General features: G+C 44.2%; 3 protein-coding genes across 7 annotated transcripts in view; 1 reads left to right on the forward strand and 2 right to left on the reverse strand.

Annotated features, from left to right (window-relative positions):
- Positions 1 to 5,408: 5,408 nt before the first annotated feature.
- Positions 5,409 to 51,355, reverse strand: LOC106598877 (kinesin-like protein KIF1A). 5 transcript variants are annotated; one of them, XM_014189904.3, is made up of 48 exons: positions 51,024 to 51,355; positions 49,124 to 49,319; positions 42,464 to 42,537; positions 42,037 to 42,219; positions 37,002 to 37,070; positions 35,114 to 35,292; positions 34,845 to 34,956; positions 34,434 to 34,511; positions 34,145 to 34,210; positions 34,020 to 34,037; positions 33,764 to 33,842; positions 33,518 to 33,596; positions 33,154 to 33,296; positions 31,712 to 31,842; positions 31,382 to 31,461; positions 31,194 to 31,269; positions 30,953 to 31,032; positions 30,555 to 30,661; positions 28,199 to 28,282; positions 27,733 to 27,913; positions 27,560 to 27,632; positions 27,364 to 27,460; positions 27,075 to 27,223; positions 25,723 to 25,901; positions 25,425 to 25,562; positions 25,105 to 25,223; positions 24,881 to 24,966; positions 24,611 to 24,746; positions 24,006 to 24,186; positions 21,068 to 21,158; positions 20,778 to 20,896; positions 20,626 to 20,681; positions 20,408 to 20,516; positions 20,226 to 20,292; positions 20,044 to 20,128; positions 19,606 to 19,711; positions 19,174 to 19,197; positions 17,626 to 17,740; positions 17,352 to 17,485; positions 17,158 to 17,219; positions 16,116 to 16,261; positions 15,622 to 15,810; positions 15,356 to 15,427; positions 13,698 to 13,804; positions 10,987 to 11,109; positions 10,510 to 10,702; positions 10,093 to 10,211; positions 5,409 to 9,883 (listed from the first exon to the last, which is right to left on the reverse strand). In XM_014189904.3, the coding sequence occupies exons 2-48, from the start codon at positions 49,227 to 49,229 to the stop codon at positions 9,844 to 9,846; spliced, it is 5,040 nt and encodes a 1,679-aa protein (XP_014045379.1). In that variant the 5' UTR covers positions 49,230 to 49,319; positions 51,024 to 51,355; the 3' UTR covers positions 5,409 to 9,843. The 5 variants fall into 5 exon arrangements, with proteins under 5 accessions (XP_014045379.1, XP_014045377.1, XP_045570474.1 ...); XM_014189902.3 differs by having other exon boundaries at positions 20,626 to 20,699; positions 24,006 to 24,204; XM_045714518.2 differs by having other exon boundaries at positions 20,626 to 20,699; positions 24,006 to 24,204; positions 31,712 to 31,911.
- A 15,141-nt stretch (positions 51,356 to 66,496) lies between these two features.
- The window catches only part of thap4 (THAP domain containing 4), an 8,834-nt gene continuing 3,241 nt past the window's right edge, over positions 66,497 to 72,089 (forward strand). Inside the window, exons 1-2 of the mRNA XM_014189914.3 lie at positions 66,497 to 66,675; positions 70,055 to 70,208. Of these exons, the coding sequence (XP_014045389.1) occupies positions 66,651 to 66,675; positions 70,055 to 70,208 (179 nt within the window). The 5' untranslated portion in view covers positions 66,497 to 66,650. The remainder of the gene's footprint in view (positions 66,676 to 70,054; positions 70,209 to 72,089) is intronic.
- The window catches only part of LOC106598886 (BCL2 family apoptosis regulator BOK), a 13,734-nt gene continuing 10,507 nt past the window's right edge, over positions 68,863 to 72,089 (reverse strand). Inside the window, exon 5 of the mRNA XM_014189912.2 lies at positions 68,863 to 69,104. Within this exon, the coding sequence (XP_014045387.1) occupies positions 69,093 to 69,104 (12 nt within the window). The 3' untranslated portion in view covers positions 68,863 to 69,092. The remainder of the gene's footprint in view (positions 69,105 to 72,089) is intronic.

The raw sequence follows: 72,089 nt of genomic DNA on the forward strand, positions 1-72,089 counted from the left end.
CTAACACACCCCGAACCACATAAAACAAATACCCCCTTGCCACGTCCTGACCAAACAGGGAAAGAAGGGACTGGACATGGGAGGACATCCTGGACGGCAAGGGATCCTACACTTGGGAAGAGATCTTGGTCGGAAGGGATCGCCTCCCATGGGAACAGGTAGAGGCACTCAGAAGAGTGGAGGCAGCAGGAGAGAAGGACCAACGGTATGAGGGAACACGGCTGGCAAGGAAGCCCGAGAGGCAGCCCCAAAACATTTTGTGGCAGAGTCAGGTTGGAGACCTGAGCCAGCTCCCTGTGCTTACAGGAGGCAGCGCAGTACTGGTCAGACACCGTGTTATGCGGTAAAGCGCACGGTGTCCCCAGTACGCGTGGAGAGCCCGGTGCGCTACGTCCCAGCTCCTAACATCTGCCGTGGGAGGTTGGGCATCGAGCCAGGACGGGTTGTGCAGGCCGTGCACTCTAGACCTCCAGTGCGTCTTCAAGACCCGGTCTATCCTGTGCCTGCGCCCAGGACTAGGCCTCCAGTGGGTCTCCCCATCCTGGTTAAGCCTGTGCCTCCTCCTCGGACCAGGCCTCCAGTGGGTCTCCCCATCCTGGTCTGTCCTGTGCCTGCTCCACGGACCAGGCCTCCAGTGGGTCTCCCCATCCTGGTCTCTCCTGTGCCGCTTCCACGGACTTGGCCTCCAGTGGGTCTCCCCATCCTGGTCAGTCCTGTGCCTGCTCAACGGACTTGGCCTCCAGTGGGTCTCCCCATCCTGGTCAGTCCTGTGCCTGCTCAACGGACCAGGCCTCCAGTGGGTCTCCCCATCCTGGTCCGTCCTGTGCCACCTCCCAGGACTAGGCCTCCAGTGGGTCTCGCCAGTCCGGAGCCGCCAGAGCTGCCCGCCAGTCCGGAGCCGCCAGAGCTGCCCGCCAGTCCGGAGCCGCCAGAGCTGCCCGCCAGTCCAGAGCCGCCAGAGCCGCCCGCAAGTGAAGAGCCGCCAGAGCCGCCCGCCAGTCAGGTGCCGCCAGAGCCGCCCGCCAGTCAGGAGCTGCCAGAGCCGCCCGCCAGTCAGGAGCTGCCAGAGCCGCCCGCCAGTCAGGAGCTGCCAGAGCCGCCCGCCAGTCAGGAGCTGCCAGAGCGGCCCGCCTGTCCGGAGCTGCCAGAGCGGCCCGCCTGTTCGGAGCTGCCAGAGTGGCCCGCCTGTTCGGAGCTGCCAGAGTGGCCCGCCGGTCCGGATCTGCCAGAGTGGCCCGCCGGTCCGGATCTACCAGAGTGGCCCGCCGGTCCGGATCTGCCAGAGTGGCCCGCCTGTCCGGATCTGCCAGAGTGGCCCGCCTTTCCGGATCTGCCATCGCCGCCCGCCAGCCGGGCGCAGCCGGGCGCAGCCATCGCCGCCCGCCAGCCGGGCGCAGCCAGGGTCATCCGCCAGTCGGGCGCAGCCGGGTGCAGCCATCGCCGCCCGCCAGCCGGGCGCAGCCAGGGTCATCCGCCAGCCGGGCGCAACAAGGGTCGCCCGCCAGCCGGGCGAAGTCAGGTCGCCCACCAGACCTTTGACGCGGCCAGGTGCGCCACCTAAGAGGGCGACGCCAAGGGTGGAACAGAGGCCACGTCCCGCACCGTAAGAAGGCCCACCCGGACCCTCCCCTTCAGTGTCAGGTTTTGCGGCCGGAGTCCGCACCTTGGGGGAGGGTACTGTAACGCCCTGGCTTCTTTCAATTGATTTGCAATGACATAACACTCATGCACACTCATTCTGAATTAATAGTCTCTCCAAAAGCACCAAAATGCACTGAACAGTCTAATAACACAAACAAGTTTTACAAATAAATATCAAAAGACAAAGTTAAAACCAGGACTAATGTTTGAAATCCTTCCAGAAAGCAGGCTGTGGTTGGTGTATTCACAGATCTTGTTGTTGCTGAAACAGGAAAAATTCTGTTGCGCTGCTACACTTTAGAAGCTCTTCTTCCGGACTGGCAGTCTACACTATGAACTAGCCTTGTGCCCAGACACTGGCACTCTCTGGTGTCTCCTGGATGGTACCTTCCAGGTGCTGCAGCATTCCCAAAGAGCTGATGTCCTCAAATCTGTCAAGCCACAGCCGCTTCCCTTCCTGGATCTCCTGGAGGACCGCCTTGTGGAAGTCCCTGACAGTCTCCCATGGGAAACGCCCTACGTGGTAGAAGACATCGTCTCACAGCGGGTGCCCTCATTTTCAGCTCCTCAGCTGACAACTCCTGCTCCAGGATGTGGAAGTAGCCCAGCATATAAAGGTCAATGGTCAGGCTGTCATAGATCACCGGGGGAGGCAGGAAGTGCTCGGGGCAAGAGGTGGTGGGGCGATGCTGGCTTGGGGAAATCGGAGAATACGGGTGTTGAGCATCTTGTCCACGGCAGTTTTTAGGTGGTAGAAGTGGAAGAGAGAGCTGGTCCGGTGTGGCACCCCCGGTTGTGTTGTATCCCTGACTGTGTCGTGTTCATTGTGTCGACCACGGCCTCGTTCGACCGCCTCCTATCTCACCCTGGCTCTCATGGAGATGGCTTACAACGACTTCAGGAACAGAACAACGACGCGCTCTTGTCTCAGACTGGTCGTCTCCATGACCCAGATGGGGGTAGGGGTGTCATGGCGGGCTAGTTAAAGTTCACAGCTTAGAGCGGTGTTAGCGATTTGAACAGCTACCTCAGCAGCTTCCACCCTCCCTCTCGGAGTCTGGTTCCTTGAGACCGGTCGATGAGTCATTCACAAACCCTCCAAAAAGGTAAATCAACCCCAATCTGACCTTCAGAGTTGGACCTCAAACTCCTAACCGACACCCCAGACAGCTGATCTCCCTCTCCACCCTCTGCTGTATATTTACAGTACCAGTCAAAAGTTTGGACACCTACTCAGTGCAGGGTTTTTCTTTATTTTTACTATTTTCTACATTGTAGAATAGTGAAGACAAACTATGAAATAACACATATGGAATTATGTAGTAACCAAAAAAGATTCTTCAAAGTAGCCACCTTTTGCCTTGATGACAGCTTTGCACACTCTTGGCATTCTCACAACCAGCGTCATGAGGTAGTCACCTGGAATGCATTCCAATTAACAGGTGTGCCTTCTTAAAAGTTAATTTGTGGGATTTCTTTCCTTCTTATGTCACGTCCTGACCAGCAGAGGGAGTAATTGTATTAGTTTTGGTCAGGACGTGGCAGAGGTTTTCTATGTGTAGGTTGGGTGCTGGACTCTCAATTGGAGGCAGGTGTTTCTAGTTGCCTCTGATTGGGAGTCCTATAAACAGGTGTGTGTTTTTCTTTGTGGTTGTGGGTAGTTGTTTGTGAGCACTGCTTTTGTTTAGCCTGCCACACTGTTCTTGTCGTGGGTATTGTTTATTGTTTTTTCCTGTGGATGCTTTACTCGTGTTTTATTAAAAAGATGAGTATCCACATTCCCGCTGCGTATTGGTCCTCCCTTCAACACAACGACATTATCTGTGACATCTTAATGTGTTTGAGCCAATCAGTTGTGTTCTGACAAGGTAGGGGTGGTATACAGAACATAGCCCTATTTGGTAAAAGACCATGTCCATATTATGGCAAGAACAGCTCAAATAAGCAAAGAGAAACAACAGCAATAGCAGCCCATAGTCACAACTCAGATAGGGCACCTTCTGAGTGTTAATTATTCAACGATGGGATTGGATGTCCAGGGATGAGGAAGTACAGTAAATCAGAGGAGACTGGTGGGAGGAGCAATAGGAGGATGGGCTCGTTGTAATGGTAAACAAATATATGTAAACCATGTTTGACTCTGTTCCATTTCAGCCATAACGAGCCAATCCTCTTATAGCTCCTCCCACCAGCCTCTGCTGAGTAGACCCATGGCTATGTGTATGTACAGTTAAAGTCGGAAGTTTACATACACCTTAGCCAAATACATTTAAACTCAGTTTTTCACAATTCCTGACATTTAATCCTACTAAAAATTCCCTGTCTTAGGTCAGTTAGGATCACCACTTTATTTTAAGAATGTGAAATGTCAGAATAATAGTAGAGAGAATGATTTATTTCAGCTTTTATTTCTTTCACCACATTCCCAGTGGGTCAGAAGTTTACATACACTCAACTAGTATTTGGTAGCATTGCCTTTACACTGTTTAACTTGGGTCAAACGTTTCGGGTAGCCTCCCACAAGCTTCCCACAATAAGTTGGGTGAATTTTGGCCCATTCCTCCTGACAGAGCTGGTGTAACTGAGTCAGGTTTGTAGGCCTCCTTGCTCGCACACGCTTTTTCAGTTCTGCCCACACATTTCTATGGGATTGAGGTCAGGGCTTTGTGATGGCCACTCCAATACCATGACTTTGTTGTCCTTAAGCCATTTTGCCACAACTTTGGAAGTATGGGGTCATTGTCCATTTGGAAGACCCATTTGCGGCCAAGCTTTAACTTCCTGACTGATGTCTTGAGATGTTGCTTCAATATATCCACATCATTTTCCTCCCTCATGATGCCATCTATTTTGTGAAGTGCACCAGTCCCTCCAGCAGCAAAGCTGATCTGATTAAACAGCATGATATTTATAAAGGTGCACCTTGTGCTGGGGATAATAAAAGGCCACTCGAAAATGTGCAGTTTTGTCACAAAACACAATGTCACCGATGTCTCAAGTTTTGAGGGAGTGTGCAATTGGCATACTGACTGCAGGAACTGTTCACCAGAGCTGTTGTCAGAGAATGTCATGTTAATTTCTCTACCATAAGCCGCCTCCAACATCGTCCAATGTCGTTTTAGAGAATTTGGCAGTACGTCCAATCGGCCTCACAACACCAGACTACGTGTATGGCGTCGTGTGATGTCAACGTTGTGAACAGAGTGCCCCGTGGTGGCGGTGGGGTTAAGGTATGGGCAGGCATAAGCTACGGACAACAAACACAATTGCATTTTATCAATGGCAATTTGAATGCATAAAATTACCATGCCGAGATCCTGAGGCCTATTGTGATGCCAATTTTTTTTAAAGGTATCTGCGGCCAACAGATGCATATCTGTACTCCCAGTCATGTGAAATCCATAGATTGGGGTCTAGTGAATTTATTTAAATTGACTGACTTCCTCAAATGAACTGTAACTCAGTAAAATCAATGAAATTGTTGCATGTTGTGTTTATATTTTTGTTTAGTATATTTCATTAGTTGAATTAGATGTGTTAGTGCTGGGCTAGAGCAAAAACCTGCACACCATGTATAGTAGGGGCCGCAGGAACAGGTCTGAACAACACTACATTAGAGACACTTACGATTTTAGATGTCCAGTTGAGTTATTTTGTTGCTACAAATTTCAAACCAGCACGTCCTTGCATCCTTGTATAAGGTAGGATCTATGAGTTTTAGATGATTGGCGATGCCAGACAACAAAATCCAGACAAAGGACACAAGCAAATGTTGCATAAGTTCCACATTTATTTCACTTTATTCTGACAAATTGTTTACGTGTCCACAAACATTAGAAGACACTAGAACTCCAACACTCAAAAGATAACGTGAGCACTGAGTTGACATCACAGGCCAGTTATTATGGAACGGGGGTTACATCTGTGCGATCGGACCCACCACTGCCAATCAGGTTCATTATTGACAAGACAAGAGCCATTCAAATGTCAAGGTCAATGCAGAGTCATTTAGGCGGGCGTTTAGTATACAGGGCTGTTCCTATACAGAGCTGCACTGAGGGGGATAGGGCGTCATTAGCAAGCAGTGAGGGTAAGAGAGAGCAGGGTGAAGAAGAGGCAGATCCACATGCTTGGATCCAGGAAATGTAATGCTACATAAAAAAGCTGTCAAAGCAGTAACAGAATCCATCTGTATTTGTATATATAGCCGGCTCACGGAACTTCAAATGCGTCGTTTTAACTTCTTCTTTGAGGACGGAACTTCAGATATCCTAGCTGTAAGAAGTACCCTAGTTTTAAGAAATGTCCTAGTTTTAAGAAGCATCCTAGTTTTAAGGAGCATCTTAGTTTTATGAAGTACCCTGGTTTTAAGAAGTATACTAGTTTTAAGAAGCATCCTAGTTTTGAGATGTATCCTAGTTTTAAGAAGTATCCTAGTTTTAAGAAGTAGAGTTAAGAGTTAGTAGACGATAAACGCTAAAGCGGCAATAGTACAGTTTCAAACAAAACAACATCTCCTTCTTTTGAGGGATAATATTGTAACCCCCAACCAATCTTATGCATTCTGTTCATTCTTAATATGATAAATGATGATGTGATAAGTACAATAAATTATACTTGGATGACAATTCAATAGCCCTAATATTCCTTACTCATGTAATCCACCTCCAAATAGAAACAAGAATTCATAAATAAAGCTTTCTTTTCTTCCATTGGTCGAGCGGGCAAAATAGTGGCATACCAGTGTACACCAAAGTAAAAAATTGCATACAACACACACCAAGATGACCACGACTGGGTCGGCAGGTAGCCTAGTGGTTAAGAGCGTCGGGCCAATAACCAAAAGATTGCTGGTTTGAATCCCCGAGCCAACAAGGTGAGAAAAAAAACATCTATAGATGTGACCTGGAGCAAGGCACTTAACCTTAATTGCTCATGTAAGTCGCTCAGGAAACGAGTGTCTGCTATATGACAAAAATGTAAAAAAAACGGATCCACAATATGAAACCCAGAGATAGGTTGTATTTTAATTAGATCATAGTATTTATCTTGTGATAGGATGTATTTAAGTTTCAGCATTCTAGAAACAGAAAACAAAGAACCGTGTGATTTTCCACTGCAACCAATCAACTCTCAATTATTGCACTTCAGTATATACGTAATCTATTCCTAATAGGAAGGATATAGGAAGATATGTTCATAATTGAGGATATAAGCACTTATTAACATCAGTTGGGGAACATCATGTGTGATTATGCCATGTCTTGCATGTTGCTCCCTTGCTGTGGCTATCTGAGCATGCTCTGTAGGTTGGCAGGCCTAAGGCATGCATAAAAACCCAACACTTTGTGTTAGATGGGAGAATTGTGTTTGACCAAAACACGAACCTCGCCATACAAACAAGGAACAACAGTAGGACATGATCCAATTGGCTGTCTGGCCATGGCTGGTCTGCTGCACTCACACATAATGTTGCTGTAAACACAACACTAACGCTTGGTTTTCAATAAAGCAAAGGGACGTACAAAAGCATAGAACACTCAGACTATGAGACAACAGGCAACTTTAGTTTGAAATTGTCGATCTCCTACGGCTGCTAGACCAACGTAGCACTGAAGAGCCACTTTGCTTCAGTCGGCAGTGCCACCTTGATTCACTTTGGACTATTCTCGTTTCAGATAGCAGTTTGTGGTCATCTGGGTGTGAAAGAATGGTCACAGCAACAATAAACCACAAGTCCCCAGGATGTGCGACTTCATAACATCTACAGGTTCCTACTGTATAGGTTTCTGACACAGACACCAGGCTGTAAAACAGCTATACAAAAAAGCATAACGGAGGATGTTAGCTGCTACTTTACACAAGAAGCTAGTGTAGTCTATAGACTGTACACATATTAGTCGAAATGGATAGAATCACATGGACACACGGCATCAATATTAGGTTCATAGCATCAGAGTAAATAAAAGCTTGCTGCGATACATGTAACATCGAGCTAATGTGGTGGACGTCAATGATATTAAAGTGTGGACTTGATGAAAAACAGGAAAAAGAGAGAGCGAAGTGGAGAAAGGGAGGCACTACCTGGTGCATAGCGATGCACTTTCAGACAACTCGACTGGCGGAAAAAAGGTTAAAAATATCCCACTAACCTATCAATAGAGTATAATCACAGTTTTTTTTTTTGTATTATTCAATGTACTCTAACCCACCACCATAGAACGCAAAGTAACCCACCACCATAGAAGGCAAAGTAACCCACCACCATAGAACACAAAGTAACCCACCACCATAGAACACAAAGTAACCCACCACCATAGAAGGCAAAGTAACCCACCACCATAGAAGGTAAAGTAACCCACCACCATAGAACGCAAAGTAACCCACCACCATAGAAGGTAAAGTAACCCACCACCATAGAACGCAAAGTAACCCACCACCATAGAAGGTAAAGTAACCCACCACCATAGAAGGCAAAGTAACCCACCACCATAGAACACAAAGTAACCCACCACCATAGAACACAAAGTAACCCACCACCATAGAACGCAAAGTAACCCACCACCATAGAAGGCAAAGTAACCCACCACCATAGAAGGTAAAGTAACCCACCACCATAGAAGGTAAAGTAACCCACCACCATAGAAGGTAAAGTAACCCACCACCATAGAACGCAAAGTAACCCACCACCATAGAAGGTAAAGTAACCCACCACCATAGAACACAATAAACATCCTCTTGCTGGAGAGGAGCCATTGTTAGTGTATCCACGTGGAATATTTCACTTATAAACAGACATTCAGGGCCAATAGCAGAATTGTAGGTTTCGCAAAGGATTACATTAATATCTCACTAAAACCTAGGAGCCATTTTTTCAAGTCTACATGACGGAGGATATCTTCAGTATTTTAAATAGATTGGACTGCTTTGGTTAAAAACAACTGAGTGAATGGGACAGACATCAACTCAAGAGAATAAAGTCGATATAATGCAACAATAAAGTGCCATGCGACAAAACTGGTCAGTGATCCCACACAAATAAATTAAACTGGTCAGTGATCCCACACAAATAAATTAAACTGGTCAGTGGTCCCACACAAATAAATTAAACTGGTCAGTGATCCCACACAAATAAATTAAACTGGTCAGTGATAAATAAATTAAAACTAAAATAACAAATAAATAATGTATATACACAAAGAATATGTAAACGGTCAAGGACACATTGCTCTCCAGTGTGAGTCAGGCAGCTGGTGTATTATATTGCCTAATGCTCTACAAACATGTTACTATGAAATGTCAACACAGTGAACTCACCATTCTCCAAGCATGGAAGGCAAAGAGTCATCCTATTGCCCTATCATATCCCCATGATCCTAATCTGTCCATTACATTATCCAACTATTACAGCACCCCACTTCCATCCCACTGTATACTGTCAAAAACCTGGATATATCACGTTCATCCTATACTGTCTTAAACCTTGGATACAAAACAGATGCAACGACAACGAGTTACAGTATGCGACTGGCAGCCATTTCAACATGAGGTAAATGTGGATATGCTGTTTTAACATGAGAACACACACACAGAAACAGATATCTCTTATGAGAGGACTAGAAAAGGGAATATACCATGTCACCATTCATATTTTTCTTATCAGTCTACAGTGTTTATAAGAAATACATGAGTGGTTTTGATCTGGGGTATAATGTACAGTTAGAGTGGGGCGGTAGTAAGTAGCAGGCCATTGGAACTGATAACAACTTGGACTAAGACTTATACACTATAACATTTCTCTTTGTTTGGATAAACCCTATGGGGACTGTTAGCATGTTAGATAACGGTAAAGTTTACGTGCACATGACAATGGGGCGTGTCACAACCAGGCACAATACAGCCAGCAGGGGTAAGCCCCACTTCACAGGGTCGGGTTGTTAGTTAAGTCTTACATGGGTATTAAGGGTGTTTAATGGGTAGTTTAAACTGTGCATGTTCCAGGTAACCAGGAAGAGGCTTCAAATAGGGCATCAGCTGGGATGGTTTTAAGTGCAGTTTGGGGAAGTATCAGCAACAGGATGAGCACTGTTAGGACACGGAGCGCTGTTTAGATGAGCTATATACAGGAGAGGGTCAGTGGAGCTTTGAGATTGTGTTGTTTTTTTGTTTTCTCTCCCCCCCCCCCACACGTGTTCCTCTCTCTCACATCCTTGGGCCTGACTTTCTTCTGGAGAGCTTAGACCTTGGGGAGGGAGGGAAAAGAGGGGAGGGTTAATGTTTGACAGAAAATGATCAGGGGGAGACAGTGAATTTGAATTAGAAATGAGCTTGAACAAGTGTTTACGAGGAGATTTAAGTAACCTGGTATTACACAAAAAATAACATTTTGAGGAGGGGTTTTCATTGATGAACACGAGGTAACAAGGTTGAAGCAGTGAGGGGTTACTATACCTGATAGTTCCGGCGAGCAGGGGGTTAAAAGCATACAGCCAGTCGTGCATCTCCTTGTCATTACTGGCTTGGAGAAGTATTCCGCGATGCTCGGTGCACACTGCAAATGTGTTTGGAGTCTAAAAGCAGAAATTATTTAGATCACTAAAAGGATCTGGTAAATTAACTACAATTGGACAGACACAGGAAATCAATGGTATAAAAAATATATTTATTATCTATATTCTTTTTAAAGATTTCTCTATAAACAAAAAATATATCCAAGAAGTACATTCCAACAAACATATTAGTGGTATACTGTATTTTTGGTATATCCATAGTATATGTGTAATATAGTAGTGATTTCTTTTTTAAATGTATATGGTATATTTTTGCTATATTTATGATATACTTGGAAGAAGTTTCTGTCAGTCGTACCCGGAGCAGAGTCTGCTTGTCCTCGCTGTACTCCACCTGGGCAGAGGAGAGGTTGATGACAGCGCGCTCCACATTGTCCCTGTCGTTGCGGTACAGGTAGACGTAGGGCCGGCGTACCACCACATAGCGCTTCACCCAGCCACTGGTGTGGGGCTCCAGGAAGTGCAGGTAGCCTTTCTTAGACACGATGGGGCTGCAGCCCAGGGGAGATAGAAGGACAGTTATATTTCACTTATATATGAAGTAAACATCATATTTTATTATTTATTGTTGATTTAGTAGCAGCCCATCCGAATAACTTAAGTATTGCTCATATATTTTTTCATCTTTATAGTGATTCCAAACAATTAATCTAGCAGAGATATATCATAATTCACCCCAATATCAAACTGTATGACTCATCTGACCTCTATGGAATCCTGTACAGCAGTCTAGTCCTAGCTGAAATCGCTAAGCCCCAGAGTGGTCTGGTCTCACCTGACGCGGATCTCCTGGATGTCAGGGACGAAAGTGCAGCCTCTACCCGGGATCCTCTTCCTATCTACAGGGCTAAAGGGGTCCAGGTCTGGGGTTGAAGCTCCAGAGCTGGGCTCAATGTGTCTGCAGACCAGAGATAACGTTCCATCAATGTTCTCTCAATGTTCTTAAAAGTCTGTGCTTTCTCAATGTTCAATCAATGCCCTTTTAACAAAGCTCTTTCTACAAAGCGAATTAATTAATTTGCATTTACAGTGCATTCGGAAAGTATTCAGACCCCTTGACTGTTTCCACATTCTGTTACATTACAGCCTTATTCTAAAATTGATCTTTTTTTTAAAAAATCAATCTACACACAATACCCCATAATGACAACGCAAAAACAGGTTTTTAGAACTTTTTGCAAATGTATTTAAAAAAAACGGAAATTTAACATTTACATAATTATTCAGGCCCTTTACTCAGTACTTTGTTGAAGCACCTTTGGCAGCAATTACAGCCTCGAGTATTCTTGGGTATGACGCTACAACTTCGGGAGTATTTCGGGAGTTTCTCCCATTCTTCTCTGCAGATCCTCTCATGTTCTGTGGGGAGCTTTTTTCAGGTCTCTCCAGAGATATTCGATCGGGTTCAAGTCCAGGCTCTGGCTGGGCCACTCAAGGCCAGTCAGAGACTTGTCCCGAAGCCACTCCCGCGTTTTCTTGGCTGTGTGCTTAGGGTCGTTGTCCTGTTGGAAGGTGAACCTTCGCCCCAGTCTGAGGTCCTGAGCGCTCTGAGCGCTCATTTTGAAATGCCTGTTTTTCCATTGAAAGCCTATTCACCATACAAAGACTTATGACCCACCCAGTTCACGATCCCTATGGCTTCCACTACATGTGGCCAGTCTTTAGGCATTGTTTCAGGCTTTTACTCTGAAAAATGAGGGAGAAACACCACTTTCAATGAGAGGACAGTGGAAATTTCCAGACATGAGTCCAGCGCATGACCGGGAGCGCGCCTTTCTTGTTTCTCCTTTTCTATTGACGAAGCTTTTGTTCGGTTGAAATATTATTGATTATTTATGACAAAAATAACCTGAGGATTGATTATAAACATCGTTTGACATGTTCCTACGAACTTTTATGGTACTTTTTAGATTCTTCGTCTGCATGCGGTGACCGCGCTTTGTTCCAATGGATTACTGAACAAACAAACAAAATGGAGGTTTTTGGATATAAAGAGGGAATTTATCGAACAAAACGAACATTTATTGTGTAACATGGAGTCTTGGGAGTGCTATCATATGAAGATCAACAAAGGTAAGTGATACATTTTATCGCTATTTCTGACTTTTGTTACTCCTCTTCTTGGCTGCTAACTGTTTGTAATGATTTGTCTGCTGGGCGCTGTTCTCAGATAATCGCATGGTATGCTTTCGCCGTAAAGCCTTTTTGAAATCTGACACAGCGGTTGGATTAACAAGAAGTTTATCTTTAAGCTGGTGTATAACATTTGTATCTTTTATGTATTTTTATTATGAGAATGTCTGTTTTGTTGAGTTTCACGCTCTGCAATTTCACCGGATGTTGTTTGAGACAGTGGATTACTGAACAAAACGCGCTAACAAAATTGAGGTTTTTGGATATAAAGAGGGACTTGATCGAGCAAAACTAACATTTATTGGGTAACTGGGAGACTTGTGAGTGTAACCATATGAAGATCATCAAAGGTAAGTGATATTTCAGACTTTTGTTACTCGTCTACTTGGCTGGTTACTGTTTGTAATGATTTGTCTGCTGGGCGCTGTTCTCAGATAATCGCATGGTTTGCTTTTGCTGTAAAGTCTTTTTCAAATCTGACACCGTGGTTGGATTAACAAGAAGTTAATCTTTCAACCGATGTATAACACTTGTATGTTTCATGAATTTTTATAATGAGTATTTCTGTTTTTGAATTTGCCGCTCTGCAATTTCCCTGGATGTTGGCCAGGTGGGACGGTAGCGTCCCACACCCCCTAGAGAGGTTAAAGGCCTGAGTGGTGGAGTGCTGCAGAGATGGTTGTCCTTCTGGAAGGTTCTCCCATCTCCACAGAGGAACTCTGGAGCTCAGTCAGAGTGACCATCGGGTTCTTGGTCATCTCCCTGACCAATGCCCTTCTCCCCCGATTGCTCAGTTAGGCCGGGTGACCAGCTCTAGGAGAGTCTTGGTGATTCCAAACTTATTCCATTTAAGAATGATGGAGGCCACTGTGTTCTTGGGGACCTTCAATGCTGCATACATTTTTTGGTGTCCTTCCCCAGATCTGTGCCTCGAAACAATCCTGTCTCGGAGATCTATGGACAATTCCTTTGACCTCATGGCTTGGTTGTTGCTCTGACATGCACTGTCACCTGTGGGACCTTATAGACAATCTTATATAGATGATCGATGGAGCTCAATTTCGAGTCTCATAGCAAATGGTGTGAATACTTATGTAAATAAGATATTTCTCTTTCTTATTTTTTATAATTATTTCTAAAAAACAGTTTTCATGTTGTCATTATGGGGTATTGTGTGTAGATTGATGAGGAAAAACATTTATTTAATCCATTTTAGATTAAGGCTGTAACATAACAAAATGTGGAAAAAGTCAAGGGGTCTGAATACTTTCCGTATACTACTTGTCAATAGCAGGTCTGGGGTGAATAAAATGGGAGTGAGGGGTGACAGTTGAAAGGTGAAAGGACACATACCTGATGTCATAATGTCCCTCCACCAATGAGGGGCAAGTAGAGGATGGCGTTAGCGTGCTCAGACCAGAAGAGGACGGTGACATCAGCGACGCTGACATCTCAGACAGCTGAAACACATACACACAAGCATACACAGATAATCACACACACACACATACAAACAAACATGAACATATACACACACAACATAAGCACACACAAACACGCACATACAATGACACCATTATACATTCATCAACAGTTCCCATGTATTGCATTTGGAGGGTCTGCAAGGTCTATGACAGAATCTGATACTCATCAAGTAATCCGATGAGGTCATGAGAGGACATGTGTTCCAGCCCCAGGCTTTGGTTACACATGTAGAGACAACATGCTGTAGTAGGGACAGAGAAGCCTGACATTCTCTGAGACGGGGGTGGGAGGAGAGGGGGGTTGGAGGAGAGGGGGCTAGGGGTGAGAATGAGAAAATCTGTAGGTTGGGTGAAGGTTTACGAGTGATGATGAGCAACTGAATATGAATTAATTAATTAAGTGTGGTGAATATGGTAGTTATTTTGTTTTAAGGTTAAGTTCTTCATTAGAATGTATTTCCTTCTGAGAATTCAGTTATTTGTTAGAGTTTAGTTCTTTGTTTAACAAATAAGTAAATGATCAGAAAGGCTGCGTGTGTCAACTAGACAGGGGATCAGGAGGGGAAGGATGTAGATGACAGATTTCTTGGGTGGGATCAGTGAGAATGGGCTGGAATCTATAGGGAGCACGTTTGATGGTATACAAAGTGCTTTGGGCTAGGGGCTGGCTGGGTGAAAGTATCCTGCACGGTGTACTGTAAGTTGATTATAGAGGGGGTTAACAGGCCTGGGGGCTGGGTTCTGTAAGTGGGTTATAGAGGGGGTTAACAGGCCTGGGGGCTGGGTTCTGTAAGTGGGTTATAGAGGGGGTTAACGGGCCTGGGGGCTGGGTTCTGTAAGTGGGTTATAGAGGGGGTTAACAGGCCTGGGGGCTGGGTTCTGTAAGTGGGTTATAGAGGGAGGTAAACGGACTGGGGGCTGGGTTCTGTAAGTGGGTTATAGAGGGGGTTAATGGGCCTGGGGGCTGGGTTCTGTAAGTGGGTTATAGAGGGGGTTAACAGGCCTGGGGGCTGGGTTCTGTAAGTGGGTTATAGGGGGGGTTAACGGGCCTGGGGGCTGGGTTCTGTAAGTGGGTTATAGAGGGGGTTAAATGGACTGGGGGCTGGGTTCTGTAAGTGGGTTATAGAGGGGGTTAACAGGTCTGGGGACTGGGTTCTGTAAGTGGGTTATGGAGGGGGTTAAAGGGCCTGTGGGCTGGGTTCTGTAAGTGGGTTATAGAGGGGGTTAACAGGCCTGGGGGCTGGGTTCTGTAAGTGGGCTATAGAGGGGGTTAAAGGGCACGGGTGCTGGGTTCTGTAAGTGGGTTATAGAGGGGGTTAACAGGCCTGGGGGCTGGGTTCTGTAAGTGGGTTATAGAGGGGGTTAACAGGCCTGGGGGCTGGGTTCTGTAAGTGGGTTATAGAGGGGGTTAACAGGCCTGGGGGCTGGGTTCTGTAAGTGGGTTATAGAGGGGGTTAACAGGCCTGGGGGCTGGGTTCTGTAAGTGGGTTATAGAGGGGGTTAACAGGCCTGGGGGCTGGGGCTCACCTTGCTCTCACTGGCACTGCTGCTCACCTGGCTGTACTCCCTGTTGAAGGTGTGCATGAGCAACCGCAGACACTGAGACCGCAGGAGGAGGAGAGGAGGAGAAGAGGAGAGGAGGAGCAGAAAAAATGTATTATTATTACTAATAATCACAACCATTAAAAGTCCAAAAAAGAGAGAGAACTAGAAAGTGTTCTGGCAAGCAAGCGTTGTATTAGGAGCTCCAAGGTAGGCCTGGTTCCTAATAGAAGCCAGGGACTTGTAGTCACCTTGGCAGCCAGCTCCCTTTGCCTCTGGCTGGGGCTTTCCAGGGCGGGACTGCCCCCGGGGCTGTAGCTGAGGATGGGGCTCTTGGCAAAGTCGCTGATGTCGCCACTCTTGCAGAGCGCGTCCTGCCCCGCGGCCAGGGTGGCCTCTAGTTTCTCCCGCAGCAGCAGGTAATGCCTGGTCTTCTCTACCTGTAGTGACACACAGAGAGAAACCGCTGAGTCTCTGGCACAAAATGGCCACTATCCATTATCCAGGTAAGTGACTCATTGGTGAGTAGTACCGCCACACAATACTATTTTGAAAACAGCTACTGTTTATGAATGGAAACGTAATTGATTATTTATTATTCAGACCACATTTCAATGGCAAAGTATTGTTTGTTGATTTCATTCATTCATTCATTCATTCATTCATTCATTGACTATCACACTTGACTCCATCCCTCTGAATTCCGGCCCCCCACCCTACAGACCCTACCAATCCCAGGCCTCACCTCCTGCAGCAGGCTGAGTTTCTCCAGCTCCCACTGGTGGTCCAGGATGAGGCTGTCGCTACGGGGCCTCCATCCAGCCAGGTTCTCCTCTCCACGGACGTACGCCACTGAGGTGTCCAAGACGCGCCTGCGCCGCCGCTGCATGCCTGAAGGTAAAAAAGGGTAAAAAGACAACAATGTCAAATATAAAAACAGAACTACGTTTATATACTGCCTATATACTACCTATATACTGTCTATATGCTGCCTATATACTGACTATATACGGATATGCTGTCTATATGCTGCCTATATACTGCCTATATATGGATATGCTGTCTATATACTGCCTATATACTGCCTATATACGGATATGCTGTCTATATACTGTCTATATACTGCCTATATACGGATATGCTGTCTATATACTGCCTATATACGGATATGCTGTCTATATACTGCCTATATACGGATATGCTGTATATATACTGCCTATATACGGATATGCTGTCTATATACTGTCTATATACTGTCTATATACTGTCTATATACTGTCTATATACGGATATGCTGTCTATATACTGCCTATATACGGATATGCTGTCTATTTACTGCCAGAACACACTGGGGATGTGGGTTGTAGCTCATTCCAGATTTATCTCCAGATAGAGTGACTGAACTGTTAAATTGACAGTTACACACACAAGTTGGATGAAATGCAGCCCAGATGCTTGTGTAGAATTAAGCAATAAGGCACTAGGGGGTGTGGTATATAGCCAATATACCACGGCTAAGGGCTGTTCCTGGGAACGACGCAACACGGAGTGCCTGGATACAACCCTTAGCCATGGTATATTGGACATAGACCACAAAGCTCCGAGGTGCCTTATTGCTATTATAAACTGGTCACCAACGTAATTAGAGCAGTAAAATACATGTTTTGTCATACACGTGGTATACGATCTGATATACCACGGCTGTCAGCCAATCAGCATTCAATGCTCGAACCACCCAGTTTATAATTGTGTTTATAATGAAGCATTCTGCCATTCCTTTACTCTACCTGGACTTCCGGCATCAGCGACATGGCAGAGACTGACTTCATACACTCCAGTGACACGGTTACTGAGGAAGAGAAGAGAGAACAGAGTTAGTACTGTCAGATTCCACAGAGAGGGCTTGAGGTGGGGCCTACCCATATAGAGATATATAACCTAGAATAATACGTTCTAATTCTATTTCCACGGGCCTAGCTACCTCTCTGAGGGCCTTAGGCAGCCGGTGCTGAAAAGGTTTCTAATGGAGCGAGAGGCGGGGAGCTTGGCATCACGGGAGTAGAACACCATACAGAAGTCTTTGGTGATCACCGTCGGCTGGGTGCAGTTCTCCATCTGAAAGGAATGGACCAGAACCAGCATTAAACTCACAGCACTTTACATTGTAGTGTACAGGCTAACTCACCACTTCCCCCCATCAATATAGAGAGCCAACCTGGGTGATGTTTCAGGGTTGCAGTGAGGGAAATGTTTACCTCTAGGTAGGCTGAGAGGGTGATGTAGATCTTCTCTCCATAGGGAGTGACGCGGTTCAGAAGGAGGGAGTTGTGCATGGAGCTGTCCCATGCTGCCTCAAACCGGTAAAACGTCCTGTAGGTAAACACAAGGGGAAAAGTTAGTGTTTTTTGTGTATAGCACAGGAGGCTGGTGGTACCTTAATTGGGGAGGACGGGCACGTGGTAATGGCCGGAGTGGAATTAGTGGAAAGGTATCAACAACATCAAACACATGGTTTCCGTGCATTTGATGCCATTCCATTCGCTCCATTCCAGCCATTATTATGAGCCATCCTCCCCTCAGCAGCCTCCACTGGTGTATGGACATTGTTTTCAATTTGTCAATGATGAATGAATGGAAACTTGTAGTATGACTTTCCTTCATCGGCATAGATCAGGCAATATCAAGAGGAAAGGGTATTCAGTTGTGCAAGCCCCTCAAAGACAAGGGGTACTGAAACAAACTCTATACATGGACAGAAACAACAGCTTTGAATTCACTGCTAAGCGTCAAGCCAAATGAACATGTCGGGTTAAAAAAACTGCAGAAAAAAGTTAGAAATGAAACAACAAAAAGCAAAGAAACAAAGAAACAAAGAGTTGAGAAGCAGAAAGGTTGTATTAAGAGAGGAGAGAAGGAGAAAGGTTGTATTAAGAAAAGAGAGAAGGACAAAGGTTGTATAAAGAGAGGAGAGAAGGAGAAAGGTTGTATAAAGAGAGGAGAAGGAGAAAGGTTGTATTAAGAGAGGAGAGAAGGAGAAAGGTTGTATAAAGAGAGGAGAGAAGGAGAAAGGTTGTATAAAGAGAGGAGAGAAGGAGAAAGGTTGTATTAAGAGAGGAGAGAAGGAGAAAGGTTGTATAAAGAGAGGAGAGAAGGAGAAAGGTTGTATAAAGAGAGGAGAGAAGGAGAAAGGTTGTATAAAGAGAGGAGAGAAGGAGAAAGGTTGTATAAAGAGAGGAGAGAAGGAGAAAGGTTGTATAAAGAGAGGAGAGAAGGAGAAAGGTTGTATTAAGAGAGGAGAGAAGGAGAAAGGTTGTATAAAGAGAGGAGAGAAGAAAAAATGTTGTATTAAGAGAGGAGAGAAGGAGAAAGGTTGTATAAAGAGAGGAGAGAAGAAGAAAGGTTGTATTAAGAGAGGAGAGAAGGAGAAAGGTTGTATAAAGAGAGGAGAGAAGGAGAAAGGTTGTATAAAGAGAGGAGAGAAGGAGAAAGGTTGTATAAAGAGAGGAGAGAAGGAGAAAGGTTGTATAAAGAGAGGAGAGAAGGAGAAAGGTTGTATAAAGAGAGGAGAGAAGGAGAAAGGTTGTATAAAGAGAGGAGAGAAGGAGAAAGGTTGTATAAAGAGAGGAGAGAAGGAGAAAGGTTCTATAAAGAGAGGAGAGAAGAAGAAAGGTTGTATTAAGAGAGGAGAGAAGGAGAAAGGTTGTATAAAGAGAGGAGAGAAGAAGAAAGGTTGTATTAAGAGAGGAGAGAAGGAGAAAGGTTGTATAAAGAGAGGAGAGAAGGAGAAAGGTTGTGTGTTATACCTATGGTCAACTCCCAGGGAAACACTGCAATACAGCGAAGCACAAAGAGAAGAGGACGAGCGGGTTAAACAAGCAGCTTGGCTGAGGATTTCACAGCAGCAAAGTGACCAAAATATACAGTGTTAATATACAACAACAAATAAAAAGAGAAAAATAGACATACTGCAGCAGAACATTATGGAAAATCATATTCAGCTGTTGTTGTGAAAGAGAGAAACAAGCTAAAGCCATTGATTCATAACTACAGTATGCACAGTATGCACAGTATGCACAGTATGTCCAGTATGTCCAGTATGTACAGTATGCACAGTATGCACAGTATGCACAGTATGCCCAGTATGCCCAGTATTTCCAGTATGCACAGTATGCACAGTATGTCCAGTATGTACAGTATGTCCAGTAAAAAGCTAAGAAAGGGGAAAGCATACGTACTTGTCGTCATACGAAGGCCAGACGTAGCCTGCCGACAAGATGTTGAGGGAGAGGATGTTTGGGTCAATGATGGTCTCGTCAGCCTCCGGAGTGTTCCGGATACGCCCTGAGAGAGGTCAAAGGTCAAAAGTCAGAGATGGATGTTTATGATCCACCCGACACAGCCAAAAGAGGACTGGCTACCCCTCCGAGCCTGGTTCCTCTCTAGGTTTCTAGGGAGTTTTTCCTAGCCACCGTGCTTCTACATCTGCATTCTTTGATGTTTGGGGTTTTAGGCTGGGTTTCTATATAACACTTTGTGACATCTGTTGATGTAAAAAGGCCTCTACAAATACATTTGATTGATCGATTGATGTACTGTAAAGATGGAGCTAGTGGATCTTTATTGTCATTACGCTCTGTTGTCTCCTAATAAAGCATTCTTCCAGCCGTACTCACCCACCACCAGCTCCTTGACCTCCTTCCACTCTACGTCATTTCCTGTCTCGTGTGCTATGGTAACTGTGATCCTCCTCTGGATGCCCTGTGGACAGGTCACCACACAGGAAGTCAACACTGGGCTTTGAATAACTGAGAAATAGATTCAAATCAACTCCCCTGAAAATGTTGCAATTCTTTACCTGGTGAAGGAGGAAGGTTCCATGGCAAGGCATGCCACCTCTGTGGTCCACCACTGAGGGGATATAGCTGAGGACAAACACAGAACAAATGTACAAACTATATGGGTAGATTATGATTGTTGTGTCCATTTGATTCCTTGATATGAACGGGGAAGTAAGGAAACAGATGTAAGGTTGCTCACTCTCCGTTGGCCTCCAGCTCACAGATCTCAAAGAAGGCCATGAGGTCATATTTGGAGTGACATGGGCCTGCCGTGGAGCGGGTCAAGGTGTTTAGCTTGGTGGCCGGCACTGTGAACGAGAAGGAATGAATCTGGCCCATGAATCTGGTTAACGTTCTGGCACTGTGACAAAATACTAAGATAAAGAGAAGGACACAATGCTATGTTTGACCCCTCACCTGGTTTAGACAAGGGCATGACCCTCGGGAATTGCCTCCTAGAAGGTCGAAGGGGACTGTAAAAAAAGTGTGAACTTTTAAAATGGACTATTTTAGCAAGACAGTGAAACAGGATCATTTGAAGAAGAAGAGAACAAGTAGAGTTTTATCACCTGATGAGGTCTTTGCAGAGAGGTGGGAACGGCTGTTTCTGGTAGTGACCAAACACCTCGAAGACGATGGGCTGGGTCTTGATGTACTCCACAAACGACTTGGTGACCTCTACCGTGATCTAATAGACAAATCAAAAGCGAGGTTAGCCATCACTCAATAAGGCCTGTAACAATGGATGATACGAGGAAATAACAAAATAAATGGATTAATGAATGGTAATATCATAGAAATGAGACTTGACCTATTAGTTGTAATGAATAAGAATATATTGTTTCTGGTCAGTGCTTACATTCTGTACATGGTAGAATCCCAGAGGTGGTCCCCTGCCAGTGTTCTTCAGTGGCTCAGTGGAGAACGCCTCGTCATGTCGGTGGATGAAGCTGGAAGTAGAAAAACACATTCAATCAATATTAAATATTAATTCATCATGTACATTGAGTGTATACAAAACAATATACATTAAACTACTGCACTGTAACATTACTAATATACACTGAGTGTACAAAACATCTTTCCATGACATAGACTGACCAGGTGAATCCAGGTGAAAGCTATGATCCCTTATTGATGTCACTTGTTAAATCCTCTTCAATCAGTGTAGATGAAGGGGAGGAGACAGGTTAAAGAAGGATTTTTAAACCTTGAGGCAACTGAGACATTCACAGGGTGAATGAACAAGACAAAAGATTTAAGTGCCTTTGAATGGGGTATGGTTGTAGGTGCCAGGCCCACCAGTTTGTGTCAAGAACTGCAACACTGCTGGGTTTTTCACACTCAACAGTTTTCCGTATCAAGAATGGTCCACCACCCAAAGGACATCCAGCCATTGGAGTCAACTTGGGCCAGCATCCCTGTGCAACACTTTTGACACCTTGTAGAGTCCATGCCGCGACAAATTTAGGCTGTTCTGAGGACAAAAGGGAAAGTGTTCTTAATCTTTTTTACACTCAGTGTATACTATGTACTACTCTCAATATCCTGCACTGATTATGAGCACATTTGATGGACACTTGTCTTTCACCGTCAGACGAGTCTGCCATAGGAATAACACTAACCCTTAGGAATAACAATAACCCTTAGGAATAACAATAACCCTTAGGAATAACACTAACCCTTAGGAATAACACTAACCCTTAGGAATAACACTAACCCTTAGGAATAACAATAACCCTTAGGAATAACACTAACCCTTAGGAATAACACTAACCCTTAGGAATAACAATAACCCTTAGGAATAACAATAACCCTTAGGAATAACACTAACCCTTAGGAATAACAATAACCCTTAGGAATAACACTAACCCTTAGGAATAACACTAACCCTTAGGAATAACAATAACCCTTAGGAATAACAATAACCCTTAGGAATAACACTAACCCTTAGGAATAACAATAACCCTTAGGAATAACAATAACCCTTAGGAATAACACTAACCCTTAGGAATAACACTAACCCTTAGGAATAACACTAACCCTTAGGAATAACACTAACCCTTAGGAATAACACTAACCCTTAGGAATAACAATAACCCTTAGTAACCCTTAGGAATAACACTAACCCTTAGGAATAACACTAACCCTTAGGAATAACACTAACCCTTAGGAATAACACTAACCCTCAAGAATAACACTAACCCTTAGGAATAACACTAACCCTTAGGAATAACACTAACCCTTAGGAATAACACTAACCCTTAGGAATAACAATAACCCTTAGGAATAACACTAACCCTTAGGAATAACACTAACCCTTAGGAATAACACTGACCCTTAGGAATAACACTAACCCTTAGGAATAACACTAACCCTTAGGAATAACACTAACCCTTAGGAATAACACTAACCCTTAGGAATAACACTAACCCTTAGGAATAACACTGACCCTTAGGAATAACACTAACCCTTAGGAATAACACTAACCCTTAGGAATAACACTAACCCTTAGGAATAACACTAACCCTTTGGAATAACAATAACCCTTAGGAATAACACTAACCCTTAGGAATAACACTAACCCTTAGGAATAACAATAACCCTCAAGAATACACTAACCCTTAGGAATAACACTAACCCTTAGGAATAACACTAACCCTTAGGAATAACACTAACCCTTAGGAATAACACTAACCCTTAGGAATAACAATAACCCTTAGGAATAACAATAACCCTTAGGAATAACACTAACCCTTAGGAATAACACTAACCCTTAGGAATAACACTAACCCTTAGGAATAACAATAACCCTTAGGAATAACACTAACCCTTAGGAATAACAATAACCCTTAGGAATAACACTAACCCTTAGGAATAACACTAACCCTTAGGAATAACAATAACCCTTAGGAATAACAATAACCCTTAGGAATAACACTAACCCTTAGGAATAACAATAACCCTTAGGAATAACAATAACCCTTAGGATAACAATAACCCTTAGGAATAACACTAACCCTTAGGAATAACACTAACCCTTAGGAATAACAATAACCCTTAGGAATAACACTAACCCTTAGGAATAACACTAACCCTTAGGAATAACAATAACCCTTAGGAATAACACTGACCCTTAGGAATAACACTACCCTTAGGAATAACACTAACCCTTAGGAATAACACTAACCCTTAGGAATAACAATAACCCTTAGGAATAACACTAACCCTTAGGAATAACACTAACCCTTAGGAATAACACTAACCCTTAGGAATAACAATAACCCTTAGGAATAACACTAACCCTTAGGAATAACAATAACCCTTAGGAATAACAATAACCCTTAGGAATAACACTAACCCTTAGGAATAACACTAACCCTTAGGAATAACACTAACCCTTAGGAATAACAATAACCCTTAGGAATAACACTAACCCTTAGGAATAACACTAACCATAAGATTTAAGTTTGTTTAAATCAAGAGAGGATGTGGTGGTTTCTGGATAGAGAGAAGTGACAGGTCCTGAATGGCACGGCACTGTCATAGCATAGCTATGAGACAGTTAGAATACCTGAGTTAAAGTACCTGAACCATAGACACTTGTTGTTGTTCCTAAGAAGAGATTTTAAAAACAAATGCCCCCATATGCAACATCATCATCATCATCATTCAAAATGCTTTTCCTCACTGACATCTTGTAAGTCTCTCTCAAAAACATTGAACCTAAACCTCAAGGCACTTCCTGGTCAAATAAAGTCTAAAATACATCAAAATGTTGGGTGGGAGGCACTAACTTGAACTGGCAGAAGATATCGGCATATTCAGCAGAGATGCTGGAGGCTTGCAGCACGGTGACCCTGAAGGTGAAGATGGATCCGATGCGGAGGTGGGACAGGGCCTTCTCCTGGTTCAGCTCCAGGGGTAGTTCCAGACCCAGAACCCCCTTCAATGGGCTCTGAGGGGCCTCCGGAGTGGCTGTGATGGGGGACAAGTCTGTGGTCATAGTGAGTACATGTTGACCTTTCAGTTAACATTTAATTGACATATTATGGTTTATTTGGATAGGAAGGCGATGCGAAACACATCGACACATTGAATAAACAATTATCCGATGCATTACACCCTAGATAGGCTTACATAAATATGTCTTCTCTAAACATATTTGTGCGTATAATATCTGAGGACCACAATGGGAATAAGTCCTTGACTTTGTTTGTCATCCTCAATGATTTGTACTGTGGGCGCTGCCATTGTACACCATTGAATATCTCTTTATAGTAGAAAGGGGGGGCCTAACGTTGAGACCACACTTGCAATACCAACAGAACTTCCATAACACATTATATTATAGAGAAATCAGGTGTGATGATGATGAAGATGATGACTAAGATGCCCTCACCAGCACAGGTGTTGTTGTTGACCTCGTCAGGGTCAGCTCCTATGTCAGAGGTCTGTCCCTCCCCCTCAACAAAGCGGAGCTCCTCTTGGGAGGTGTTAGAGTGGGACATGCTGCTGGAACACGACTCTGTCTGGAACTGACCAGACAAACACTTGATATGATATATATTATAACCCTTTTAGATAATGACACTGTATTGTTTTAGATACAGCATGCAGACAGTGGCTTGGCAAGCACTCAAGTTTTTATATCATTTCTTACTGATTCTACCTTCTCAAACTGTTGGTCCTCAAAGGAGATCTTGGCAGTTCCTGACTGTCTGACACCAGAGCCATAGTCAGGGGCTTCTTCATCAGCTGGGGAGAGAAGACAGCTGGTTGGTTACAACTCCAAACACTCAACAAATACTAGAAGCATCCATAAACAAACTGTAATAGCTGCTGTATCACTCTGTCTCAGTCTTTCTCAGTTTCACAAGAGTCAACTCTCTGTACCTGAGATGGCCTGCACTGCCACCCTGAGGAAGCCCTTCACCTCTCCCTTCTCACTGACGATGGCCACGCGGTGCACCAGGGGCACGGGGTACAGCAGGTTACTCAGGTACACAAAGGCCCTGCGGACGGGGACAGAGAAGGAGAGTGGGAGCAGGAACAGACACGGGGCAATCATTTCAGTCCCCTCTGTATCTGTATCGTATTGGATCTGTTTCCTTTTGCTCTCATAATGAAAACACTGGCTGCTTAGTTATTACCTCAAGGAAGTAAGGGAAAGACGGCTACATTTGAAAAGAACAGGGCCTGGGTCCATGACTGACCTGCCCACCAGACGGAACCATGGGAAGCGGTCATAGAAGGGGTCTCCCCCGGTCAGGGCCTGGTCACAGTCCTCCACAGTGCTGCTGGGCACCTCCGCCGCACGGTCGTACATCTCCCTCATCAGGTCCAGCCTCTGCCTACAGGTGGCAGAACAGTCAACACACATCAGCTCAGATTACATCAAACCAACAGACACAGTAAAGTAGATGCTGGGTAACGTAAACCCATATAGTCCTACATACCAGAGCTATGTGCAAAATAAACCTGTACAAACTCCCACGATCCCCCCACACATACCTGAGTTTCTCCAGGGTCCAGTAGTGTGTGGCCCCGTTCTTCTGGTCCTGGACCTCCACTGCTACGATGGTGCGGGGGAAGGGCTGCCTCTCCCTCTCCTTGGTCAAGCTGGGGGGCAGCAGGTCCGGGGGCAGTGGGGAGTACAGGGTGTCGGTCAGCAGCACAAACTGGAACTGGACCTGCAAAGGAGAGAGTGGATCATTTGAACATTTTAGCATGTTAGCAACAAAATAGTTTTGTTTTAGAATGTTGTCGTCAAATCTCATTTCACTGACTCATCGAACCGATTCACAATTGGTAAGGTTCAATGACGACGCAAGGGTCTTTTTTTGAAATACCAGTCTTTGCCGACACGTTGAATGGATTTACAGTTTCCTAAGACAGTTAACATTTTAGTCATTTATCAGATGCTCTTATCGAGAGCGACGTACAGCAGTGAGTACATAGGTTTTATTTTATTTTCATACTAAGAATAGTACCCGTCTGGTAGATTGACTGAACTGATTAACAACGCAGTTTCATTGTACTGATAGCTGACAGTTTCACCATTGAATCTTTGTTCTACTTTATAGATATAATATACAGTGAGCTCCAAAAGGTATTGGGACAGTGAAGCATTTGTTGTTGTTTTGGCTCTGTACTCCAGCACTTTGGATTTGAAATGATACTTTGTACCCAATAGAAATGAATGGTAAATTATGTATTGTGTCATTATGCAGTCACTTTTATAGTAAATAAGAATATAATTATTTACCATTCATTTCTATTGGGCACAAAATAATCTGAAACACAACCCAAAAAAACAGCAAATGCATCTAACAAGTGTGTAGAGTCACAAGCTTTATGTAGTCATTGCGTGCTGAGAATATGGGACCAAATACTCAACTTTTGACTACTTTAATACACATATATGTGAATTTGTTCCAATACTTTTGGTCCCCTAAAATGGGTGGACTATGTACAAAAAGCGCTGTAATTTCTAAACGGTTCACCTGATATGAATACAAAATACCCTCTAATTAAAGCTGACTGTCTGCCGTTCAACCACAAGGTCGTCGTATCAATCCAAAGTGCTGGAGTACAGAGCCAAAACAACAACCAATGTGTCTGTCCCAATACTTTTGGAGCTCACTGTATATTTTATTTTTATTTGACCTTTATTTAACTAGGCAAGTCAGTTAAGAACAAATTGTTATTTTCAATGACGGCCTAGGAACAGTGGGTAAACTGCCTTGTTCAGGGGCTCGGGGATTTGAGCTCGGGGATTTGATCTTGCAACCTTTCGGTTACTAGTCCAACGCTCTAACCACTAGGCTACCTGCCACCCCAAAATATCATGACAGTGTACCTACCTTCTTCTTGAGCTCCACACTGATGGCGTTGGCTTCCTTGAGGAAGATGGCGTTTCCCCACAGCAGGTCCCTGAGGGAGGTAAACTGGTAGAAACGCCACTTACGGAATGCCCACAGTGCAAGCTCCGTCTCACACTTGGTCCATGGAACTATGGGAAAAACTTAAAACATTCCATCATTCTAAAAATATTCCATTGGCTGGCCTCAGCAACGGGCATCTTATTTCAAAACCATTGTAAAAATGTGAAAAAGGGTGGTCTAGGTGGAAAACTGTCAATCACTGTCTCACCTTCCTCCTCAGGCTCCTCCTCTTCCTCTGGGGGGTCCAGGCAACGGGAGTTTCTGTCCACCTGTTTCTGCAGGGCCTCCAGTTTACTCTCATAGTCCTAGGAGAGACCATGGTACAGACACATCAAATCACATGACAGAATATAGAGCATATATCTCATACATATTTCAAAAAATCTCTTAGTGGCCTGTCTTACCAGTCTCTGTTGTTCCAGAAGGTTACTGGCCTCCTCTCGTTCTCTTCGGTACTGATCTTCTAACTCTTGAAGCCTGCAGACAAAACGATCACAAATCAGTTTTAAGCTATATAAAAGGATGATAGTTCATTACAGCTGGTGCTTTGCCAAAGGTAGACCATCGATTATTGTACCTTGACTCCATCTCCTGCTTCATGTCGATGCCCTGTTTCTCCAGCAGCTCTCTCTGGGCGAAGGCCCAGTCCACGGGCTCCACGGGGGTCTCAGCGCAGGGCGTCCTCTCCCGCTCCTGCCGCGCCTGCTCCGGGTCATTGAAGCGGAACACATGGCTCTTCCCCATGATAATGCGGTTCCCTGGGGTCAGGAGTCAAAGGTCAATCCGAGGTCAACCGCATCATGCATCACTCGTTTCATACATTTTTACCTATTGATGTTTTTCTAAGCCTGGATTGTTCGCGTGTGAATCACCTGTGATGATTCCTTGTTTATTTGTAGATGTTGTATATGGAAGCAGATTCATGCCAAAACAAATAAAACATTTTAAAATAAAATCATTACAAAGTTTTTCAGTATGTTTTACGTGTGTGGTAAATATGTTTCCCACGCTCAGTGGAAGATGCTGAGGGGTTCAAGACTTACCTGAGCGAAGCAGAGTAGGCGTGGTCACCAGTTTCCCGTTGACATAGATCTCCGCCCCCTCGCAGGGCTCCAGGATGACGTTCCCTGTGTCATCATCATCAACAGACAAGAACCACCGGGGATGGTGAACATTTGGCCATTCTACTGACTCTCTTGCACTGGTTCTCTGCACACTCACTGGACTCTACCCACACACTCACTAGACTCTACCCACACACTCACTGGACTCTACCCACACACTCACTGGACTCTACCCATTCTACTGCCAGTCATCCTAATCTATAACACCAGTCTTCCTAATCTATAGTCTATAACCCAGTCATCCTAATCTATAGTCTATTAGCCAGTCATCTTAATCTATAACACCAGTTTTCCTAATCTATAGTTTAAAACCCAGTTTTCCTAATCTAGTCTATAACACCAGTCATCTTAATCTATAGTCTATAACACCAGTCATCCTAATCTATAGTCTATAACACCAGTCATCTTAATCTATAGTCTATAGCCCAGTCATCTTACTCTATAACACCAGTCTCACTAGTCCGCGTCTCTATAGTATAGAACCTCACTAGTCCACGTCTCTATAGTATAGAACCTCACTAGTCCACGTCTCTATAGTCTAAAACCTCACTAGTCCACGTCTCTATAGTCTAGAACCTCACTAGTCCACGTCTCTATAGTCTAGAACCTCACTAGTCCACGTCTCTATAGTCTAGAACCTCACTAGTCCACGTCTCTATAGTCTAGAACCTCACTAGTCCGCGTCTCTATAGTCTAGAACCTCACTAGTCCACATCTCTATAGTCAAGAACCTCACTAGTCCACATCTCTATAGTCTAGAACCTCACTAGTCCACGTCTCTATAGTCTAGAACCTCACTAGTCCGCGTCTCTATAGTCTAGAACCTCACTAGTCCACATCTCTATAGTCTAGAACCTCACTAGTCCACGTCTATATAGTCTAGAACCTCACTAGTCCACGTCTCTATAGTCTAGAACCTCACTAGTCCACGTCTCTATAGTCTAGAACCTCACTAGTCCACGTCTCTATAGTCTAGAACCTCACTAGTCCACATCTCTATAGTCTAGAACCTCACTAGTCCACGTCTCTATAGTCTAGAACCTCACTAGTCCACATCTCTATAGTATAGAACCTCACTAGTCCACGTCTCTATAGTCTAGAACCTCACTAGTCCACGTCTCTATAGTCTAGAACCTCACTAGTCCGCGTCTCTATAGTCTAGAACCTCACTAGTCCACATCTCTATAGTATAGAACCTCACTAGTCCACGTCTCTATAGTCTAGAACCTCACTAGTCCATGTCTCTATAGTATAGAACCTCACTAGTCCGCGTCTCTATAGTATAGAACCTCACTAGTCCACGTCTCTATAGTCTAGAACCTCACTAGTCCACATCTCTATAGTCTAGAACCTCACTAGTCCACGTCTCTATAGTCTAGAACCCAGTCATCCTAATCTATAGTCTATAACCCAGTCATCCTAATCTATAGTCTATTAGCCAGTCATCCTAATCTATAACACCAGTATTCCTAATCTATAGTCTATAACCCAGTCATCCTAATCTATAGTCTATTAGCCAGTCATCCTAATCTATAACACCAGTCTTCCTAATCTATAGTTTAAAACCCAGTTTTCCTAATCTAGTCTATAACACCAGTCATCCTAATCTATAATCTATAACACCAGTCATCCTAATCTATAGTCTATAACACCAGTCACCCTAATCTATAGTCTATTACACCAGTCATCCTAATCTATAGTCTATTAGCCAGCCATCTTAATCTATAGTCTATAACACCAGTCATCCTAATCTATAGTCTATTAGCCAGCAATCTTAATCTATAGTCTATAACACCAGTCATCCTAATCTATAATCTATAACACCAGTCATCCTAATCTATAGTCTATTAGCCAGTCATCCTAATCTATAATCTATAACACCAGTCATCCTAATCTATAGTCTATTAGCCAGCCATCTTAATCTATAGTCTATTAGCCAGTCATCTTAATCTATAGTCTATAACACCAGTCATCCTAATCTATAGTCTATAACACAGTTTTCCTAATCTATAGTCTACAACACCAGTCATCCTAATCTATAGTCTATAACCCAGTCATCCTAATCTATAGTCTATAACATAGTTTTCCTTATCTATAGTCTATAGCCCAGTCATCTTACTCTATAGTCTATAACACCAGTCTCACTAGTCCCAGTCTCTACAGAGTCTCTATAACCTCTGCTGCACTCAGGCATAATCTGCCAATTATTCCTCCCATAGAAATATAACAAATAGAACTAGCATGGTTCATCCACAGTTGGTCAATTCAGTCTCACCTTCTCCCCCGGGGCCTGTGGTGCTGCTGAAGGTGCAGTGCTCGCCCTGGATAAAATGGCCGCTGAGCACGATGTCCTGGCGACTTCTGGCGTCCTCACGACCCACCCTGAAGGAAAGATACAGAGGATATGGAGTCTAGAGTGATTTGCTGTACGCAGATGTGTTTCTTGTAAGAAAGCTATTTCAGTCTTCACATTCTGAAGATGATAAAATATCCTAGCCCACTTCCCAGGACCATTCATCACCTTTGATATTCCAGGTAGTAAACTTAAACAGCTGACCCCCTACTCCAAATCCATATATACTGTACTACAGGACTGTTGGCCACCTCAGTCCAAAATAGTTCTCAATGAAAAGTACACATTTCCTGCAGGTGAAAGAAAGCAGTCGTTCTTACTTGGTGGTCCCATCTTTGATGTAGTAGAGTAAGCACTCAGACATCAATGGGTCCTCGTTAAGGTTCACCAGGTGAGGGGTCTGAAAGAAAGACATGAACATTAGGACTTGTGTCTAACTGTTGTTGACAGGGGTTGTTGTAGCATGATGGGAAAAAATGATTATGTACAGAGCATTATGGGTACTGTAGTGAATATCATTACAGTTGTGATATGGGTGTACTGTATTTTTGAGGTTCTGACCTTCTTGGGGGAGAACACGCCCACGGTGCCTCCATCTTCTCTCATGGCCACACCCATCTCAGCCAGCAGGGCTTCCCTACAGATAGCAGAGAGCCACGTTTTTTGGGGTTAGGGTTTGGGTTAGTTATAACGGTTATTTAAGACAGAGGGACTCAGATGAGGATAAAGGTTAAATCCGTCTGACACACCTCTGCATCCGGATATCTTCAGTGCGGCGCAGCTTCTCCTCCCATGTCTCATTGAGCTCTGCAATGATTTTCTCTGTTTCCTAGGGTGGAAAGAATGACAAATGTCTAAATTGTTAGCCTCCCTCAGCCTTGCCATCTCTCTCAAATGTTCTTCTTCTCCTCTCTATCTCCATCTGTCCCCAGCCGTCTCTCGATCTCTCCACCGCCTTCCTCTCCTCCTCTCTCTCCCCTTCCCACCCTGTCTCTTTCTCCTTCAATCCCTCTAGCTCACACAGTCACCTACTCACTCCCCCACTACCTCTCATTTCACCCTACCTCCCTCCTCCCTACCTTGAGTCTCTCTATGGCCTCCTCGGAGGCGGGGCTGAAGATGCGGTCGTGCAGGTTTGCCATGGAGCCCGCGCGGCTGGACAGAGCAGAGAGTGAGGGGGAGGGGCTCATCCCAGTCATGGCATTGGTCACTGTGGATAGATCACCCATTTGATTGACAGCCTGGCGATTATTGACAAAGTTGTTGTAATCACACAAGTCTGCCAGAAGAAGAGCGGGAGTGTGTGGGGGAGAGAGGGAGAGAGAGGGAGCAGACAGCAGGAAGGTGAGGAAGAGGAGACATCGGGGTGGAGAGAAAAACAGAGAAATGGACATATGGAAGAAAGGGAAGAGCAACAAAAAGAAGAAGAGAGCTCAAAAGATGGATTGTAGAAGCAGACAGGTGCTTACCAAAGCCACTGCAGAGAGAGCGAGAAAAGAGCAACTTAAAATGACGGAATATGTTAAGCATACGATAAGTTAGAGCCAATGCATTTCTCTGACATTCATATGCAAAATACATCAAATACCAAGCTAAAAACAAGCAATGTTATATGAAGACCAGCCAATATATAGGGCAGCCAGTCTAGAAGAAATGTCTTTTAGTTCTTACTTGCAGCATAATCTCCAGGCTGAAAGGCTGTGAAAGCATTATTGAATTAAATTCAATGCAATTCCAAAAAAACGTTATTCATCCGCAAGGGACAATTATGCCGGGCAAGCAGTGTGAATTAGAAGGCAGCTGAGCTCTAGAGCCCCAACCAGAGCCCACATTAAGAACCTGGCATATCAAATCTCCTCTACAGAAGCAGAGCGTCCAATCAGCTAGCTACACACCCAGAGAACCGGTGTAACCAAGGCTGCATGCATCCCAACAGTCTAAAATGGCTTCCTCCCCTCGTCTCCTCTTCTTGATCTACACTGATCTGAAAGGACTGGACAGGTGAAAGTCTGTTCCCTAAGAGGAGTCCACCATTGTGCTTTCACCTATACCATGTTTGCAGATCAGTGCAGATATACGAGAGGAAATGAGAACATGGAATGTACTATGAGAGCAGTTTCTTGTCTACAGGGTCTGCTGGTCTCATGTAAAACCTTTCTATAGGTTTTAGATTAGTTTTGGTTCGGAGTCCTGTCATAGCTCTGGGGTGTAAGGACTTTAGTGTCATAAGAGTTTGAGCTTTATTATCAAGTTAGCTGCAAAAGCGTGAGGTTGCCAGAATATACACACTTTTCAAACCAGCTATCACAGGACCAGGACATCGATACGCTGAGAGGAGAGGGGAGAGAGAAGAGTGTGTGTGAGACACTCATCCTGTGTGTGTGTGTGTGTGTGTGTGTGTGTGTGTGTGTGTGTGTGTGTGTGTGTGTGTGTGTGTGTGTGTGTGTGTGTGTGTGTGTGTGTGTGTGTGTGTGTGTGTGTGTGTGTGTGTGTGTGTGTGTGTGTGTGTGTGTGTACTCACTGTCTATGATATCTCCCAGGCCCTGAGCATAGAGGAGGTCCTTGAGGCGACACACCTCCTCCTTCAACTCACGCACCAGACGGTTGTTGGGGTCCTCGTTGATAACAGCGTTACAGCGGATCTGCTTAGCGCGGTCTGCATACCTGAGTGAATGAAAACCATTAAAGGGGACGTTCACCCCAAAATCTCAATTCTACTTTTTTCATAATTTTATTGACAGTGCTCCTGGATTACTTTCAGGTTTAGTCTCACAATGCATTGTCATTACATTACACAAATGATGACATTGATAGTGTACTATAGGGTCACCCAATGACTACTATGATTTTAACCGGAGAATGTGACCTCAGAGCTGGGTTCTTACCTGAGGGTGCTCAGGGTCTCGTCATAGTTGATATCAGCAGGGCTGAGGGCTGCCACCATGGCGGTGCGAGAGTTACCTCCTAATGGACAGAAAGGGGAAAACAGATGAATTGTGGATGAGGGCGGGAGGAGGAAAGATTATTTAAAGGGTATATGCAGAGGAATTAAACAAAAGAGTAAACAGTGATGAGGATGCTACAATTGGCGTAGTCGGCAGGATCTGGGCTACTAGGTGGAAAGTGCGTACCCAGGTTCTCTCTCAGTAGCCAGGTCAGCACTGAGTCTCTGTATGGGATATGGCTCTCCACCTTCTTCTTCTTCTTGTTCTGTTAACAGATAATCTTCCCAATTAGAATACTGCTTCAATAGAAGTGCATTTACATGTTGACAAATGTAGGCATACTGGTATAAGAAGAAACGCTTGTTAATGAACCATCTCTTAATACCACTTCCCCAAATATTTTCTCATGACAGAAATTGAATAAGTAATTGAAATTGTGTACCTTATTTGGTGCTGAGTCCTAGAAAAATAACAAATTGACAGTATTGTATTAATAGACAGTCTTACCAAATTGCTTAAATTACCATACAGACAAAGATCTGTGTACAGAAGAGAAAGGACTCTAACCACTTCAGCTAAAGCAGAGATGACTTTTCCCAGTGTGGTTAGAGATTTGTTGATATTTGCTCCTTCCTGAAAAGGAACAGATGGGGCGTAGTTAATCAAACGAGAAGCATTGCTTGGGACACAAAAACTACAATCTCCACAATTTCGAGACACAGAGCCGAGATGCTTTGTAAAATGCATAGACATGTCAACTAGAAATGTTAACTCAAAACTTTGAGGAATTCATACATCGACATCACTGGGGGATCAAATTCAGCCCATAAAGTAGACCCAAAAAGGACCCTCTCACCTTCAGCCTGGTTCCTTTGGCTCCTGTAGAGTCAGCTCTCTCACTCCCAGCCAGATCCACCAGGCTGATCTTGCTCACCTGCAACAAGAAACCACTCGGATGTCATCATTTATTTTGGCATGAATCTGCTTCCATACTCTGTATTACAAAGGAAAAATGCCTAGATTCCAAATACACAGTGGTAGCCCCAATAAACGCTCTTTGAGGGCTTATCTGTAATGAGCATTTGAGTAGTGTTATCATAAATGATAACACTGTGGATGTCCAGATAACATGGCAATAGATCTCAACTATAAAAGTGTAAACCCTACATATTGGTCAGAGTTATTAACTCTATGGCCTCAAACTATTGCAGAAGCTTGAACAGGAGGTTGAACCTGGTCATTCATTTGTTATAAGCCTGTACCGTACCTTCTCAGACGTGTTCTCTGAATCCATGTCGTGTTTCTTCTGAGTGAAGATGATGTTGAAGACAGCGTGAGAGCGGCTGCTGGTCTCGTTCATGTTAGTGGCTGCCACCGTCCTGAAGGAAGAGAGAATTTAACCTTGTAACATCCATCCATCCCTCCCTCTTTCATCCATCATCCATCCTCCCTTCCAACCCACCCACCTGCCCACCCACCCATCCATCTATCATCCATCCATCCATCCATCATCCATCCACTGAAAGTCCCATCTACCTGGCCTTGTTGCCAGACTCCATCAGGTCCTGGATGTCGTTGTAGGAGGTGACGGCCAGTTTGGACAGGTCCTCCACGTAGGGCCCCATCAGGGGGTGCTCTCTCACACGCAGGTTCCCTTTGTTCTTCGGGTTCAGCAGGTCACGCACACGCTCACAGTAGATCTCCATGTAGCTCACCTGTGGAGGTCGTCAATACTCTATAGAAGTGCCAATCAAACTAAGTGCCAATCAAACGTCTATTGAGCACTTGGGGTACAAAAGACACTCTTATCAGAACTCTTATCTTATGTTTGTGTTATGACAATACTGTGTCCTCCCCATTGTTTTAACATATTACTTGTCTTGGGGTTAAGCACCCTAATGTGGATTTGCTATTTCATGACTGTCAACCACGTTAGGATACAGTTATGGTGGATTATATATAGATTTAACAGAGCTATTCATATCACCCTGGAGTTAAAGTAAAGTTCCCCTCATTTTGAGTGTTATATCGTATTTGTGCATCACTGAGTGATGTCATAACAATTCCCAGGGTCATTTCATGTTTTCATGTGTATCTGATTTATTGGCGTTCAAACGGGCAGAAATCTGTCCGATATGATGAAGCACCGTGATAAAGTCTCTCTCACTATACTGGAAGTTAATAGGAACACGACTTTTCGATCGCGATAACCTATATCATACATCAGATTTCAATACTGGCCGATGTCATAACTCGTGGGGATGTCGTCTCTCGAATGCGCCATTGATCTTATGTTTGCAATATTCCTACCTGGAGAAATTGGTAATTTAACGGAGGGTCTAGCGCATTTTTCCTATTTGTCTGCCTCTTTAGACCAGGATGCATTGCATGGTGCCGTTGCTAGATATATTATAGAAAGGAGACAGGAATCCAATGAAGGATTTTATAACGCCCCACCCAGCAGACTGTCGACCAATCGCGTTCACGTTGTGATGTTGCGTCACGCGGTTGCTAAGCTAATCATCACGCAATCCCTTCTCAAAGTCATTGTATATTTCGAGAAACGTGCCTATTTGCCTCGAGAGTACGAAAAGTCACAATTCCAAAGCTATACGATACTACAGATAGCAAGTTAATTATCTCACAAGATTTGTAATGTTTTACTTCTTGTTGACGAAATTCATGCTAATGTTGGGTTTTTGAGCTAGTGCCCAAAATGCTCCCATTCAATCTTTGAAGGAGAGCGCTCCTTGTCCCCGAATCGCCCAGAATGGACCGTGCAACCAATTGACGTAGCATTGGCAACATTTCCCATCTGAAAAGTGTATCTGTCGTTGCGAATGTCAGACTCCACTTTGTTTTTTAATTTTTTTATTTGTATTTTTATTTCACCTTTATTTAACCAGGTAGGCAAGTTGAGAACAAGTTCTCATTTACAATTGCGACCTGGCCAAGATAAAGCAAAGCAGTTCGACAACATACAACAACACAGAGTTACACATGGAGTAAAACAAATATACAGTCAATAATACAGTAGAAAAATAAGTCTATGTACGATGTGAGAAAATGAGGTGAGATTTGTGAGGCACATCGATCTGTAGGTTGAACATGGTGAGATAGTAGACTCCTAAATTGATAGTGCAGTTTGTTTAGGCGATTTTACAGCTAACTAGCTACGTTACATGCTGATATTATTGTGTGTAGCTACGTTTGCTAGCTAGCCAGCCCATAGAGAGAGCAATGCATTGTGGATTTTGTTGTCGACTTGAGCTGAAACAGATTTCCACAACGATTTTCCATGTTGCTACCAACCTTACTATAACGCCAAAACGTTAACACTTTAAAATCCCTAACCTACTATGGAGTAGGCCTCTCCTGTATTCAAGTTTATTCTAAAAACACTAAGAGGGTCGGGAGCACTCACCTCTACGGAGTAGGACAAGCTGTTGTCGGTATTGCTGTCACTGATCTTGGTGAAGAGGTCCTCACACAGCTGGCAGAGAAGAAAGCATGGAAGGTTAATTGTTATTTGTTGTTATTATTATTGTTGTTATTTGTATTTATTAAGGATCCCCATTAGCTGCTGCCCTCTTCCTGGGGTCCAGGAACATTAAGGCAGTTATATACAATTTTAAATATTACATGACATTATATGTCATAACACTTTCACAACCTATTAAAGTGTGTTCCCTCAGGCCACTACTCTACTATCACATATCTACAAAATGCATGTGTATGTGTAGAGTGAGTGTCTTCTCATGTGTATGTGTGTCTGTTCCTGTGTGTGTCTCTTCACAGTCCCCGCTGTTCCATAAGGTGTATTTTTATCTGTTTTTTTAAATCTGATGTGGAATAGAGTTCCATGTAGTCTTGGCTCTATGTAGTACTGTGCGCCTCCCATAGTCTGTTCTGGACTTGGGGACTGTGAAGAGACCTCTGGTGGCATGTCTTGTGGGGTATGTATGGGAGTCTGAGTTGTGTGCAAGTAGTTTAAACAGACACCTCAGTGCATTCAGCATGTCAACACAAGTAGTGATGAAGTCAATCTCTCCTACACTTTGAGCCATGAGCGATTTACATGCATATTATTAATGTTAGCTCTCCGTGTACATGAAACTAACTGCAGTTCTTTGTTACGTGTTGCAGCCATTTCAGTTGCTGTAGTAGCTGAGATGTATAGTGTTGAGTCATCCGCATACATAGACACACTGGCTTTACTCAAGGCCAGTGGCATGTCCTTAGTAAAGATTGAAAAATGTAAGTGGTCTACACAGTGCCCTGGGTAATTCCTGATTCTACCTGGATTATATTGGACAAGCTTCCATTAAAGAACACCCTCTGTGTTCTGTTAGACAGGTAACTCTTTATCCACGATATAGCAGGGGGTGGAAAGCCATAACACATAGATCATAGTCTGCTGCTGGGAAAACCTATAACGTCAAAATCTGCACTGAAGTCTAACAAAACAGCTCACACAATCTTTTATTATCAATTTCTCTCATCTCAGCCAATCATCAGTCAATTGTATAAGTGCCATGTTTGTTGAATGTCCTTCCCTATAAGCGTGCTGAAAGTCTGTTGTTAATTTGTTTACAGTAAAATAGCATTGTATCTGGTCAAACACCATTTTTTTCAAAAGCTTACTAAGGGTTAGTAACAGGCTGATTGGTTGGCTATTTGAGCCAGTAAAGGGGGCTTTACTATTCTTGGGTAGCGGAATTACTTTTGCTTCCCTCCAGGCCTGAGTGCACACACTTTCTAGTAGGCTTAGATTGAAGATATGGCAAATAGGAGTGGCAATATTGTCCACTATTATCCTCAGTAATTTTCCATTAAATCAGACCTCAGTGGCTTGTCATTGTTGATAGACAACAATCTTTTTTTAATGGGTGCATGCTTATTAGTAACTGGAATAAGCAATTTCATAAATGTGTCAAGTGCAGCGTATTTGTTGGTGATGTAAACACCAAGGAACTTGAAACTCTCGACGTGCTCCACTACAGCCCTGTCAATGTTAATGGGGGCCTGTTTGGCCCTCCTTTTCCTGTAGTCCACGATCATCTCCTTTGTCTTGCTCGTGTTGAGGGAGAGGTCGTTGTCCTGGAAACACACTGCCAGATCTCTGACCTTCTCCCTATAGGCTGTCTCATCGTTGTTGGTGATCAAGCCTACCACTGTTGTGTTGTCAGCAAACTTAACGATGGTGTTGGAGTCGTGCTTGGCCACAAAGTCATGGGTGAACAGGGAGTACAGGAGGGGAGTAAGTACGCACCCCTGAGGTGCCCCTGTGTTGAGGATCAGCGTGGCAGATGTGTTGTTGCCTACCCTTACCACCTGGGAGCGGCCCATGAGGAAGTCCAGGATCCAGTTGCAGAAGGAGGTGTTTAGTCCCAGGGTCCTTAGCTTAGCGATGTGCTTTGAGGGCACTATGGTGTTGAATGCTGAGCTGTAGTCAATGAACAGCATTCTCACATAGGTGTTCCTTTTGTCCAGGTGGGAAAGGGCAGTGTGGAGTTGGGGCGGTATGCAAATTGGAGTGGGTCTAGGATTTCAGGGATGATGGTGTTGATGTGAGCCATGACCAACCTTTCAAAGCACTTCATGGCTACCTTCGCATTCTTGGGCACTGGAACTATGATGGTCTGCTTGAAACGTGGGTATTACATACTCGGTCAGGGAGAGGTTGAAAATGTCAGAGAAGATACTTGCCAGTTGGTCCACGCATGCTCTGAGTACACGCCCTGGTAATCCGTCTGACCCCGCGGCCTTGTGAATGTTGACCTGTTTAAAGGTCTTGCTCACATCGGCTACGGAGAGCGTGATCACACAGTCATCCGGGACAGCTGGTGCTCTCATGCATGCTTCAGTGTTGCTTGCCTCAAAGCGAGCATTAAAGGCATTTAGCTCATCTGGTAGGCTTGCGTCACTGGGCAGCTCGCAGCTGGGTTTCCCTTTGTAGTCCGTAATAGTTTGCAAGCCCTGCCACATCTGACGAGCGTCAGTGCCGGTGTAGTAGGATTCAATCTTAGTCCTGTATTGACACTTTGCCTGTTTGATGGTTCGTCTGAGGGCATAGCGGGATTTCTTATAAACGTCTGGATTAGTGTCCTGCTCCTTGAAAGCCGCAGCTCTAGCCTTTAGCTCGGTGCGGATGTTGCTTGTAATCCATGGCTTCTGGTTGGGATATGTATGTACAGTCACTGTGGGGATGATGTCGTCAATGCACTTATTGATGAAGCAGGTGACTGAGGGGGTATACTCCTTAATGCCATTGGATGAATCACGAAACATATTCCAGTCTGTGCTAGCAAAACAGCCCTGTAGCATAGCATTCGCGTCATCTGACCACTTCCGTATTGACGAGTCACTGCTACTTCCTGCTTTAGTTTTTGCTTCTAAGCAGGAATCAGGAGGATAGAATTATGGTCAGATTTGACAAATGGAGGGCGAGGGAGAGCTTTGTATACATCTCTGTGTATGGAGTAAAGGTGGTCCAGAGTTTTTTTCCTCTGGTTGCACATGTGACATGCTGGTAGAAATAATGTGAAATGGATTTAAGTTTGCCTGCATTAAAGTCCCCGGCCACTAGGAGCGTCGCTTCTGGATGAGCATTTTCTTGTTTGCTTATGGCCTTATACAGCTCGTTAAGTGTGGTCTTAGTGCCACCATTGGTTTGTGGTGGTAAATAGACGGCTACTAATAATATAGATGAGAACTCTCTTGGTAGTGTGATCTACAGCTTATCATGAGGTACTCTACCTCAAGTGAGCAATACCTTCAGACTTCTTTAATATTAAACATCGCATATCAGATGTTATTGACAAATACACACACATCTCCGCCCCTCGTCTTACCACACGTAGCTGCTCTGTCCTGCCGATGCACGGAAAACCCAGCCAGCTCTATATTATCTGTGTCGTCGTTCAGCCACGACTCGGTGAAACATAAGATATTACATTTTTTTAATGTCCCATTGGTAGGATAGTCTCGGCTGTTGATCATCCAGTTTGTTTTCCAGTTATTGCACATTGGCCAATAGAACCAATAGTAGTGGTGATTTACTCACTCGCCTACGAATCCTAACAAGGCACCCCGACCTTCTCCGTTTGTATCTCCGCCTTTTCTTCGCGCAAATTACAGGGATTTGGGCCGGGTCTCCGGAGAGCAGTATATCTTTCGCGTCGGACTCATTAAAGAAAAAATCTTTATCCAGTTCTGAGGTGAGTAATTGCTGTTCTGATGTCCAGAAGCTCTTTTCAGTCATAAGAGACCGTAGCAGCAACTTTATGTTCAAAATAAGTTACAAACAATGCGAAAAAGCAAACAGAATAGCACAGTTGGTTAGGAGCCCGTAAAACGGCAGCCATCCCCTCCGACGCCATTACTATAATGTGATCACTACATCAGATGGATATCGATACTGCTTTAAAGCAAATTTCTGCAGCATTAGTAAAGATGTGATCAATACATGTTGATGATTTCATTCCTGTACTAATTGTAACTACCCTGGTAGGTTGATTGATAACCTGAACAAGGTTGCAGGCACTAGTTACAGTTTGAAGTTTTCTCTTGAGTGGGCAGCCAGATGAAAGCCAGTCAATATTTCAATCACCCAGAAAGTATACCTCTCTATTGATATCACATACATTAACAAGCATTTCACACGTTATCCAGATATGGACTATTAGCACTTGGTGGTCTATAGCAGCTTCCCACAAGAATGGGCTTCAGGTGAGACAGATGAAGCTGTAGATCATGAATATAAACGGCTACACCTCCACCATTGGCATTTCTGTCTTTTCTGTAATGTTATAACCATGTATTGTTACCACTGTATCATCAAAGGTATTATCTAAGTGAGTTTCAGAGATTGTCAGAATATGAATGTCATCTGTTACTAGTAAATAATTGATTTCATGAACCTTGTTTCTTAAGCTACATATGTTCACGTGGGCAATTTATTTTGCACTTTTCTGGGATACTTGATTGTTTTCATTGCTTTACTGGGATGCTTAGCAGAAGTAGACATGCTCATGTTATTTATGTTAGTGCAGGGTGTGCTGCACACAGTGGACTAACAGTGCTAACAGTATAACTCTGGTTCATAGGCACATGATTACTGCATACAATATCTGTCGGATCAGCAGAGGCATTCAGGGCAGTTAAGAGCGACATAAATTAAGTTACTTACATTGTGTCTTCCAACGCACAAGGGATAATGTACATTTGCTGAAGCATTATGACAACTCAGCGACACAATGGTAGGGATTAACTGAGCTGGGCTTGGGTCATTGAACACATAAATCAGATTGTATTATAAATAAGAGGCATTTTTTGGTATAAACCTAAATGTGTTTTCATAGTTTCAGTATCTGACATGTACGTGATGAAGTATCTATAGATTATGATGTCTTTACTACATTTTGTCATCCATCCATTTATCCATCCATCCATCCTACCAGAGGGATAATGCCTTGCTGGTCCTTCTGGTCCTGCTTTCCCATCATGGTGTAGCTCTTCCCTGATCCAGTCTGGCCATATGCAAAGATACACACGTTGTAGCCCTCAAAGGCATGCAGCAACATCTCCTCTCCAATGTCTTTGTACACCTGCTTCTGTGAATGATAGTTGATGTCGTCCGGCTGCAGAGAGAGAGAGAGAGAGAGAGAGAGAGAGGAGGGAGAAACAGAGAGAGAGAGAGGGAGCAAGAGCGCAAGAAGAGAGAGATAGAGAGAGCGCGAGAGGAGAGCGAAACAGAGAAAGGGATTGAGGTTTAATACACCTTTATTAAGCAATTGCAGAGTAAATACTGACCTCATGACTTGCATGATCTTTAAATGCACGACATTCAAGTCTCTAGTGTGGGACTGGTGTGGAAAAACACACCGTGGTATGTGACCAGTAGGAGTAGTCGAAGTTGAAGCTCTTGTTCTCCTTCGGCTGTTTGGGGTTTAGGATCGCTGAAAGGACAGGAAGGAAACAAAGGTTAGAAGAATACAAACCAAACCCAGAAATCTAAACCAAGTAAAGTATTGTGATACACTGTATATGGCAGACCGGATATATAATATATTTGGCTGACTACATACAGTAAATACAATTAGTGGAAAATGCATTGTCATCATTTCAGGAAGAATTGTGGAGCTGGTGGAATCTGAAACTAGGCCAGGCGTTTGTGGAAAACTGAGCAAGTCCCTCTCTGTGAAAGCTTTAATGGCCAAGGCACAGAAGCTGAGAAAGCACCTGGCAGCAGCTGGTGTCTGTGGCCCATAGAGGTAATGCAGCGATGAGGTTCATCTGAGCCTGACTGAAACAGCCGCATCATCAGTGGTGTCTGACCAATCATGATGTCACTTATGTCATAGACTGGGGAATGTACTCTAGCCACGTTCACGTGCTAGCAAGTCGAAAATGTCAGAGTTTCCTAGTTCTGACTAGCACGTGAACGCGTCTAGAGTACATTCCCCAGTCTATGACATAAGTGGCATCATGATTGGTCAGAGACCACTGATGATGCTGCTGTATCAGCATTAGGAATTGATAGAGATATGTAGGAAGTCACAGGAAGAATATAGGCAGTCACATGAAGGATGTAGGCAGTCACAGAAAGGATGAGGGCAGTCACAGGAAGGAAGTAGGCAGTCACATGAAGGATGTAGGCAGTCACAGAAAGGATGAGGGCAGTCACAGGAAGGAAGTAGGCAGTCACAGGAAGGAAGTAGGAAGTCACAGAAAGGAAGTCGTTGAAAGTCGTAAGACAATGTTTCAGTTGAACAGAAGAATGCGTCAGTAACTATGTTTCCATCCAAATATTTAAAAATCCGCATAAAAAACGCACACAAAATGTACTTTTTCACTTACGTTTTAATATACAGAATAAAAATCTAAAGGTCAATGTGTTTCCATCTCAATTGAACTCTACCGATAGTTTTGTCACAAAAACTGTTGAATTTAAATAGCAAATGTGCCTACTCTGGTCTTTGCACGTGTTCTCTAGCCAACAGCTCGCAGGTAGGCTGTGCAGAAGGCTAGACTACATGATGAGATTATTATGGATAAGAGTGAGAATATTTTTATTTGTCAAACGTAGTCAAGCATCGATCATCATGTCACCAAAATCAGACACTCAATATTTATTGGAAAGGAGCATTAAGATCACTGTGCACTTCACCACCTTGTGAAGTTCATCATAACTTATTTCATCTGTAGCCTAATAAACTGCATGATTTCCAAAGTCGTAGTGGGAGGACCACACACCATGTCATCGCGTAACTCCAAGTTTACTTCTTATATGATGGTTATTATATCAATATTTGCTCATAAAGGCGTGTCGACTGCCATGTTTAACTAAATTCATTTTACAGACACAAAAAGATCCCACCATGTCAAATCAACAAATTATCTGTCAGCATTTATACAATTGCACTGAAACTTCCTGTTTCCATCACAGCTGTCGTGATTTTTTTTTGTTCATAACAAATGACTTTAATCACATAAAAACTGTGGATGGAAACGTGGTTACAATCCCTCAGTGATACAAGAGATGGGATTTCTGCAAGCGTTCCCATCCTAATAGTCTAAAGTTCCTTGAAATAACCGTAGAGTGGAAGCAAACAGGAAGAGGATGAGGCTAGCTGATGTTTACATGGTAAACAGTACACTGTATTACCTCCACCAAAGTAATTTCAGATATTTCCAGAGATCTAACCTAATCTGTACCATGCCAAAGATTGTGAGAATGAGGTCATAAACAGACCCGCCGACAGGCACAAAGCAGCGGAATAAGACACACCCACACACACATCAGCTGACCCAGTGTCTCAGCTCAGACAGAAACAACGAGGCCTTTTGGACCCTCTGGCTCGAGGGATAAGACGCTCTAGAGGTCCACACACACAGACACACTCAGTTCTGACTGGACCCTTTGTTTCACTTCCTATGGAGATGTGTTACATGCTCCACTGCCCACCGTCGCATTGCTTTCAAGCGTGTGTTCCAAGCAGAAAATGGCAGAAGCGCAACGTTTCATTGATTCTCTACAGTAATTCTCCACAGTATAAATTATTGAGCAAACAAGGGCCTATGTTGTGAAGTGATGAATTTCTGTAAATAAGCTTGAAATAGTGTTAGATCCAATTTTATAAATACATGTCTTTTAAAACCATATACAATGTCATATTGTCAATGTCTGATGAAAATCTCTTCTCTCCAAAACATAAACTTTTCTTGACCACATTTTCCCATGAATGAACATAAAAATATGGGAACTTCAGAATTATTATTATTTATTTAACTAGGCAAGTCAGTTAAGAACAAATTATTATTTACAATGACGGGTTAACTGCCTTGATCAGGGACAGAACGACAGATTTGTACCTTGTCAGCTTGGGGATTTGATCTAGCAACCTTTCGTTTACTAGCCCAATGCTCTAACCCCTAGGCTACCTGCTTGGTCCTTGGTCCATGAGTCATGAAATGTTCAGAGTACATTGGGGGGAGTTACTGCTCTCAACAAATTGAAAACATTTACAATGTAATGGCAAAAAAGGAGTTACAAGATTTTTCATCAGACCGCGACAATATGAGATCGTCTCTTGAAGGCCCAATCTAAATCAGACCATATTAGTAAATATTTCATCAACTGTATTTATTATTGACAAGAACATATTTGCCTGGAGTTATCAGACTGTAAAATGATGTATATCACAATGGAAGGCCTTTCAAGGATTTGTCACGCCCTGATCTGTATCACCTGTCCTTGTGCTTGTCCTTGTGCTTGTCTCCACCCCCCTCCAGGTGTCGCCCATCTTCCCCATTATCCCCTGGGTACTTATATCGGTGTTTTCTGTTTGTCTGTTGCCAGTTTGTCTTGTTTGTTCAAGTCAACCAGTGGTTTGTCTCAGCTCCTGCTTTTCCCCCGGTCTCTCTTTTTCTCGCCCTCCTGGTTTTGACCTTTGCCTTGTCTGTCCTGACTCTGAGCCTGCCTGCCGTCCTGTACCTTTGCCCCACTACTCTGGATTATCGACCCCTGCCTGTCTTGACCTGTCGTTTGCCTGCCCCTGTTGTTGTAATAAACATTGTTACTTCAACACAGTCTGCACTTGGGTCTTACCTGAAACTTGATAGGATTCATCAATACATATTCCGGAGATCACTATAGAACAGTGGCTACATTGCCTACTATAACAATGGCAGACTAGGCATAAAACCAGTATTTCCCCTACCAGTACTTAGGCAATCACTGCCTTCATCAGTTGGCACCCAACAAAAATATTTTAGATTTGACATACACTACATTACCAAAAGTGTGTGGACACCTGCTTGTCGAACATCTCATTCCAGAATCATGGGCATTAATATGGAGTTGGTCCCCCCCCCCTTTGCTGCTATAACAGCCTCCACTCATCTGGGAAGGCTTTCCACTAGATGTTGAAACATTGCTGCGGGGACATGCTTCCATTCAACTACAAGAGCATTAGTGAGGTCAGGCACTGATGTTGGGTGATTAGGCTTGGCTAGCAGTCAGTCGGCATTCCAATTCATCCCTAAGGTGTTCAATGGGGTTGAGGTCAGGGCTCTGTGCAGGCCAGTCATGTTCGTCCACAACGATCTCGAAAAACCATTTCTGTATGGACCTCGCTTTGTGCACAGGGGCATTGTCATGCAGAAACAGGAAAGGGCTTTTCCCAAACTGTTGCCACAAAGTTGGAATCACAGAATCATCCAGAATGTCATTGTATGCTGTAGCGTTAAGATTTCCCTTCACTGGAACTAAGGGGCCTACCCCGAACCATGAAACACAGCTCCAGACCATTATTTCTCCTCCACCAAACTTTACAGTTGACACTATGCATTGGGGCAGGTAGCGTTCTCCTGACATCCGCCAAACGGTGAAGCGTGATTCACCACTACAGACAACACGTTTCCACTGCTCCAGAGTCCAATAGCGGTGAGCTTTACACAACTTCAGCCGATGCTTGGCATTGCGCATGGTGATCTTAGGTTTGTGTGTAGCTGAGCTGTTGTTGCTTCTAGAAGTTTCCACTTCACAATAACACCACTTACAGTTGACCGGGGCAGTTCTAGCAGGGCAGTAATTTTACAAACTGACTTGTTGGAAAGGTGGCATCCTATGACGGTGCCATGTTGAAAGTCACTGAGCTATTCAGTAAGGCCATTCTACTGCCAATGTTTGTCTATGGAGATTGCATGGCTATGTGCTCGATTTTATACACCTGTCAGCAATGGGTGGGGCTGAAATAGCCGAATCCACAAATTTGAAGGGGTGTTCACATACATCTGTATACAGTGCATTCGGAAGGTATTCAGACCCCTTGACCTTTTCCACATTTTGTTACATTACAGCCTTATTCTAAAATTGATTAAATAAAACAATTTTCTCATCAATCTACACACAATACCCCACAATGACAAAGCAAAAACAGGTTTTTTTACATATATATATTTTTTTGGGGGGGGGTGTATTTTACCCCCCTTTTTCTCCCCAATTTTCGATCTTGTCTCATCGCTGCAACTCCCCAACGAGCTCGGGCTAGGCGAAGGTGGAGTCATGCATCCTCCGAAACATGACCCACCTAACCCCGCTCCCTAACACCCGCCAGTTTAACCGGGAAGCCAGCTGCACCAATGTGTCGGAGGAAACACAGTTCAACTGGCGACCGGAGTCAGCCTGCAGGCACCCGGCCCGTCACAAGGAGTCACTAGAGCGCGATGAGCCAAGTAAAGACCCACCGGCCTAACCCGGACGACACTGGACCAATTGTCGCCGTCCTATGTGACTCCCAGCCATGGCCGGTTGTAGCACATCCCGGGAATGAACCCGGGTCTGTAGTAACGCCTCTAGCACTGCGATGAGGGGCCTTAGACCGCTTCACCACTCAGGAGGCCCTCGAAAACAGGTTTTTAGAAATGTTTGCAAATATTTTAAACATTAAACAACAACAACAAAAAACTTTTTTACATAAGTATTCAGACCCTTTGCTATGAGACTCGAAATTGAGCTCAGGTGCATCTTGTTTCCAATGATCATCCTTGAGATGTTTCTACACCTGTGGTACATTGAATTGATTGAACATGATTTGGAAAGGCACACACCTGTCTATATAAGGTTCTACAGGTGACAGTGCATGTCAGAGCAAAAACCAAGCCATGAGGTTGAAGGAATTGTCCGAGACAGGATTGTGTCAAGGCACAGATCTGGGGAATGGTACCAATACATTTCTGCAGCAAGAACACAGTGACCTCCATCATTCTTAAATGGAAGAAAATTGGAACCACCAAGACTCTTCCTAGAGCTGGCCGCCCAGCTAAATTGAGCAATCAGGGGAGAAGGGCCTTGTTCAGGGAGGCAACCAAGAACCCGATGGTCACTCTGACAGACCTCCAGAGTTCCTCTGTATAGATGGGAGAACCTTCCAGAAGGACAACCATCTCTGCAGCACTCCACCAATCAGGCATTTATGGTAGAGTGGCCAGACAGAAGCCACTCCTCAATAAAAGGCCCATGACAACCCGCTTTGAGTTTGCCAAAAAGCACCTAAAGGACTCTCATACCATGAGAAACAAGATTCTCTGGTCTGATGAAACCAAGCCTGAATGTCAAGATTCACGTCTGGAGGAAACCAGGCACTGCTCATCACCTGGCCAATACCATCCCTATGGTGAAGCATGGTGGTGGCAGCATCATGCTGTGGGGATGTTTTTCAGCGGCAGGGACTGGGAGACTAGTCAGGATCGAGAGGAAAGTTGAACGGAGCAAAGTACAGAGAGATCCTTGGATGAAAACCTGCTCCACAGCGCTCAGGACCTCAGATTGGGCGAAGGTTCACCTTCCAACAGAACAACGACCCTAAGCACACAGCCAAGACAACGCAGGAGTGGCTTCGGGACAAGTCTCTGAATGTCCTTGAGTGGCCCGACTAGAGCGCAGACTTGAACCCGATCGAACATCTCTGGAGAGACCTGAAAATAGCTATGCAGCTACACTCCCCATCCAACCTGACAGAGCTTGAGAGGATCTGCAGAGAGAAATCGGATAAACTCCCCAAATACAGGTGTGCCAAGCTTGTACCGTCATACCAAAGAAGACTCAAGGCTGTCATCGCTGCCAAAGGTGCTTCAACAAAGTACTGAGTAAAGGGTCTGAATACTTATGTAAATGTGATATCCGTTTTTTTATTTTTAATACATTTGCAACAAAAAAATTACAAGCCTGTTTTTGCTTTGTCATTATGGAGTATTGTGTGTAGATTGGTGAGGGGGGAAATTATTTAGTCAATTTTAGAATAAAGCTGTAACGTAACAAAATGTGGAATAAGTCAAGGGGTCTGACGAAGGCCTTGAGACCGAAATGTAAAACGTAATAAAGAGTAGTGAAACTAGCAAGAGTAATGTGAGTAATGTAAGAGTAATGTTATTCAATTATTACCATGCAACTGCAACAAAGATAGCTCAGATGTGCAAGTGCCTTTTGCATTTTCTTACAATACTAGAAATGTCTTATAAAACCAAATATCCAATGCTCACTTGTGGTGTTCCCTGTCATCTGGATGATGCACTTGCTCTCCTTCCCGATCTCTCGAGAGTTGAAGGGGCGGACCCGGACCGCCACTTTCACTGAAGCCCCCGCCATGCTTCCTGTCAGTGGGGGGGCAACGTGATTATAGATGAGTTCAGTCAGGAGGGGAGGGGAGGGGCTTGTCGCCAGGTAGACACCTGACACCTGTGGAGAGGGAAGTCATGGTGAGATGAGGCTCTGAAAGAAGATCTGATTTTAACTACTTTGTAATGCCATCATCTAACAGAAAAACGGGTAACAACTTTACATAACCTGCATGGTTGCATTATGATGCAGTTATAGTGCATTGAAAGACTTCCTGAGCACCTGGCCCCTTATAAGGTCTTATACTCATCTTATAATGATCCTGACTAAATGCCAGCCAGTTACCTTGTTTTTAGTAGCACTGTATGGTTGTAAAGTCTAGGCACATATATTCCCCTTATGAATTGACTGCTAGGTGACATACAGTGTTTCTTATTCTGGAAGAATCACATGACATGTTGTCATTGCCTACTTGTTGCACACAGAATGAAGTTCTCCTAAATCTATTTTTGACAACCACAAACGTAGACTAGGCAGCCCTACATGCTGCGTCATTCGCCACCTCCTCAATGAATTCGGATGACCCACATCATCACCTGCACTTCATTAATCAATGTATCAATATAGTTGATTCGCCTATGATACAACATCATGCCATCATCACAATGTAGGCCCTCCTTCTTACTTTTTTTCTTTAGTCGGATAATTCAATACCTAAAATTAAAATATTAATAAATAAATAGCGTCATTTTAGTCGACTATAAACTAGTACATGTTGGGGTAAACATTCTAATCTAGGCTATCTAAAATTAAAATGGCTGCTTTCATCGTAGCGGACATCATTCCTTATTTTTCTCCATCCTCGACGGACCTACTTACAATGGGCGCGTCTACAACGCTGCAGCTGACAATGCCGACTTTGCTGCACCTGCCTGAGGAGTCATAGCCTATGGGTAAATAATATGTAGCCTAACTGGGGCCTGCGTCTGTTGTCCTATATTGACAAAAAAAAAATACCACCCATTACAAAATGGGTTGGCTTGTTACGTTTCATGAATTCGTTGATTCTACAGACAGCAATATCCACTCGACGCAGCAGCTAAACATCTCAGTCATATCATTTTATGTGCACACTGTCAGAGCATCATCAAACCTACAGCCCGCAAAAATAATGTAATAAATTACATAATTGACATCGATATTAAAGTCACAAATGTTAGTATGCAGCAACCTAGTTCGTGGTTTTTTGTTTACACTCGAAAAGACCCAACATTCATAATGTAAATATTGTTATCTCCACCATCTAGCGCTGCCGCACCTCAAAGCAAACGCACTGTCGAATCAATTTAATATAGGCCATCGCGCAATTTACTGCTAGGCTATTCGCCCACTGTAGAAATCAATGTCATTGAATTCCTCCAGACATAAATTAAACCGTGCAACACATTAACAAATTCATGATTATCAGATTTAGTTGTTTATTTTGGACTGTGGATCTGATCAAATTAAAGAGGCTATTGACAAGATGATTCTGTCAATCTAAAAACAATTGTTTCACAATGTCTAATCATGTGGATGCCAATTTTCCTCAAAATAACAACACATTTAGTTTACAGTATCCAAATAATCCAGACTTCGTGCATAAACATGTCGCAGTGCCCTTTTAAGATCCTTAAAAGCCCCAAGATAAGGAAGAAGAGCCTCAAAATGGCCAATCCAAACCATGAGGAACAACAACACCCTTGGTTCCCCACTGCGTCAACCCAAGACCGTGATGAAAAGCAACATCTCATCAGAAAAGAACAAAACCTCAAAGTGTCTTACCAAACCACCTCGAATTCAACAACCGCAGTGGGTCCCTCCTTGATATTTTTCCTTCCGTTAATATCAGCTAACAGCCTCCCTCAGTGTATCCATGCAGGGAGTATCCGCCCGGAGCAATAGAGAGAAACGGAGAGAGCTAGACCACCCCAGTCAGGGCTATGGCTGGGTGGGTTCTAACAACAGGGCCTGGTACACAGTGGTGCGTCAATCGGTCTGCCAGCCAAGGGTAGGGGAGTGAACAGGGAGGAGAGAGAGGAGGGGGCTACACTGGATTAATGCAGGAGGCGAGCTCAGAGAGAGAGAGAGATAGAACGTCCTTTACGGTAGGTCCAAAGAAAATGGTGCTGATGATGATGTCAATGATGACATCATCATCAGCATCATCGGAGTGGAGCAGGTAGAGAACAGTGAAGCAGCGCAGAGAAGGAGGGAGGGGGTGAGGGAGGGAGCAAGGAAAGGGAGGGATAGGAGGAGAAGACCAGGTTGAGGGAGGGAGGGAACAGGGAAAGGAAAGGGAGGGGTAGGAGGAGAAGACCAGGTTGAGGGAGGGAGGGAGCAGGGAAAGGAAAGGGAAGGGTAGGAGGAGAAGACCAGGTTGAGGGAGAGAGGGAGCAGGGAAAGGAAAGGGAGGGGTAGGAGGAGAAGACCAGGTTGAGGGAGGGAGGGAACAGGGAAAGGAAAGGGAGGGGTAGGAGGAGAAGACCAGGTTGAGGGAGGGAGGGAACAGGGAAAGGAAAGGGAGGGGTAGGAGGAGAAGACCAGGTTGAGGGAGCAGGGAAAGGAAAGGGAGGGGTAGGAGGAGAAGACCAGGTTGAGGGAGGGAGGGAGCAGGGAAAGGAAAGGGAGGGGTAGGAGGAGAAGACCAGGTTGAGGGAGAGAGGGAGCAGGGAAAGGAAAGGGAGGGGTAGGAGGAGAAGACCAGGTTGAGGGAGGGAGGGAGCAGGGAAAGGAAAGGGAGGGGTAGGAGGAGAAGACCAGGTTGAGGGAGGGAGGGAACAGGGAAAGGAAAGGGAGGGGTAGGAGGAGAAGACCAGGTTGAGGGAGGGAGGGAACAGGGAAAGGAAAGGGAGGGGTAGGAGGAGAAGACCAGGTTGAGGGAGGGAGGGAACAGGGAAAGGAAAGGGAGGGGTAGGAGGAGAAGACCAGGTTGAGGGAGGGAGGGAGCAGGGAAAGGAAAGGGAGGGGTAGGAGGAGAAGACCAGGTTGAGGGAGGGAGGGAACAGGGAAAGGAAAGGGAGGGGTAGGAGGAGAAGACCAGGTTGAGGGAGGGAGGGAGCAGGGAAAGGAAAGGGAAGGGTAGGAGGAGAAGACCAGGTTGAGGGAGGGAGGGAGCAGGGAAAGGAAAGGGAGGGGTAGGAGGAGAAGACCAGGTTGAGGGAGGGAGGGAGCAGGGAAAGGAAAGGGAGGGGTAGGAGGAGAAGACCAGGTTGAGGGAGAGAGGGAGCAGGGAAAGGAAAGGGAGGGGTAGGAGGAGAAGACCAGGTTGAGGGAGGGAGGGAGCAGGGAAAGGAAAGGGAGGGGTAGGAGGAGAAGACCAGGTTGAGGGAGAGAGGGAGCAGGGAAAGGAAAGGGAGGGGTAGGAGGAGAAGACCAGGTTGAGGGAGGGAGGGAGCAGGGAAAGGAAAGGGAGGGGTAGGAGGAGAAGACCAGGTTGAGGGAGGGAGGGAACAGGGAAAGGAAAGGGAGGGGTAGGAGGAGAAGACCAGGTTGAGGGAGGGAGGGAACAGGGAAAGGAAAGGGAGGGGTAGGAGGAGAAGACCAGGTTGAGGGAGGGAGGGAGGGAGCAGGGAAAGGAAAGGGAGGGGTAGGAGGAGAAGACCAGGTTGAGGGAGGGAGGGAACAGGGAAAGGAAAGGGAGGGGTAGGAGGAGAAGACCAGGTTGAGGGAGGGAGGGAGCAGGGAAAGGAAAGGGAGGGGTAGGAGGAGAAGACCAGGTTGAGGGAGGGAGGGAGCAGGGAAAGGAAAGGGAGGGGTAGGAGGAGAAGACCAGGTTGAGGGAGAGAGGGAGCAGGGAAAGGAAAGGGAGGGGTAGGAGGAGAAGACCAGGTTGAGGGAGGGAGGGAGCAGGGAAAGGAAAGGGAGGGGTAGGAGGAGAAGACCAGGTTGAGGGAGGGAGGGAACAGGGAAAGGAAAGGGAGGGGTAGGAGGAGAAGACCAGGTTGAGGGAGGGAAGGAGCAGGGAAAGGAAAGGGAGGGGTAGGAGGAGAAGACCAGGTTGAGGGAGGGAGGGAACAGGGAAAGGAAAGGGAGGGGTAGGAGGAGAAGACCAGGTTGAGGGAGGGAGGGAACAGGGAAAGGAAAGGGAGGGGTAGGAGGAGAAGACCAGGTTGAGGGAGGGAGGGAGCAGGGAAGGAAAAGAGCTGGGAGGGAGGGGACATGCAGGTACCAATGGGAAGCCCCCATTATACAAAGCACAGATCATTTGAGGTGGTGCAGATCTCATTGGTTTCTCACTGAGCTAAACAGTAGAGAGTAAGGTTGTAATTCTATACCTACAGTACTACAACAGAAATCTCTGGCTGGCTGTTCAGTGAATGAAGTCTTTGTTGTTCAAGTTCAAGTATTTAGCTGTGTGGGCAATAATTAACAATATAGGCTATTGTTTCTCATAAATATGGTTTCTTTGTCTAGTGACCACAACAAATGTGTGTTATAATACTGGACTGTAACGCTATTAGAGAGTAGAGAGCAGAGATATGTTAATACATCTTCTAAGAAGTAAGCATGTATTTGATTGTATTTTAAATTTTCATGAATGATCTATGTGAAGGAAACATATTATACTTGAATGGGATTTTCCTCCCTCCAAGATACTGTTGTTCTCTTCCAATATATTCCTTGTAAACTCTTTCATCAGATCATTTCACAAAGTAACCCATTTGAATAAAAAGGATTTATCCTTGATCACATACTCTGTCAGAGCCTGGTCATAGAGGAAGCTGAGGAGGGTAATATAAGCTCATTGATTGGACCCCATCTGCTGGACAGCTGTCACTACTACATAAAGCCAACATACACTGAGTGTACCAAACATTAGGAACACCTTGCTAATATTGAGTTGCTAGTGTACCTGTGGATATATTTCAAGGCCTACCTTCAAACTCAGTGCCTCTTTGCTTGACATCATGGGAAAATCAAAAGAAATCAGCCAAGACCTCAGAAAAAAATTGTAGACCTCCACAAGTCTGGTTCATCCTTGGGAGCAATTTCCAAATGCCTGAAGGTACCACGTTCATCTGTACAAACAATAGTACGCAAGGATAAACACCATGGGACCACGCAGCCGTCATACCGCTCAGGAAGGAGACGCGTTCTGTCTCCTAGAGATGAACGTACTTTGGTGCGAAAAGTGCAAATCAATCCCAGAACAACAGCAAAGGACCTTGTGAAGATGCTGGCGGAAACAGGTACAAAAGTATCTATATCCACAGTAAAAAGAGTGCTATATCGACATAACCTGAAAGGCCTCTCAGCAAGGAAGAAGCCACTGCTCCAAAACCTCCATAAAAAAGCCAGACTACGGTTTGCAACTGCACATGGGGACAAAGATCGTACTTTTTGGAGAAATGTCCTCTGGTCTGATGAAACAAAAATAGAACTCTTTGGCCATAATGACCATTGTTATGTTTGGAGGAAAAAGGGGGGGCTTGCAAGCCGAAGAACTCCATCCCAACCGTGAAGCACGGGGGTGGCAGCATCATGTTGTGGGGGTGCTTTGCTGCAGGAGGGACTGGTGCACTTCACAAAATAGATGGCAACATGAGGGAGGAAAATGATGTGGATATATTGAAGCAACATCTCAAGACATCAGTCAGGAAGTTAAAGCTTGGTCGCAAATGGGTCTTCTAAATGGACAATGACCCCAAGCATACTTCCAAAGTTGTGGAAAAATGGCTTAAGGACAACAAAGTCAAGGTATTGGAGTGGCCATCACAAAGCCCTGACCTCAAGCCTATAGAATTTTGTGGGCAGAACTGAAAAAGCGTGTGCGAGCAAGGAGGCCTACAAACCTGACTCAGTTACACCAGCTCTGTCAGGAGGAATGGGACAAAATTCACCCAACTTATTGTGGGAAGCTTGTGGAAGGCTGCCCGAAATGTTTGACCCAAGTTAAACAATTTAAAGGCAATGCTACCAAATACTAATTGAGTGTGTGGTAACTTCTGACCCAGTGGGAATGTGATGAAATAAAAGCTGAAATAAATCATTCTCTCTTCTATTATTCTGACATTTCACATTCTTAAAATAAAGTGGTGATCCTAACTGACCTAACACAGGGAATTTTTACTAGGATTAAATGTCAGGAATTGTGAAAAACTGAGTTTAAATGTATTTGGCAAAGGTGTATGTAAACTTCCGATTTCAACTGTACTACAGTATATCTCCAATGTATTTATCTCAATTCACACTTTTGATGGCTGCTACTTCAAATTCAAGCCCTAAATTCCTCTCTCCTCAGACACAATACCCTGTTTCTTGTAGATACATCTCTTGGGGAAACACCTATTTTCATGGACCAGCAGAGTAAGAAAACTTTTAATCTTGGTTAACCCGGAACTAAAATATGGCGTAATTTGGTCAAATGCTTGGTACCATTAATGTTCACGTAGTCTGTCCATGAGATATTAGAAAATGTCAGATTCTTGTTTCATTGTCAGTATGTCTGTATTAGTGTAACATGTTATGATAATTTTATTGTCTTTGTAGATATTGACATTCTGTACAATGGCACAGCACCCATCTCTTTCAATGAAAGAGCATGGTAAGGACTCTGTGTGTATTTGTGTGCATGCCTGTGTGTTGTATGAGTTACAGAAGAAAGAGAGGGATTATATTATTGAATTGATACAAAGTGAATGTTTGAAATTTGAGAAATATAGACTTTTACACTCCCTCTTGAAAAGCCCCGCTTTATCTCAGCTCATTGGTCACCATAGCAGCGCCCACCCGTAGCACGCGCTCAAGCAGGTATATCTCCCGGGTCACCCACAAAGGCAATTGCTCCTTTGGCCGCCTTTCCTTCCAGTTCTCTGCTGCCAATGACTGGAACAAACTGCAAAAATCACTGAAGCTGGAGACACATATCTCCCTCACTAGCTTTAAGCACCAGCTGTCAGAGCAGCTCACAGATCACTGCACCTGTATATAGCCCATCTGTAAATAGCCCATAGAACTACTTCATCCCCATACTGTATTTATTTATTTATCTTGCTCCTTTGCACCCCAGTATCTCTACTTGCACATTCATCTTCTGCACATCTACCATTCCAGTGTTTAATTGCTATATTGTAATTACTTCGCCACCATGGCCTATTTATTGCCTTACCTCCCTTATCTTACCTCATTTGCACACAATATATATATACTTTTTTTTCTACTGTATTATTGACTGTATGTTTGTTTATTCCATGTGTAACTCTGTGTTGTTATATGTGTCGAACTGCTTTGCTTTATATTGGTAAGGTCGCAGTTGTAAATGAGAACTTGTTCTCAACTAGCCTTCCTGGTTAAATAAAGGTGAAATAAATATAAAATAAAAAATACACACAAATGTAAAGGGATGGGATAAGAATATTTACATATAAATATATGGATGAGCGATGGCCGAGCGGCATAGGCAAGATGCAATAGACGGTATAAAATACAGTACACACAAATGAGATGAGTATGTAAGATATGTAAACATTATTAAAGTGACTAGCGACAGTCTTTGTCTCCCTCTAGGGGCTGGAGGAGCCTTGGAGTCACCACAAGGAGGTGTCAGGGTACCTTTGGAAGGCACTACAAGTCCTTACACCATGGCAACCCTGCCTCCCTACAAGCTGTGGGTATTGATCATGTTCCGGCCTCAATTAGAAAAGGGGACCATCTTAAACAGCTAAACCAAAGGGAACGTTTTTGGATTTACAAACTACAGGCCACTAAGTACCCTGGTTTAAATGAAGATATGGATTTCTCACCTTTCCTGTCAGGTCGTGATAGGTCCCTTTTGCTGTCATCTAGTGGATAAATTGCTCTATTGCCCTCAGCTAGGTTTAGACTGTTGTGGTCCATGTTTGCTGTGATCAAGTGTACGATCAAGTAGATAGCTCTCCTATTCTTACCACTTTGCCCAGTCATATTCAAGGTTAGAACTACCTTTCTAGGGGTTATGATGCTTTTAGCCAAGAGTTGCATTTTTGATAACATATCAACAGTATTTCACTTTTTAATGTGTATAGTTTTGCTAACTAGGTGTTGTCCAATGAATTATGTAACCACTCCCTCTTCAAATCAGGGTTGATTGGAAAAAGCTGTTCAAAGGAGGACATTGTATAGTCGTGGCCAAAAGTTTTGACAATGATACAAATATGAATTTTCACAAAGTCTGCTGCCTCAGTTTGTATGATGGCAATTTGCATATACTCCAGAATGTTATAAAGAGTGATCAGATGAATTGCAATTAATTGCAAAGTCCCTCTTTGCCATACAAATTAACTGAATCCCCCAAAAACATTTCCACTGCATTTTAGCCCTGTCTCAAAAGGACCAGCTGACATCAAGTCAGTGATTCTCTCGTTAACACAGGTGTGAGTGTTGACAAGGACAAGGCTGGAGATCACTCTGTCATGCTGATTGAGTTTGAATAACAGACTGGAAGCTTCAAAAGGAGGGTGGTGCTTGGAATCATTGTTCTTCCTCTGTCAACCATGGTTACCTGCAAGGAAACACGTGCCATCATCATTGCTTTGCAAAAAAAGGGCTTCACAGGCAAGGATATTGGTGCCAGTAAGATTGCACCTAAATCAACCATTTATCGGATCAACAATAACTTCAAGGAGAGCGGTGCAATTGTTGTGAAGAAGGCTTCAGGGCGCCCAAGAAAGTCCAGCAAGCGCCAGGACTGTCTCCTAAAGTTGATTCAGCTGCGGGATCGGGGCTCCACCAGTACAGAGCTTGCTCAGGAATGGCAGCAGGCAGGTGTGAGTGCATCTGCACGCACAGTGAGGCAAAGACTTTTGGAGGTTGGCCTGGTGTCAAGAAGGGCAGCAAAGAAGCCACTTCTCTCCAGGAAAAACATCAGGGACAGACTGATATTCTGCAAAAGGTACAGGGATTGGACTGCTGAGGACTGGGGTAAAGTCATTTTCTCTGATGAATCCCCTTTCCGATTGTTTGGGGCATCCGGAAAAAAGCTTGTCTGGAGAAGACAAGGTGAGCGCTACCATCAGTCCTGTGTCATGCCAACAGTAAAGCATCCTGAGACCATTCATGTGTGGGTTTGCTTCTCAGCCAAGGGAGTGGGCTCACTCACAATTTTGCCTAAGAACACAGCCATGAATAAAGAATGGTACCAACACATCCTCCGAGAGCAACTTCTCCCAACCATCCAGGAACAGTTTGGTGACGAACAATGCCTTTTCCAGCATGATGGAGCACCTTGCCATAAGACAAAAGTGATAACTAAGTGGCTCGGGGAACAAAACATCGATATTTTGGGTCCATGGCCAGGAAACTCCCCAGACCTTAATCCCATTGAGAACTTTTGGTCAATCCTCAAGAGGCGGGTGGACAAACAAAAACCCACAAATTCTGACAAACTCCAAGCATTGACTATGCAAGAATGGGCTGCCATCAGTCAGGATGTGGCCCAGAAGTTAATTGACAGCATGCCAGGGCGGATTGCAGAGGTCTTGAAAAAGAAGGGTCAACACTACAAATATTGACTCTGCATCAACTTCATGTAATTGTCAATAAAATCCTTTGACACTTATGAAACGCTGTAATTATACTTCAGTATTCCATAGCAACATCTGAAAAAATATCTAAAGACACTGAAGCAGCAAACTTTGTGAAAATTAATATTTGTGTCATTCTCAAAACTTTTGGCCACGACTGTAGTATCATAACTTTGTACTTACTCCCTGACGAAGGCCAAGCAGCCGAAATGCTTCAGAGTTTTTAAACTTTGTTTCCATTGAACATGCCATACAAATAAAGGCATTTTAATGAATTATATGAAGAGTGCCTTGGTCCTCCTTTCTTTTTGAGAACTAATGGGTGATTTAATATTTTCTACCTGTTCAACACTAATAACATTTAACCCAAAGGCCGGCAGATGGCGATATTTTGTCATTTCAGTTTACCGTGCAAATGCATTGTATGCAGCCGGCAAAACATTTGTATCTCTCATGGACCGGTTGTGCCTAAAACATTATCCATTCAGGCAGCATAGGATTCGATTTCCTCTTTAACTTTTTTATGTTGAGAAGATGGAAAAACGGGGGAAATATGCGTACTTTCGTTATGAAGTACAATTTTCCACCGCCATGCTAGAGTGGCTAAATGCTAAGGTTAAATTAAATGACTAAATTTCGCCATCTGCTGGCCTTTGGGCTAATTAGGGTCCCCTGGCAAAACTATGGTTCCTACCCTGTCATAGTAGCTTTTTTCTTCATTATCCTGTATGAAGGTTTTTGTTTGAACTTAATTATATCATAATTATATCAGAATGACATAATATCAAATCAAATTTTATTGGTCACATACATGTGTTTAGCAGATGTTATTGCGGGTGTAGCAAAATGCTTGTGTTTCTGGCTCCAACAGTGCAGTAATATCTAACAAGTAATATAGGCCTATACCAGTGGAGGCTACTGAGGGGAGGACGGCTCATAATAATGTCTGAAACGGAGCAAATGGAATGGCATCAAACCATGTGTTTGATGTATTTGATACTATTCCACTCCAGTCATTAACCACAAGCCGCAAAATACTACATCTCCCATGATTCATCTGTGCACCTGTGGGAGAAGTGTGGGGGATGATTAAGAGGATGAGTGGGGTCAGAAGGGAGTGGGATTATCCAGTGTTGATGAGTGGGAAGGATGTGGCAGTACAGATGAGGAGAAGGCAGAGAGGATGGCCTAGCGTTTGTCGAAGTACATACAGTGAGGGAAAAAAGTATTTGATCCCCTGCTGATTTTGTACGTTTGCCCACTGACAAAGAAATGATCAGTCTATAATTTTAATGGTAGGTTTATTTGAACAGTGAGAGACAGAATAACAACAACAAAATTCAGAAAAACGCATGTCAAAAATGTTATAAATGTATTTGCATTTTAATGAGGAAATAAGTATTTGACCCCCTCTCAATCAGAAAGATTTCTGGCTCCCAGGTGTCTTTTATACAGGTAACGAGCTGAGATTAGGAGGACACTCTTAAAGGGAGTGCTCCTAATCTCAGTTTGTTACCTGTATAAAAGACACCTGTCCACAGAAGCAATCAATCAGATTCCAAACTCTCCACCATGGCCAAGACCAAAGAGCTCTCCAAGGATGTCAGGAACAAGATTGTAGACCTACACAAGGCTGGAATGGGCTACAAGACCATCGCCAAGCAGCTTGGTGAGAAGATGACCACAGTTGGTGCGATTATTCGCAAATGGAAGAAACACAAAAGAACTGTCAATCTCCCTCGGCCTGGGGCTCCATGCAAGATCTCACCTCGTGGAGTTGCAATGATCATGAGAACGGTGAGGAATCAGCCCAGAACTACACAGGAGGATCTTGTCAATGATCTCAAGGCAGCTGGAACCATAGTCACCAAGAAAACAATTGGTAACACACTACGCTGTGAAGGACTGAAATCCTGCAGCGCCAGCAAGGTCCCCCTGCTCAAGAAAGCACATATACATGCCCGTCTGAAGTTTTCCAATGAACATCTGAATGATTCAGAGGACAACTGGGTGAAAGTGTTGTGGTCAGATGAGACCAAAATGGAGCTCTTTGGCATCATCTCAACTCGCCGTGTTTGGAGGAGGAGGAATGCTGCCTATGACCCCAAGAACACCATCCCCCCCGTCAAACATGGAGGTGGAAACATTATGCTTTGGGGGTGTTTTTCTGCTAAGGGGACAGGACAACGTCACCGCATCAAAGGGATGATGGACGGGGCCATGTACCGTCAAATCTTGGGTGAGAACCTCCTTCCCTCAGCCAGGGCATTGAAAATGGGTCGTGGATGGGTATTCCAGCATTACAATGACCCAAAACACACGGCCAAGGCAACAAAGGAGTGCCTCAAGAAGAGGCACATTAAAGTCCTGGAGTGGCCTAGCCAGTCTCCAGACCTTAATCCCATAGAAAATCTGTGGAGGGAGCTGAAGGTTCGAGTTGCCAAACGTCAGCCTCGAAACCTTAATGACTTGGAGAAGATCTGCAAAGAGGAGTGGGACAAAATCCCTCCTGAGATGTGTGCAAACCTGGTGGCCAACTACAAGAAACGTCTGACCTCTGTGATTGCCAACAAGGGTTTTGCCACCAAGTACTAAGTCATGTTTTGCAGAGGGGTCAAATACTTATTTCCCTCATTAAAATGCTAATCATTTTATAACATTTTTGACATGGGTTTTTCTGGATTTGTTGTTGTTATTCTGTCTCTCACTGTTCAAATAAACCTACCATTAAAATTATAGACTGATCATTTCTTTGTCAGTGGGCAAACGTACAAAATCCGCAGGGGATCAAATACTTTATTCCCTCACTGTAGCTCAGTAAAATTGGTCAGAGGAGGGGCAGAGGGGGAGACGGAGAACAAGAGAGGAGCATCCTGAAGTGCTGGATAGGAAGGAGGATGTAAATGATGTGTTGAATGCACCATTTACCAAGGCAGAGATGAAAAGGGCAATAGGTAAGGCTGGGTTAACTTCACTTGGGAAAGATGAGGTGTACTATGTTATGTTGTGTGCTATGTTATGTTGGCCCATCTTAGTGATGAGGCACTGGATAAGGTATTGGTGTTGTACAACACAGTGTCGGAGGAGGGGAAACTACCAGGCAGTTGGAAGGAGGCAGTAGTGGTACCAATCGGGAAGCCAGAGAAGAACCCAACGAGGCCAACAAGCTATCGGCCAATAGCTTTAACATCACATGCATGTAACATTATGGAACGCATGATTACGGAGAGGCTAACTTACGTCCTGGAGAGCAGGGGGCTAGTATTGCCATATCAGAGTGGGTTCAGGAAGGGAAGGGGAACTATGGACCCAGTGCTCTGCTTAGAAGCAGAAGGTCAGGAAGGCTCAGGTGAACAAGGAGACTGTTGTAGCAGTCTTGTTTGATGTGGAAAAGGCATATGATATGATGTGGAAGGAGGGATTCTTAATCAAGCTTGATATTATGGGGGTAGGAGGAAGAATGTACAACTGGATAAAGGATTTCCTGTTTGGAAGGTCTATCCAGGTGAGGGTGGGAAAGTCACTATCAGGCAGCTACCTGGTGGATAATGGCACACCAAAGGGGAGCGTGATTAGTCCTCTGTTGTTCTCAATCATGATCAGGGATGTTTACTCTCAGGTACGGCCGGATATTGGGAGGTCGTTATTTGCAGATGATGGGGCCTTATGGAAGAGGGGAAGAAATGTGCCATACATAGTCAGGAAGGTACAGGAAGCAATTGATGCGGTTGAGCGGTGAGCATTAATGTTGGGGATTCAGGTTCTCTATAAAGAAAACTCAGACAGTGTTCTTTACCAGGAGGAAGGCGGGAGATGAGGTATGCTTGAGGTTATATGGGAGAAACTTGGGTGGGGGCCTTCAGGTTCCTTGGGGTATACTTTGACACTAGACTGACCTGGGCAGAACACGTTGAGAGTGGTGGGAAAGAGTAAGAAGGTGCTAAATGTGATGCGCTGTCTGACGTGGAAGGATTCCTCTGATGACATTGAGGAGTACACCACATCAGTCATTGGCTTCATAAATAAGTGCAGTGGTATATACGTACAGTGACCGTACGTATATACCCCAACCAGAAGCCATGGATTACAGGAAAGATCTGCACTCAGCTAAAGGCTAGAGCTGCCACTTTCAAGGAGCGGATCTCTAACCCGGAAACTTATAAGAAATCCCGCTATGCCCTCAGACGAACCATCAAACAGGCAAAGTGTCAATACAGGACTAAGATCGAATTGTACCACACCGGCTCTGATGCTTGTCGGATGTGGCAGGGCTTGCAAACTATTACAGACTACAAAGGAAAGCACAGCCGAGAGCTCCCCAGTGACACGAGCCTACCAGACGAGCTAAACTACTTTTATGCTCGCTTCGAGGCAAATAACATTGAAACATGCATGAGAGCACCAGCTGTTCCGGAAGACTGTGTGATCACGCTCTCCGCAGCCGATGTGAGCAAGACCTTTAAACAGGTCAACATTCACAAGGCCGCAGGGCCAGACGGATTACCAGGACATGTACTCAGGGCATGCGCTGACCAACTGGCAAGTGTCTTCACTGACATTTTCAACTCTCCCTGTCCGAGTCTGTCATACCAACATGTTTTAAGCAGACTACCATAGTCCCTGTGCCCAAGAACACTAAGGTAGCCTGCTTAATTGACCATCGACCAGTAGCACTCACATCTGTAGCCATGAAGTGCTTTGAAAGGCTGGTCATGGCTCACATCAACACCATTATCCCAGAAACCCAAGACCCACTCCAATTTGCATACCGCCCCAACAGATCCACAGATGATGCCATCTCTATTGCACTCCACACTGCTCTTTTCCACCTGGACAAAAGGAACACCTATGTGAGAATGCTATTCATTGATTACATCTCAGCGTTCAACACCATAATGCCCTCAAAGCTCATCACTAAGCTAAGGGCCCTGGGATTAAACACCTCCCTCTGCAACTGGATCCTGGACTTCCTGACGGGCTGCCCCCAAGTGGTAAGGTTAGGTAACAACACATCCGCCACGCTGATCCTCAACACAGGGGCCCCTCAGGGGTGCGTGCTCAGTCCCCTCCTGTACTCCCTGTTCACTCATGACTGTACGGCCAGGCATGACTCCCACTCCATCATTAAGTTTGCTGACGACACAACAACCAACAACGATGAGACAGCCTATAGGGAGAAGGTCAGAGACCTGGCAGTGTGTTTCCAGGACAACAACCGCTCCCTCAATGTGAGCAAGACAAAGGAGATGATCGTGGACTTCAGGAAAAGGAGGGCCAAACAGGCCCCCATTAACATTGACAGGGCTGTAGTGGAGCACGTCGAGAGTTTCAAGGTCTTTGGTGTCCACATCACCAACAAACTATCATGGTCCAAACACACCAAGACCGTCGTGATGAGGGCACGACAACACCTTTTCCCCCTCAGGAGACTGAAAAGATTTGGCATGGGTCCCCAGATCCTCAAAAAGTTATACTGCTGCACCATCGAGAGCATCCTTAACGGTTGCATCACCGCCTGGTATGGCAGCTGCTTGGCATCCGACCGTAAGGCGCTACAGAGGGAAGTGCGTACGGCTGCTACTCTCTGTTGTCATCTATGCTTAGTCACTTTAATAACTCTACCTACATGTACATATTACTTCAACTAACTGGTGCCCCCGCACATTGACTCTGAACCGGTACCTCGTCTATAGTCTCGCTATTGTTATTTTACTGCTGCTCTTTAATTACTTGTTACTTTTATTTCTTATTCTTACTCATATTTTTTGGTGTGTGTTTTTTTTAAACTGCATTGTTGGTTAGGGGCTCATAAGTAAGCATTTCACTGTAAGGTCTACACCTGTTGTATTCGGCGCATGTGACTAATAACATTTGATTTGATTTTACAGGCATGCTGGGAACATGAGCGATGACAGAACACAAGTTCTGGGTGGGTAGGTAATACCCAGGCAAAGGAGATGGGACTGTATGGAAGGGAGTTTAGTCCATTGTAGCTATTTCTGTAAATCCACCATGGCTACTCCCACCTCCAGTAGTTGATCTAGAAGTGTTGTAAAGACTACAGAAAGATAGGCAGGGTGTTGATCCATCTGATTTGTTTAATAGATGTCTGGATACTGTGTATCAGGATTTTGTGGCCATTTACACAGATGGTTCAAAAGATCTAAGGACAGGACGTACTGGGTCAGCATTTGTAGTGCAGGTATGTGGGGTGAAAGTCAGAAAACGTATTACAGATAATCTGGCTGTATATACGTCGGAGCTGATGGCCATACTGTTGGCCTTGCAGTGGATGGAGGAAGTCAGGAAACGTATTACAGATCACCTGGCTGTATATACGGCAGAGCTGATGGCCATACTGTTGGCCTTGCAGTGGGTGGAGGAAGTCAGGAAACGTATTACAGATAATCTGGCTATATGCGGCAGAGCTGATGGCCATACTGTTGGCCTTGCAGTGGGTGGAGGGAGTCAAGCCAGACAGAGTAGTTATTTGCTCTGATTCATGTGGTGTTAATGAGTCTTTAGGTCACGTAGTAGACAAGACCTTCTTTATGAGGTGCTACAAACCCATGGCAGGATTAGACAGATGGGTATACAGATAAGATTGATTTGGGTCCCAGCCCATGTGGGAGTGGAGGGGAATGAAGCAGCTGCTGTACTGGCTAAACAAGCACTTAGATGCGGGGATGTTGATGTTGTAGTTTCAATGAGCAAGGCAGAGGCAAAAAGCCTGATATGGACAGTGATGGTGCAGAGATGGCAGGAGCAGTGGAATAGAGCAACTAAGGGCATGCAACTAAGACATCCTCCTCCCTCATGTGGTACCCTTCATGCAGGCTCATCCTGACATGACCCTCCAGCGTGACAAGAATGCCAGTGTTCTGCCATGGCCAGCGAAGAGCCGGATCTCAATCCCATTGAGCACGTCTGGGACCTGTTGGCTCGGAGGGTGAGGGCTAGGGCCATTCCCCCAAGAAAATGTCTGGGAACTTGCAGGTGCCTTGGTGGAAGAGTGGGGTAACATCTCACAGCAAAAACTGGCAAATCTGGTGCAGTCTATGAGGAGGATATGCACTGCAATACTTAATGCAGCTGGTGGCCACACCAGATACTGACTGTTACTTTTGATTTTGACCCCCACCCCCTTTGTTCAGGGACACATTGTTCCATTTCAGTTAGTCACATGTCTGTGGAACTTGTTCAGTTTATGTCTCAGTTGTTGAATCTTGTTATGTTCATACAAATATTTACACATGTTAAGTTTGCTGAAAATAAACGCATTTGACATTGAGAGGACGTTTCTTTTTTTGCTGAGTTTATTTCAAGTACAGAGGAAAGTCAGGGAGGGGAGGATGGCAGGAGGGGACAGAAGAGAGGAGGCTATTTTTACAAGATTAAGGGTGGGACACAGCCAGTTGAATAAGTCCTTAAATGTGATTGTAAAGGATCCAACAGGAAAGTGTGATTATTGCCAGGAAACAGAGACAGTGGAGCATGTATTGCTACAGTGTGGGCAGTATCAGAGGGAAAGGGAGAGGCTGAGATCTGGTATGAGGGAGAAGGGGATACAGGAAATGAGTTTAATTGTATGTTGAGTAGAACGTCATTAGATATAGTTTCAAATATGCTATATTTTTTAAGAGCAACGGGGCTGACAGGTGGGATTTCGTTTCTCCCTGTCGCTAGCCCACACTCCAGTACAGTAGGTTGCGGTAATGCACCATAACGTTGGATGCCAACCGCCGATAAACCTCACCGAAGAAGATTAATCTGTGAAAAAGGGGGCGTCAGTAATATGACAGCCTGAGAATAATATTGTCGCAGTATTATAGGCACCATTTCACTGCTTCGCGAAATATTGGTATTCCTTTCTAACATAATGATATACTTTGACTAAGACAACCCTGCAATGGCGTGCCCTTTTCACCAGTCAGGTAAGGCATTTGTTATAATCTAATTCCAACGGTGAAACATTTTATCCTTGAACTGCTTACTTAGCCTACTCTCTATACATGTATATTCAATGTCAACAGCATACCAACTCGATACAATTTTACTCGGTAGATATAGCTTTACTTTATTTAGTTTTTACATAAAACACTTGACATTGCGCTTTATGTAGGTTGGCTATAAGGTTAGATTCATGATATCGATAACGGCCCAAGAAACACATTTTATACATTTCCTTATGGCCCTGCTACACTTCAACCATCTGGCGACTTCACCATTCATTTTCTAGGTTAAGGTTGACTCAATCGTTTTAAACTTGTTTTACTATTGACAGTTACAGCTGATTTAGGGATTGCATATCTTTTCACTATCTTGAAATATGTAATTTGATGCATTAGTTTGTCTCTGACTTGTTTAATTAAACGTTGCCGCCAGCTCCTTATATCAGGGCATGAAAGTGTCCTGAATTAGCCTAGTACCCAAGTACGCCCAGCTATATCCTGTCCCGAGATTGGTTTATCCCGGGAAAACAAAGTTGTTTTATAACTAACCCAAGATAGACCACGGCCAGTCATTTCCAAAGGGAGCAAATTAATCCACCCGATTAGACTACAATCACCCCACTTTAAAAGGTAAAAATCATCACACCATTCATGTAGTACGTGTAGTACGCGTAACCTTGGAATAGTGAATCAGAACCACACATTGTACTGTGTTGGCAGAACAGGTGTGGTTAGAATCCCCGAGCTGACAAGGTAAAAATCTGTCGTTCTGCCCCTCAACAAGGCAGTTAACCCACTGTTCCTAGGCCGTCATTGTAAATAAGAATTTGTTCTTATTAACTGACTTGCCTAGTTAAATAAATAAAAAGCAAGCAAGTAGGTGGGCGAGCCAAGCACAACCTAGTGAGATCCTATTGGCCCGTTCTAGCATAGGCCTACATTTGCTTATTTCCAATAGGGTACGTCTACACTGAAGTGTGCTGTGCAATACGTCAATTCGCCCTTGCATTACTTCTAAAGAACGCAAAATTAAAACTTTGGCAAAGGATAAAGTCTACAAAACGTAGTTCACTCTGTTCATAACATATTATAGTTTTGTAAACATAAAAATATATTGAGTCTCCCACTGCCGGTGCTGTGCCGAAAAGCTCCCCCTGCAAGCCAGAACCCCCCCCCCCCCCCTCCCCCTGCAAGCCAGAACCCCCTCCCCCTGCAAGCCAGAACCCCCTTCGCGTGAACACGCGCACGCACTCAATTCTTCATTGCTGCGACTTGCTTGCTAGTTGAGATTTCTGATCACATTAGGCTGCGTTTCATTAAAAAAATGTTATGTCCTTTGATCAAAGACATGGCTATTTGTTTCAAGTGTATTAGTCTATAAATAAATATCTTTGCCAAAATTCGTAATCTCTCCCATGTCTTATTTGACTAGTAGTTCTATAATGTTTCTTGCTTGCCTACATTTTACTCCATGTTTAATATAACACACATTAATTATTCATTTCGGTTGCCTATCCTGACGTGAAGTTTGTTCTATAGAAAGTATTTGACTCTGTTTGCCAAATAAGTTTTGACTCTAGCCACAAAATTAAGGAAATTAGAAGGGGGGTGTTTCCGCAAGGCTATTTTCTTGCCTGCCGAAATTCCTTCCTCATTATTGTCCACCTCAAATGTTTATCTACAATTATATTAAATTAGAAATTGAACATACCAGTGTTTTAGGAGAGTGACTGCTATTTCTTCCCTTATGATAACATCTTTGCCTGTATTAGAAAAGACAATCCACTCTTCCTTCAGAACACATTCAAACTGGGGAGAATTTATGGGAATTTCAGTTTTCCCTAACAAAATTGTTACACTTAATTCTAATTCGCAAGTATACAATGAGATGGCTATAATAGAATTTGACAGTTCTGTTTTGCCTTTTAGTCAATATACTATCAGTAGGTTAATTGTACATGACTTATACTCTCATACTTACTTTCAAGGCAAAGACCCCACAAGAAGTAACATCTTGTTGGCATGTGTGAGGAAGGGTACCACACCCACCTGGAGATATTACACCCCTTCTCTCTCAGGAATGATCTGAACATATGTTAGTACAAGTACAGCATTTTGAAACACTTTATTGATTACAATATAGAGATTAATAAGAGGGGAATCTGAGAATGCAGGGTGTGAGTAGAAGTAGTAAAATCTGGAGCTGACAAGGCTCTGATTTAGAATCTTGGGGGCATCGCTGGATGGTGTGGAGGAAGAAGCAGAACGTTCAGGTTAGGGCTGGAATATAAATGAAGTGATCATCTCGGGTTATCTAACATCTGAGAATGGGCAGTCATTCCCTCGGATGAAGAGCATCTCCATCTTGCTGATTCTGTGCTGTCATCCAGGTGGAAATGTCATCTGCATATCTGATGTAGGAAAAGAGAAGTTGAGTGTCCTGTGAATATATATATATATCTCTTGCTATATTTATTTTAATTTCTATTATTATTGAGGGCAAAGGGACCTATTGGGGAGGGGATTCTTCATGAGGCACATTCAGTCATAGTTTTGTTTATTATACATTTATTTTTCTTTCTATTATAAGTTTACTGTGATTATGAAAATGCACTCATGTTGACGTGTATATTTGAAATCCTTCACCCAGAGTACTTTTATTTATTTTATTACCAAGATGCATACATTCTTAAACTAAAACAGAAAATGTGTAAAAAAAAAAAAATGTAGGAAAGCACAATGGGATGGGTAGAGAACAGTAGAGGGCTCTGAACTATTATTGCTGAAATAACCACATCCTTGTGACTAGAGTCTAATAATTCCTGTGGCACACAGAGGGCATGATAGGTCAAATGATTCTGAATTGTGCCAGGCCTTTCTATAGAACAAACTTCATGTCAGGATAGGCAACCGAAATGAATAATTAATATTTGGGAGTGAGTGGAAACGCCAAGCAGATGCTTCACATTTTTACTTCTGGTGAAATATCTGAGGGAATGCTCAAGAATCGCCAACGTTCAATTCTTGATGGCTGGCACGCATACATTCTATTTTGTGAATTTAAATAAAGTACATTTTGGTTGCATATGGCCTCGACTATACACCACTGGTTATTTTATTAAGATTTATGATGTCAAGAAGCTACTATGTTCCCAATGTAAACAAAAACAACTTGTGTAATTGGAGGATCATTTAGTGCAACAATTAATAGTAAAGCAACGCAACCCGTGCAGTGGCCAGCGACTACGAGTTTCTGTTGTGTATTCATAGGCTACATCGAAATCGGATACGCGCCATGGTTGTCCGGCTAGGCCTAAGCAAATGACTGTCCCCTATATGAACCCCTTGTGTTCCCCCATAGCTGAGCTGAACCCCACGCTGCTGGCGTTGGACTGGCTTCTCGGGGTCTGGGAGTCCGATGAGCCAGGAGAGGGCTCCTTCTCCTCCATACCACCTTTCCGCTACAACGAGAGACTGCACTTCTCCCATGTGGGCCAACCAGTCATCAACTTCATGTGAGTTGGACTGGCAGCTGACTAGGGGACAGCAGGCCTAACAAAAATCACACTACACAAGGAGAGCCTGTCAAGGTTGTGCTTAGCCTGCTATAATCTTATTGAATCATGTCCTTTCTAGCTCAGTAGAGTAGGGCACCTGTAACCATACATATGTCAAATGTATGCATGCATGACTAAGTTGCTTTGGATAAAAGTGTCTGCTAAATGACTAATTGTTTTGGATTCAACGTCTGGCATAAATGAGCGTTTGGGTCAGGGAAGTTTCCTCTCACAACCTTTACAAGCCAGAATGTTGAATAAAATTATATTTTGACTGACTTTAGCTGTGGTCCGTGTAGTTGGTCCTTTTGCAGGTTGGTGTGTGAGACAATATATCCACAGGAAAGTAGAATTACATCAACTTTTCTGTAAAAAAAGATGATTCTGAGATAATTGGCTTTACATTTCTGAAGTGTCAGCAATTTTTATCTTGAATTTATCAAACATGAATTTGGGTATTGAATACTATATAGGTAGAGAACATTTTAACTAGGCTGTCAATAACATTTGGACAAAAATGCAGATAGAACCTTAGTCCAAAGCTCTCCATGGTAAACACCGCCCAAGGAAATGCTTACTTGCAGGTTCCTTCTTGACAATGCAACAATAGATAAGAATATGAACAAAGTAAATGGCTGACTGGAATAAATAAAATGCAGGAACAATTTTATAGTCCAATATTTAAACATGTTTTGGGGAAGGCAGGGATTGGGCGGCAAGTGTGTAGTGCATGTGTGCAGAGACTCAGCAGGTGAACTGGACTAACCAAGTGTTCAGCAGTCTGACGGTTTGTAGATAGAAACTGTCTCAGCCTGTTGGTATCAGACCTCATGCTCTGATACTGGCTGCCTGACTGTAAGGAAGTAAACAGCTGGTGTGTGTGTGGGGTCCTTGATGATATGCGGGACTTCCTCATGCACTGGGTCAAGTAGATGTCCTGGATGGGTGGGAACACGTCTTCACCCCCTGCTAGAGGGCCTTGTGGTTGTGGACAGAGCAATTCCTGTACCAGGCCATGATGCAACTGGTCAGGATGCTTTTGATGGTGTAGCTGTAGTATTGGGAGAGGACTGGGGGATGGCATGCCAAATTACTTCAGCCGCCTTAGGAAGTAGCGGCGCTGTTGCACCCTCGACTGGTGTTATTGGTCCTCAGTGGAAAATGCTGACTAATGCAGTCCTTTTGATGTGGTTTGGAGCATGTGTCCTTTGCTTTCTGAAGTCAACAGTCAACTCCTTTGTTCTGCTGATATTGAGAGATTTTTGTCCTGGTACCTCAATGCCAGTTCAGTTACCACCTCCCTATAGGCTGACTCGTTGTTGGTTATCAGGCCTACAACCGTTGTGTGGTCAGCAAACTTGGAGTTGGTGTCGCGCAAAGTCGGTCGTAGGTGAACCGGGAGTACAGCAGAGGGCTGAGGACACACCTGTGTTAAGAGTAGTGTGGTGGTGTTGTCAATCCTCAGCCTGGGGTTTGCCCATCAGGTAGTCCAGGATCCGGTTGCAGAGGGTGTTGTCCAGACCCGGGACTTTGAACTTGGTGTCAAGCATGGAGAACAATAGTGCTGAAATGTAGCCAATGGGATGATAGTCATTTGGGAATGTCACCTTGGTCTTGGGCATTGGGATGATGGCGGTCTCCTTGAAGCAAGTGGAGGGACTACAGGTTGAAGATGCCCGTCAGCTGGTCAGTGCACACTGAGGACGCGGCCGGGGATACTATCTGAGCCGGCTGCTCTGAGTATTCACTCTGAGAGTAGAGCGCTTGGTCGTCCGGTGCAGCGTGAGTCTTCCTGGATAGCTCGTTATTGTCGGCCTTGAAGTGAACATATAATGTGGT

The sequence above is a fragment of the Salmo salar genome, chromosome 03 (assembly GCF_965601325.2).
Source record: "Salmo salar chromosome 03, fSalSal1, whole genome shotgun sequence".
NCBI lineage: Eukaryota > Metazoa > Chordata > Actinopteri > Salmoniformes > Salmonidae > Salmo > Salmo salar.

Excerpts from the sequence above, each read along its gene's own strand:
- LOC106598877 (XM_045714518.2), bottom strand. The coding sequence starts at position 49,229 with ATGGCGGGGGCTTCAGTGAAAGTGGCGGTCCGGGTCCGCCCCTTCAAC. Across the intron at positions 42,220-42,463 it reads CCTACTGGTCACATACCACG|CCGGACGACATCAACTATCA; the intron begins GTGTGTTTTTCC and ends CTCTCTCTGCAG. Across the intron at positions 24,205-24,610 it reads CAACAACAACACCTGTGCTG|ACTTGTCCCCCATCACAGCC; the intron begins GTGAGGGCATCT and ends CTATGACCACAG.